This window comes from Mixophyes fleayi, chromosome 9 (genome assembly GCF_038048845.1).
Source record: "Mixophyes fleayi isolate aMixFle1 chromosome 9, aMixFle1.hap1, whole genome shotgun sequence".
Taxonomy (NCBI): Eukaryota; Metazoa; Chordata; class Amphibia; order Anura; family Limnodynastidae; genus Mixophyes; species Mixophyes fleayi.
The window spans coordinates 30,492,057-30,564,145 of record NC_134410.1 but is presented as its reverse complement, the minus strand read 5'-3'; the positions used below and the strand labels follow the sequence as shown (position 1 = coordinate 30,564,145).

Sequence of the window (72,089 nt, the reverse complement as noted above, 5' to 3'; positions counted from 1 at the left end):
AAACAGTCACAATGGAATATAATAGCGTTGAAGTGGTATAGAAGACTGTAGTGCACGGAGGCAGCGGATAGGAATCAGCTCACAGTCACGATGATACAGTTGATGGTAGAAGTGGTATGGGAACCACAGTAGTAGAAGTGGTTTGGAAACCACAGAGGTAGAAGTGGTTTGGAAACCACAGGAATCAGCAGCGCTGAATACACGAGGAAACACAGGAACACCTTCAGAGGCTCATGGGGAATGAGACTCCAAGATCAGGCCACGTGGTGTTGACCACAGGTGCTTAATATAGGGAGTGTTGCCTGATCTGCCAATTGAGTTAAAGGGACATACACTGAAGTATAGGAAAGGGCTGCGCATGCGCAGACCCTCAGGATGGAGGACGACCACGGTTCCTAAATGTCCGGGAAGAGGCACTCACGGTCCGGTGAGTGACAGTACCCCCCCTTTTAAAGGTGGGCACAGAACGCCTGGAACCGGGCTTGTCCGGATTTTTGGAATAAAACTTCTTCAAAAGGGCAGGAGCATTAAGATCTTCAGCTTTGATCCAAGAGCGCTCCTCAGGACCAAAGCCCTTCCAATGAACGAGGAAACGGAGTACTCCTCGCAAAATTTTTGCGTCTAGTACCTCAGTAATTTCAAAATCCTCCTCCTGATGAACTTGAACTGGCTGCGGAGCTGAGGGAGGTTTTGAAAAACGGTTGATAATAAGAGGCTTGAGTAAGGACACATGGAAGGCATTAGAAATCCGAAGATTCTTAGGAAGAAGAAGTTTCACACATACTGGATTGATTACTTGAATGATCCTATATGGACCAATAAAACGAGGGGCGAATTTCATAGATGGGACCTTCAAACGAATGTTTTTAGTAGATAACCAGACACGATCTCCAATTTTTAGTGGTGGAATAGCCCGCCTCTTCTTATCTGCGAAAGATTTATATTTGATAGATGTTTTCTTCAAACAGGTTTTGACCTGAGACCAGATATTTTTAAAGGTCTGACAGGCCGTCTCCACCGCTGGAACTTGGGTGGGCGGGAGGGCAGGAAATTCCGGAAAAAACGGATGATGACCGTAGACCACAAAAAATGGAGTTTTGGATGATGACTCATGGTACATGTTGTTATGGGCGAATTCGGCCCAAGGAAGCAACTCTACCCAGTTGTCTTGATTGGCTGAAGAGAACATCCTTATAAAAGTCTCAAGATCTTGATTGACACGCTCAGTCTGTCCGTTAGATTGCGGATGGTAAGAAGATGAGAGTGCTAATCGTATGCCCAAGGTTTTACAAAGGGCTCGCCAGAATCTGGAAACGAATTGTACTCCTCTATCTGACACAATCTCAGACGGACATCCATGGATGCGGAAGATCTCTTTAATGAAATGTTCAGCCAGGATAGACGAGGAAGGCAAACCAGACAGAGGGACGAAATGAGCCATCTTCGAAAATCTGTCCACCACCACCCAAATAGTGTTATGATTCTTACTAGGTGGTAAGTCAGTAACGAAATCCATACTAATATGGGTCCACGGCTTGGACGGAATGGGTAGTGGTCGCAGCAACCCTGCTGGAGTTCTGCGGGAAGATTTGAATTGGGAACATAATTCACAGGAAGCAATGAACTCTTTGACGTCTCTCCTCATTGAAGGCCACCAGTAACTTCGAGAGAGCATCTCAAAGGTCTTGTGTTCACCGGCGTGTCCAGAAAAACGAGAGGCATGGAACCACGAAAGGATTTTCCTCCTTAGAGTAGGAGGCACGAGAGTCTTCCCAAATGGTAGCGTTTTGGTGGATGAAGCAGCCAGTGAGATACATTTGGGGTCTAGAATGGTATGGTTGGAAACCTCTTCTATATCAGAGGACGTCACAAAAGCTCTAGATAAAGCGTCAGCTTTTTTGTTCTTGGCAGCTGGTTTGAAGGTTATTATTAATTCGAAACGGGAAAAGAAAAGAGACCATCTTGCTTGGCGAGGGTTCAAGCATTGGGCAGACTGAAGATATGACAAGTTCTTATGATCCGTGAAGATCGTCACCGGATGGCGAGCTCCTTCCAATAGGTATCTCCACTCCTCTAATGCAGCTTTGATAGCCAGTAACTCCTTGTCCCCGATAGTATAATTCTTCTCTGCGGGCAGAAGACCCCGAGAATAGAAGGCACAAGGATGGAATTTTTGCTGTTCAGAGCGTTGGGAGAGAATAGCTCCCAAGCCCACATTAGAGGCATCTACTTCTAGAAAGAAGGGGAGTGTCACATCAGGCTGTCGAAGGATTGGAGCCGAAGAGAAGGACTCTTTGAGTGTTTGAAAGGCTTGAAGAGCCTCAGGCGACCATTGCTTAGGATTAGCCCCTTTTCGAGTCAGGGCCACAATAGGAGATGCAATGGAAGAAAAGTCTTGAATGAAGCGTCTATAGTAATTGGCAAAACCTAAAAAACGCTGAATAGCACGAAGAGTAGTTGGCTGGGGCCAATGTAGTACAGCATTCACCTTGTCTGGATCCATCTTCAGGCCAACTCCGGAAACTATATACCCCAAGAATGGAATCTGGGGCAATTCGAATGAACATTTTTCTAATTTACAGAACAATGAATTTTTTCGTAGCCTGGAGAGGACTTCTGCCACATGTTGGTGGTGAGAAGGCAGGTCCTGGGAAAAGATCAATATGTCGTCCAGGTAGACGACGACACATACATATAATAAGTCCCGAAAGATCTCATTGATGAAGCCTTGAAAAACAGCGGGGGCATTACACAGCCCGAAAGGCATTACCAGATATTCGTAATGCCCGTCTCTGGTGTTAAACGCTGTCTTCCATTCGTCACCGGAACGGATTCTGATTAAATTGTAGGCACCACGAAGATCCAACTTAGTAAAAATACGGGCTCCCTTGATGCGATCGAATAGCTCAGTGATCAGCGGAATGGGATACCGATTCTTGATAGTAATGGCATTGAGTCCACGAAAATCTATGCAAGGGCGTAATGATCCATCCTTCTTTTTGACGAAGAAGAACCCAGCTCCAGCGGGAGAGGTGGAAGGTCGAATAAACCCACGCTGGAGGTTCTCCTGTATATACTCAGATGTAGCTTGAGTCTCAGGTAACGAGAGTGGATAGACCCGGCCCCTGGGGGGAGTCTTGCCAGGTAGAAGGTCGATCGGACAATCCCAAGAACGATGAGGAGGAAGGCGTTCAGACTGAGCTTTATCAAACACATCGGTGAATGAAGCATATTGAGGAGGGAGTCCCGGTGAGGTAGATGAGATGGAAGATTGCTGTACTTTGAGAGGAATAATTTGGGAAAGGCAACGATGATGACATTCAGGCCCCCAAGACGTGACTTGAGGGGTGCGCCAGTCAATCTGGGGAGAGTGACACTGAAGCCATGGAAGGCCTAAGACAATCGGACTTGTCGTAACAGGAAGGATTAAAAACGATATTACTTCATGATGCAGGGCACCAATCTGAAGTGTTACTGGAGACGTACTCTGAGTGATGAGACCGTTGATGAGACGTGATCCATCTATAGCCGTCACAGTAATGGGTGTTTTTAAGGTAATCACTGGTAGAGACCATTGATTTACTAATGATTTGGAAATAAAATTTCCTGCTGCTCCGGAATCAATTAATGCCTGTGACTCAAAGGTTTTGGTAGCAGAGGAAATCGTAACATCAAAAGCGCAGACTTTAGATTTCATGGAAGATGGAGAGGACTCCAGGGACCCTAACTTCACCTCTCCAGAACTAGTTAGGGCCTGGCATTTCCCGATCTCTTAGGGCAGGAGCTGAGAATATGAGTGGAATCAGCACAATAGATACAGAGTCTATTCTTTACTCTTCGTTTTCTCTCCTCGGAAGATAATTTGGAACGTCCTATCTCCATGGGAATCACAGAGGGTGAAACTGGACGAAATTGAGGGTTAGAACGAAGAGGTGCTTTAGCAGAAGTTGTTTTCTCAGCCTCCCTTTCACAAAATCTCATATCAACACGATGGCAAAGAGAGATCAAATCTCCAAGTGACGAAGGAAGCTCTTGAGTAGTCAGTGCATCTTTAATTTTATCGGAGAGCCCCTGCCAGAAGGCGGAAACTAGGGCTTCAGTGTTCCACTGAAGTTCAGAGGCTAAGATCCTAAATTGAATGACGTACTGGCCTACTGTATGAGGTCCTTGTCGTAGGCGGAGGATGCTGGAAGCAGCGGAGGTCACACGACCTGGTTCATCGAACACACTTCGAAATGTAGAAATGAATTTGGCACTATCTTGCAATATAGGATCATTTCTCTCCCACAGAGGGGAGGCCCAAGCCAGGGCTTGTCCTGAAAACAAAGAGATAAGATAGGCCACTCTGGAACGATGGGTAGAAAAATTTTGAGGTTGGAGCTCAAAATGGACTGAACATTGGTTAAGGAAACCCCTACAAGTTTTGGGGTCTCCATCGTACTTTGACGGAGTAGGCAGGTGAAGCGTGGAAGCTGTAGACACCTGGGATGGCACTGGGGAAACGGAGGAAAGCACAGAAGCCTCAGGAGTAGCTGTCACAGTCTGTCCAGATGTTCCTTGGGAGGTTAATGACTGATAACACTGAAGTAACAGCTGTTGGCGGGCATCCTGTTGCTCCACACGGCTGACCAGATTCTGCAGCATCTCTTTGGCGGTAGGTTCCGTATCTGGGTCTGTCATGGCCTGATCTTACTGTCACGGGCACTAGGAGTCTTTACCCAGGGATCACCAGGTGGTAAGCTTACCAGAGCAATGTAGATGGTAATAGTGTACTCTGGTAGCAGGGTGATCACGGAACAGGCAATAGTAGATGATGAGATGCTCAGGAAAGTCTATGACTAGCAGCACTGGTAATATGGAGGTAATAATACACGAGGAACTGTATGGACAAGGGCAAGTGGAGGTAGTCAGTGGTCTGCGTTAGCAAGTTGTACCACTGCTATAGTGAGGAGGAATGTCCAACAGAAACGAGGAGGTGATGAGAGTCAGCGGTCTGCGGATAGCAAGTGGTACCGCTGTCTGAGTGAAGGAATGGAATCCAAGTGGAGGTATCCGGGAAGTCAGTGGTCTGCGGTAGCAAGTTGTACCACTGCTATGTGAGAGGAATAGAACAGGTGATACCGGAACAGGAATCAGTGGTCTGCCTTCAGCAAGTTGTACCACTGAAAATATATGTGAGGAGGTGTACGGGGAGAGACTGCAACACAGGATGTACACGGGCACATTAAACACGATCCACAGTAATATGCACAATATATATAAATGACTGAACAGGTCTGCAAATGTAGGAAGTCTCTGAAGTAATCTAGCACAAGGTAACACAGTCAATGATGGCAAAAGACTCAGCGGATTGCAGACTCCAGAGGAGAACCAACACAGTCCAGCAAGATATGCAATACACCAGCACAGTCAATGAGAAGTATGCATACCGTGGTTCAGAAGGCAGTCAGATAGGAGTGCAGTGATACCTGGGCGGCAGGAGGCCGACAGGATGAGAAGTCCCTGGATGTAAGAGGCAGGAGTCTAGTAGGTGCAGCGCACAGGTAAGTAGACCAACAGGGACACGAATCCACAGGAATCAGTAAAACATGGAACTGGACTCATGGAGGACCCAGGAGAATGGAGATGATCTAGCAGAGGAGTAGCTGATGAGATACGAATCCAATGCTGACAGGAGGGTAGAGACCAGGGGAAACAGGAAGGCGTGGAGAGCGGATCAGCAGTAGATGGACGATAGGACTGGCAGCGGCAGCAGGACTCTGCGGACCCACGGGAGAGATGAGATGAGGCTGACGTGCACAGGAGCAGCGGATAGGAATCAGCTAGCAGTCACGATGATGAACACAGGCGAGTTGCCAGCTGGAGGCTGTAGTGCACGGAGGCAGCGGATAGGAATCAGCTCACGGTCACGATGATGAACACAGGCGAGTTGCCAGCTGGAGGCTGTAGTGCACGGAGGCAGCGGATAGGAATCAGCTCACAGTCACGATGATGAACACAGGCGAGTTGCCAGCTGGAGGCTGTAGTGCACGGAGGCAGCGGATAGGAATCAGCTCACAGTCACGATGATGAACACAGGCGAGTTGCCAGCTGGAGGCTGTAGTGCACGGAGGCAGCGGCTAGGAATCAGCTCACAGACTTGATGATGAACAGGTGAGTGGATAAGGAGAGAAGGCTGTAGTGCACGGAGGCAGCGGATAGGAATTAGCAAACAGTCACTATGGAATATAATAGCGTTGAAGTGGTATAGGAGACTGTAGTGCACGGAGGCAGCGGATAGGAATCAGCAAACAGTCACAATGGAATATAATAGCGTTGAAGTGGTATAGAAGACTGTAGTGCACGGAGGCAGCGGATAGGAATCAGCTCACAGTCACGATGATACAGTTGATGGTAGAAGTGGTATGGGAACCACAGTAGTAGAAGTGGTTTGGAAACCACAGAGGTAGAAGTGGTTTGGAAACCACAGGAATCAGCAGCGCTGAATACACGAGGAAACACAGGAACACCTTCAGAGGCTCATGGGGAATGAGACTCCAAGATCAGGCCACGTGGTGTTGACCACAGGTGCTTAATATAGGGAGTGTTGCCTGATCTGCCAATTGAGTTAAACGGACATACACTGAAGTATAGGAAAGGGCTGCGCATGCGCAGACCCTCAGGATGGAGGACGACCACGGTTCCTAAATGTCCGGGAAGAGGCACTCACGGTCCGGTGAGTGACAACGTGAAGGTAGTCAGTGGTCTGCGGTAGCAAGTTGTACCACTGCTATAGTGAGGAGGAATGTCCAACAGAAACGAGGAGGTGATGAGAGTCAGCGGTCTGCGGATAGCAAGTTGTACCGCTGTCTGTGTGAAGGAATGGAATCCAAGTGGAGATATCCGGGGAGTCAGTGGTCTGCGATAGCAAGTTGTACCACTGCTATGTGAGAGGATACTGGAACAGGTGATACAGGAAACAGGGATCAGTGGTCTGCCTCTAGCAAGTTGTATCACTGAATATATATGTGAGGAGGTGCACGGGGAGAGACTGCAACACAGGATATAGACGGGCACCTTAAACACGATCCACAGTAATATGCACAATATATATATAAATGACTGAACAGCACTGCAAATATAGAAAGTCTCTTGAAGTAATCCGGCACAAGATAACACAGTCAATGATGGCAATAGACTCAGCGGATAGTAAACTCCAGAGGAGAACCAACACAGTCCAGCAAGATATGCAATACACCAGCACAGTCAATGAGCAGTATGCATACCGTGGTTCAGAAGCAGGCAGTCAGACAGGAGTGCAGAGATACCTGAGCGGCAGGAGGCCGGCAGGATGAGAAGTCCCTGGATAGATGAAGCGGAGGTCCAGTAGGTGCAGCGCACAGGTAAGTAGACCAACAGGGACACGAATCCACAGGAATCGGTAGAGCGTGGAACTGGACTCTTGGAGGACCCAGGAGAATGGTGATGGTCTAGCAGAGGGGTAAATGATGAGACACGGATCCAATGCTGACAGGCGGGTAGAGACCAGCGGGAACACAGGAAGGCGTGGATAGCGGATCAGCAGTAGATGGACGAGTAGAGCTGACAGCAGCAGCAGCAGGACTCTGCGGACACACGGAGGTAGCCAATAGCAACCAGCAGGTGCAATAGTGATGGAACACGGGAGAGCAGAGTTGACCTGGAACTGTTGATCACGGAGAGTAGCGGATAGCAATAGTAGCAGCAGTCTCGAGGAAACACGGGAGAGATGAGATGAGCTGAAGACTGAAGCGCACAGAGGCAGCGGATAGGAATCAGCCAAACAGTCACGATGAAACACAGACGAGTTGCAGGTTGAAGACTGTAGTGCACGGAGGCAGCGGATAGGAATCAGCTAACAGTCGCGATGAAACACAGACGAGTTGCAGGTTGAAGACTGTAGTGCACGGAGGCAGCGGATAGGAATCAGCTAACAGTCACGATGATGCACAGGTGAGTGGATGTGGATAGAAGACTGTAGTGCACGGAGGCAGCGGATAGGAATCAGCTAACAGTCACGATGATGCACAGATGAGTGGATGTGGATAGAAGACTGTAGTGCACGGAGGCAGCGGATAGGAATCAGCTAACAGTCACAATGATATAAGGCAGAGTTGAAGTGGCTTTGAAGACTGTAGTGCACGGAGGCAGCGGATAGGAATCAGCTAACAGTCACGATGATACACAGGATGGTAGAAGTGGTATGGGAACCACAGTAGTAGAAGTGGTTTGGAAACCACAGAGGTAGAAGTGGTTTGGAAACCACAGGAATCAGCAGCGCTGAATACACGAGGAAACACAGGAACACCTTCAGAGACTCATGGGGAATGAGACTCCAAGATCAGGCAACGTGGTGTTGACCACAGGTGCTTAATATAGGGAGTGTTGCCTGATCTGCCAATTAAGTTAAAGGGACATACACTGAAGGATTAGAAAGGACTGCGCCACGGTTCCTAAATGTCCGGGAAGAAGCACTCACAGTCCGGTGAGTGACAGTACCCCCCCTTTTAAAGGTGGGCACAGAACGCCTGGAACCGGGCTTGTCCGGATTTTTGGAATAAAACTTCTTCAAAAGGGCAGGAGCATTAAGATCTTCAGCTTTGATCCATGAGCGCTCCTCAGGACCAAAGCCCTTCCAATGAACGAGGAAACGGAGAACTCCTCGCAAAATTTTTGCATCCAATACCTCAGTAATCTCGAAATCCTCCTCCTGATGAACTTGAACTGGCTGCGGAGCTGAGGGAGGAGTCGAGAAACGGTTGATGATGAGAGGTTTGAGCAAAGACACATGGAAGGCATTGGAAATCCGAAGATTCTTAGGAAGAAGAAGTTTAACACATACTGGATTGATTACTTGAATGATCCTATATGGACCAATAAAACGAGGGGCGAATTTCATAGATGGAACCTTCAAACGAATATTTTTGGTAGATAACCAGACCCGATCACCAATTTTTAGTGGTGGAATAGCCCGCCTCTTCTTATCCGCGAAAGACTTATATTTGTTAGATGTCTTCTTTAAACAGGTTTTGACCTGAGACCAGATATTTTTGAAGGTCTGACAAGTAGTCTCCACAGCAGGAACTTGGGTGGGCGGGAGGGCAGGAAATTCCGGAAAAGACGGATGGTGACCGTAGACCACAAAGAATGGAGTTTTGGATGATGACTCATGGTACATGTTGTTATGGGCGAATTCAGCCCAAGGAAGCAATTCTACCCAGTTGTCTTGATTGGCTGATGAGAACATCCTTATAAAAGTCTCAAGATCTTGATTGACTCGTTCAGTTTGTCCGTTAGATTGCGGATGGTAAGAAGATGAGAGTGCTAATCGTATGCCCAAGGTTTTACAAAGGGCCCGCCAGAATCTGGAAACGAATTGTACTCCTCTATCTGACACAATCTCAGACGGACATCCATGGATACGGAAGATTTCTTTAATGAAATGTTCAGCCAGAATAGACGAGGAAGGCAAACCAGACAGAGGGACGAAATGAGCCATCTTCGAAAATCTGTCTACCACCACCCAAATAGTATTATGATTCTTACTAGGTGGTAAATCAGTAACGAAATCCATACTAATATGGGTCCAAGGCTTGGACGGAATGGGTAGTGGTCGCAGCAACCCTGCTGGAGTTCTGCGGGAGGATTTGAACTGAGAACATAACTCACAGGAAGCAATAAACTCTTTGACGTCTCTCCTCATTGAAGGCCACCAGTAACTTCGAGAGAGAATCTCAAAGGTCTTGTGTTCTCCGGAGTGTCCAGAAAAACGAGAGGCATGGAACCACGAAAGGATTTTCCTCCTCAGAGTAGGAGGCACGAGGGTCTTCCCAAATGTTAGCATTTTGGTGGATGAAGCAGCCAGTGAGATACATTTGGGGTCTAGAATAGTATGGTTGGAAACCTCTTCTACATCAGAGGACGTCACAAAAGCTCTAGATAAAGCGTCAGCTTTTTTGTTCTTAGCAGCTGGTTTGAAGGTTATAATTAATTCAAAACGGGAAAAGAAAAGAGACCAACTTGCTTGACGAGGGTTCAAGCATTGGGCAGACTGAAGATATGACAAGTTCTTATGATCCGTGAAGATCGTCACCGGATGGCGAGCTCCTTCCAATAAGTATCTCCATTCCTCCAATGCAGCTTTGATAGCCAGCAACTCCTTGTCCCCGATTGTATAATTCTTCTCTGCGGGCAGGAGACCCCGAGAATAGAAGGCACAAGGATGGAATTTTTGCTGCTCCGAGCGTTGGGAGAGAATGGCTCCCAAGCCCACATTAGAGGCATCTACTTCTAGGAAGAAGGGGAGTGTCACATCAGGCTGTCGAAGAATGGGAGCAGAAGAGAAGGACTCTTTGAGAATTTGAAAGGCTTGGAGAGCCTCAGATGACCATTGCTTAGTATTAGCCCCTTTCCGAGTCAGGGCCACAATAGGAGATGCAATGGATGAAAAGTCTTGAATGAAGCGTCTATAGTAATTGGCAAAACCTAAAAAACGCTGGATAGCACGAAGAGTAGTTGGCTGGGGCCAATGTAGTACAGCATTCACCTTGTCTGGATCCATCTTCAGGCCAACTCCGGAAACTATATACCCCAAGAATGGAATCTGGGGCAACTCGAATGAACATTTTTCTAATTTACAGAACAATGAATTTTTCCGTAGCCTGGAGAGGACTTCTGCCACATGTTGGTGATGAGAAGGCAGGTCCTGTGAAAAGATCAATATGTGGTCCAGGTAGACAACGACACATACATATAATAAGTCCCGAAAGATCTCATTGATGAAGCCTTGGAAAACAGCGGGGGCATTACATAGCCCGAAAGGCATTACCAGATATTCGTAATGCCCGTCTCTGGTGTTGAACGCTGTCTTCCATTCGTCACCGGAACGGATTCTAATTAAATTGTAGGCACCACGAAGATCCAATTTAGTAAAGATCCGAGCTCCCTTGATGCGATCGAATAGCTCAGTGATCAGCGGAATGGGATACCGATTCTTGATAGTAATGGCATTGAGTCCACGAAAATCTATGCAAGGGCGTAGTGATCCATCCTTCTTTTTGACGAAGAAGAACCCAGCTCCAGCGGGAGAGGTGGAAGGTCGAATAAACCCACGCTGGAGATTCTCCTGTATATACTCAGATGTAGCTTGAGTTTCAGGTAACGAGAGTGGATAGACCCGACCCCTGGGAGGAGTCTTGCCAGGTAGAAGGTCGATCGGACAATCCCAAGAACGATGAGGAGGAAGACGTTCAGACTGAGCTTTATCAAACACATCGGCAAATGAAGCATACTGAGGAGGGAGTCCCGGTGAGGAAGATGAGATGGAAGATTGCTGTACTTTAAGAGGAATAACTTGGGAAAGGCAACGATGGTAACATTCAGACCCCCAAGACGTAACTTGAGGAGTGCGCCAGTCAATCTGGGGAGAGTGACACTGAAGCCATGGAAGGCCTAAGACAATCGGACTTGTCGTAACTGGAAGGATTAAAAATGATATTTCTTCATGGTGCAGAACACCAATCTGAAGTGTTACTGGAGACGTACTCTGGGTGATGAGACCGTTGATGAGACGTGATCCATCTATAGCCGTCACAGTAATGGGTGTTTTTAACGTAATCACTGGTAGAGACCATTGATTCACTAATGATTTGGAAATGAAATTTCCTGCTGCTCCGGAATCAATCAATGCCTGTGACTCAAAGGCTTTGGTAGCAAAGGAAATCGTAACATCAAAAGCGCAGACTTTAGATTTCATAGAAGATGGAGAGGACTCCAGGGACCCTAACTTCACCTCTCCAGAACTAGTTAGGGCCTGGCATTTCCCGATCTCTTAGGGCAAGAGCTGAGCATATGTGTGGAATCAGCACAATAGATACAGAGTCTATTCTTTACTCTTCGTTTCCTCTCTTCTGAAGATAATTTGGAACGTCCTATCTCCATGGGAATCACAGAGGGCGAAACTGGACGAAATTGAGGGGTTGAACGAAGAGGTGCTTTAACAGAAGTTGTTTTCTCAGCTTCTCTTTCACGAAATCTCATATCTACACGATGGCAAAGAGAGATCAAATCTTCTAGTGACGAAGGGAGCTCTTGGGTAGTCAGTGCATCTTTAATTTTATCGGAGAGCCCCTGCCAGAAGGCGGCAACTAGTGCTTCAGTGTTCCACTGAAGTTCAGAGGCTAAGATCCTAAATTGAATGACGTACTGGCCTACTGTATGAGATCCTTGTCGCAAACGGAGGATGCTGGAAGCAGCGGAGGTCACACGACCTGGTTCATCGAACACACTTCGGAATGTAGAAATGAATTTGGCACTATCTTGTAGTATTGGATCGTTTCTTTCCCACAGAGGGGAGGCCCAAGCCAGGGCTTGTCCAGAAAACAAAGAGATAAGATAGGCCACTCTGGAACGATGGGTAGAAAAATTTTGAGGTTGGAGCTCAAAATGGACTGAACATTGGTTAAGGAAACCCCTACAAGTTTTGGGGTCTCCATCGTACTTTGACGGAGTAGGCAGGTGAAGCGTGGAAGCTGTAGACACCTGGGATGGCACTGGGGAAACTGAGGAAAGCACAGGAGCTTCAATATTAGCTGTCACAGTCTGTCCAGATGTTCCTTGGGAGGTTAACGATTGGTAACATTGAAGTAACAGCTGTTGGCTGGCATCCTGTTGCTCCACACGGCTGACCAGATGCTGCAGCATCTCTTTGGCGGTAGGTTCCGTATCTGGGTCTGTCATGGCCTGATCTTACTGTCACGGGCACTAGGAGTCTTTACCCAGGGATCACCAGGTGATAGGCTTACCAGAGCAATGTAGGTGGTAATATGGTACTCTGGTAGCAGGGTGATCACGGAACAGGAAATAGTAGATGATGAGATGCTCAGGAAAGTCTATGACTAGCAGCACTGGTAATAAGGAGGTAATAATACACGAGGAACTGTATGGACAAGGACACGTGAAGGTAGTCAGTGGTCTGCGGTAGCAAGTTGTACCACTGCTATAGTGAGGAGGAATGTCCAACAGAAACGAGGAGGTGATGAGAGTCAGCGGTCTGCGGATAGCAAGTTGTACCGCTGTCTGTGTGAAGGAATGGAATCCAAGTGGAGATATCCGGGGAGTCAGTGGTCTGCGATAGCAAGTTGTACCACTGCTATGTGAGAGGATACTGGAACAGGTGATACAGGAAACAGGGATCAGTGGTCTGCCTCTAGCAAGTTGTATCACTGAATATATATGTGAGGAGGTGCACGGGGAGAGACTGCAACACAGGATATAGACGGGCACCTTAAACACGATCCACAGTAATATGCACAATATATATATAAATGACTGAACAGCACTGCAAATATAGAAAGTCTCTTGAAGTAATCCGGCACAAGATAACACAGTCAATGATGGCAATAGACTCAGCGGATAGTAAACTCCAGAGGAGAACCAACACAGTCCAGCAAGATATGCAATACACCAGCACAGTCAATGAGAAGTATGCATACCGTGGTTCAGAAGCAGGCAGTCAGACAGGAGTGCAGAGATACCTGAGCGGCAGGAGGCCGGCAGGATGAGAAGTCCCTGGATAGATGAAGCGGAGGTCTAGTAGGTGCAGCGCACAGGTAAGTAGACCAACAGGGACACGAATCCACAGGAATCGGTAGAGCGTGGAACTGGACTCTTGGAGGACCCAGGAGAATGGTGATGGTCTAGCAGAGGGGTAAATGATGAGACACGGATCCAATGCTGACAGGCGGGTAGAGACCAGCGGGAACACAGGAAGGCGTGGATAGCGGATCAGCAGTAGATGGACGAGTAGAGCTGACAGCAGCAGCAGGACTCTGCGGACACACGGAGGTAGCCAATAGCAACCAGCAGGTGCAATAGTGATGGAACACGGGAGAGCAGAGTTGACCTGGAACTGTTGATCACGGAGAGTAGCGGATAGCAATAGTAGCAGCAGTCTCGAGGAAACACAGGAGAGATGAGATGAGCTGAAGACTGAAGCGCACAGAGGCAGCGGATAGGAATCAGCCAAACAGTCACGATGAAACACAGATGAGTTGCAGGTTGAAGACTGTAGTGCACGGAGGCAGCGGATAGGAATCAGCTAACAGTCGCGATGAAACACAGATGAGTTGCAGGTTGAAGACTGTAGTGCACGGAGGCAGCGGATAGGAATCAGCTAACAGTCACGATGATGCACAGGTGAGTGGATGTGGATAGAAGACTGTAGTGCACGGAGGCAGCGGATAGGAATCAGCTAACAGTCACGATGATGCACAGATGAGTGGATGTGGATAGAAGACTGTAGTGCACGGAGGCAGCGGATAGGAATCAGCTAACAGTCACAATTATATAAGGCAGAGTTGAAGTGGCTTTGAAGACTGTAGTGCACGGAGGCAGCGGATAGGAATCAGCTAACAGTCACGATGATACACAGGATGGTAGAAGTGGTATGGGAACCACAGTAGTAGAAGTGGTTTGGAAACCACAGAGGTAGAAGTGGTTTGGAAACCACAGGAATCAGCAGCGCTGAATACACGAGGAAACACAGGAACACCTTCAGAGACTCATGGGGAATGAGACTCCAAGATCAGGCAACGTGGTGTTGACCACAGGTGCTTAATATAGGGAGTGTTGCCTGATCTGCCAATTAAGTTAAAGGGACATACACTGAAGGATTAGAAAGGGCTGCGCATGCGCAGTCCCTCAGGATGGAGGACGGCTACGGTTCCTAAATGTCCGGGAAGAAGCACTCACAGTCCGGTGAGTGACAAAACCACAACAACCGATCAGCAATTAGGTTTTATTTCTCTAGTGCAAGTTAGTGTCTAATTGGTTGCGATAGTTTAGTGCAACTTCTGCTACAAAGGCAACTTTGACTAACAAGCCATAGCTATTGCACATTAAAGATTTTTTTTATATAAGGAATACTGTTGAACTACAGCAGGCTCGTGGTCTATTGCTATGTGCTATAGCAAGAAGACTGCAAGCACAGACCCAGAGGGAAAGAAGGAGAATGAATCGGTCTTATTGGACCAAAGCGTGGTTCCAGAGGAGAGGCTTATTTTCTCATATGCCCCTACTGCAGGAGATACAGGACAACAACGAAGATGACTTCAAGAATTTCCTGAGGATGAATGAACCCACATTTCAGGAACTACTCAAACTTGTCACTCCCCTCATCCAGAAGGAGGATACTCGTCTAAGGAGACCCATATCTGCAGAGCAGAGACTGGTTGCGACCCTGAGATTTTTGGCCACGGGAAGGACACTGGCTGATCTCAAATACAGCACAGCAATTTCACCTCTATCTCTGGGTTTGATCATACCTGAGACCTGTGATGCTATAGTTCAAGTTCTGCGTGGACAGTATATGAAGATTGGTTAAATAAATATTTTGTATTTGTAAAAAAATTGTATTTTATTAAAATAGAAATATACAGATTATATAAAAAATGTGCAACACAATTAAAACAATTGAGGGGTTCACAGCTGTTCATAGTGCAAAATTTCACTACTTTCAATTGGGGATGGACTCCCTGTATACTGTCTCATACTTGTGCCCATAAGTGTGGAAGTCATATATGGTATCGGGGTAACTGACTGTCCTCCCATGATGGGATGTTGCATGTGGAGTGGCCAAAATGTAGATGATGGTGCCTGTCTGAAATGTCCTTGCTCCTGTGTGTGGTTGGATGTTGTTAAAACAGTATCTGGTGCCAGATCCTACCTGGCTGCCCTACAAATGATGTCATACACCAACCATTCCATCTCTATGTGCATTGATATGCTAGTACTACCCATTTTACATGCAAGCATTGTTCCAAGAAGATCAAAATAGTTTGTGCGCTGTAAAATGGTTGGCACACTAGGCCATCTTAATTTAGTTTTCCACAAGCAGAGATGGAATCCGAAGGCTTCAATGAAGTCCTTAATGAGCTACACATTTTGGTCAGATGCCATGGCAATATATTTTCTAAAAAAAATGTAAAACAATATATATTGTCATATATAAAAAACAATAATAAAAGGTTGGCAACATCAACATCATCATCATCATTATCAACACTTATTTATATAGCGTCAGCAAATTCCATAGCACTTTACAATTGGGAACAAACATTAATAAAACAATACTGGGCAATACATACAGACAGAGAGGTAAGAGAACCCTACTCGCAAGCTTACAAACTATAGGACAATGGGAGTTTAAAACACAAGGGCATGTGCTACATCATATTGCACACTGGACCAGCTAGAATGCAAAGGTAAAAGTATTGAGTGGGCTGTGTGTGTAGCAATGTTGGTCAGAGGGTTTTTGTCTTGTGTTAGCTGTGTAGAGGGTGGTAATAGGGTAACCTAAGGAGATTAAGATGGTGATTGAGGAATATCATAACCTTGCCTAAAGAGGTGGGTTTTCAGAGAATGCTTGAAGGTTTGAAGACTAGAGGAAAGTCTTACTGTGTGAGGGAGGAAATTCCACAAAGTGGGTGCAGCTCGAAAAAAGTCCTGTAACCGAGAGTGCGAGGATATGATGAGAGTGGAAGAGAGACGCAGATCTTGTGCAGAATGGAGGTGTCGAGTTGGGAGATATTTTGAGAGAAGTGAGGAAATGTATGTTGATGCAATTTTGTTGACGGCCTTGTACGTTAGTAGAAGAATTTTATATTGTATTTGTTGAAATGCAGGCAACCAATGTAAAGACTGACAGAGCGGCTCAGCAGAGGAAGAACGGTTTGCAAGGAAAATCAATCTAGCCGCTGCGTGCAAAGTAGATTGTAGGGAAGACCAGTAAGGAGGGAAGTGAGGAGGGAATTGTAATAGTCGATGCGGAAGATAATGAGTGCATGAATTAAGGTTTTTGCGGTGTCTTGTGTGAGATATGTGCATATTCTGGAAATGTTCTTTAGATGTATGTAACATGATTTAGATATAGAGTTAATGTGGGGAATAAATGATAGTTGTGAGTCAAGGATTACACCTAGGCAAAGGAAGTTATTATTTTTCCAAGAGAAGTGGTGCAGATAGAGAATAGCAGAGGACCTAAGACTGAGCCTTGTGGTACTCCAACTGATAAAGGAAGCGGAGCAGAGGTGGATCCTGAGAAACTAACACTGAAAGAGCGATTAGATAGGTAGGAGGAGAACCAGGATAGGACAGTGCCCTCAAGACCTAGGGATTGTAGCATTTTTATGAGCAGAGAGTGGTCAATAGTGTGAAATGCAGCAGAGAGATCCAGGAAAATTTGAAGAGAGTAATGGTTTTTACTTTTTGCTGTGATCAAATCACAGTCTCTATGGAGTGTTGAGAGTGTTGAGAGTCTGACTGAAGAGGATCCAATAGGCTGTTTGCTGTAAGAAAGTGTGTGAGGCGAGTGTAGGCAATTATCTTAAGAAGTTTGGAGGGGCATGGGAGCTGAGAGATGGGGCGGTAATTTGCGAGAGTTTGGATTAGAATGTTGTTTTTTTTAAAATGGGAGTAATCACTGCATGCTTGAATAGTGATGGAAAAATACCAGTAGAAAGAGAGATTACAGATTTTAGTTAGAGTGGGAATGAGCACAGGAGACAGGGACCTACTAATTTGTCAGGGAATGGGATCAAGAGGACAGGAGGTAGAGTAGGAAGATGAGAAGAGAGTAGAAACTACCTCTTCGTTTGTGGGATCAAATGAAGAGAGTGTGTCAGAGGGTGCTACAAAGGAATTGATCTGTTTGCTTGTCAAGGGTCAATGATACCATTTAAAGTCCGATCTTACCTATTTTGTCCTTAAAATAGGAAGCAAGATCCTGGGCACTGATGGTAATCGGAGGATTTGGGGCTGGAGGATTCAGAAGAGATTAAAATGTGTTTTAAAAAGGCGTTTGGGGTTAGTAGCCTGAGCATAGATGAGAGATTGGAAGTATGTTTGTTTTGCAGTGTCCAGAGCATTTCTATAGGAGTGGTAGATACCAGTATATGTGATGAAATCATTAGAGGTACAAGATTTACGCGGAGTATGTAGTGTCGCTGAAGCCACTTAATCAAGGGCAGTTGCAAGGGTTTGGTGAAAATGGGGTACTGTCCGATCAGGGGAGGAGAATGAAGAAATTGGGGAGAGAAGGTGTTGGAGAGAGGTGGAAAACTGTTGAAGATCAATAGAGTTAATATTCCTGCAGTTGTGAGGAGGCACGCCTCTGCTAGATTGCCCCCTCTGATGCCCCAAAGGGTGGACAAGATTCAGGGGCCACTTCTGGCCTCTCTGCAGCTCTGGGTGCTCCGTCTACATGTACGCCGTCTTGCCTACTTTTAGCACAGGTTCCTTTGTACGTAACCCATACCCTGACTTCACACATCATGGTCAACAGTCCTTCTTTTCTCCTATTAATTCCCCAGCAGCATGGTCCCTTCCTTACCCTCCTCCGATAGCACAAGGGGAACACAGTGTTTTGCCGCAGTGGGCGGCTCCCTATCCCCCGCTGGGAAGAGGCCTGCCCCATGTTTTTTCTGCCTCTTCCTCATGCCTACAAGGCCCCTTTCCTCCTCAAGATCTCAGCCAGATGCCTAATCCCTCTTTTGCAGGCGACACACTGACTCATCCACCAGCTCCTGTCTTTCGCCTTAATCCGAACATAGATGGCGTTGCTCCTTCCTCTCTCAGTGGTTCGGAGCAAGTTGGTGTTTGTATGTCAGATGTTTTGCCTCTACCTAATACATCTTCTAGTCCAGTAATGCAGGTACAACAAGGAGGAGAAACGGCTGCGGCTAGAGAAATTGTTTCATTATCACAGTCTACAACGACGGCCAGAGGAGAAGAAACGGTACAAGTAAATATTACAAAAGATAATGTGCCTCAAGACAGCACCTCACAGCAAGGACATGGGATCCCGGTTTACACAGTTGGTGAGAACAGTTCTTTATCTGCACAACACTCTCACACACCAATGTCATCTACTGATGATAATTCGTCTGACGACGAATAAGGTTCTCACAAGCTCCTAAAGTTACTGAAAGATCATTCAGTTCAGCCCGGTAAAGTGGCGCCTGCAGTAACAGCTCCTCGTGCGGCGATAGGTGGCCCCATGGTACTCTGTGATAATGCGGCCCTTTTAACAGGAGTGAGACCCTGCATAAAAGATAGGATTAAAAAAAGAGTATATGTGGATATGTTTTCCTTGACGAAACAATCCAAAAAAGACTTGACTGCAGCTTGCAGTAAAGGGGGTATAGGTGAGGATGCATATCACACTTTTATAACTGGTCGTTAGGATACAGTGTTTTTGCAGCATGTTATTTGGAAACTAGACCTGAAGTTCTGGTTGACGTGTGGCGTTATCGTCATCTGATAACAGAAAAGGTGATTAACGATGGGGCTAATGTCTGGCAAGCATATATTGAGCGTTTTAGGGAGAAAGCCAGTAGTTTGGAGCGCATTCCTCTGGAATGTAGGGATGTAGAAACCTGGACGAAACTTATGCGTCCTTCTGGTGGTACTCAATTAGGAAACAAAAGGTTTCCAGGAGCTGAGGGGTGTAAAGTCCCCCGTAGGAAGTTGCTTTGCTTTCAATAGCTCCACTTGTGGCAGGGGGATTTATGCAGATACAGACATATCTGTGCAATCTGTTGAGATTCACACCCCGCATGCGATTGCTCCAGGAATACAGCAGGTACGGGGAGAGGTCGTGGTATGTCAGGAGCTTCATCCAATTAAGATATCTTCTTTATACAAATGGTTTGGTTTCTGCCTAGATACACCAATTTCCTTTATGAGGGCTTTACCCACGGTTTTAAGCTTCCCATTTCCGGCCTGGTGCAGTCCGGTGATGGTCGTAATTTAAAATCTGCCTCTTTGTTTCCGGAAGTTCTGTCTTGCAAGGTGAATGAAGAGTTTGCCTTGGGACGCATGATTGGTCCTTCTGAGCTTTCCCCATTTTCAAACCTAATATTATCCCCTGTAAGGGTAGTACCAAGAAAACGGCAGGTAAATACCGCTTAATTCAGCACCTGTTTCACCCACCGGGCTTTTCAGTGAACAATGCCACTGATGTGAGACACAGTTCAGTTAATTATAAGTCTTTTGAGGAGGCACTGGACCTAGTTAGATCATATGGAAAAGGTGCATTTTTAGCTAAGCTGGACATAGAAGCCACCTTTAGGCTTCTCCCCCTCCATCTGGAATCTTTTAGATTCATGGGTTTTAAATTACAAGATGGCTATTATATTGATTGCTGTCTTCCTATCGTATCTTGTGCGTACGTTGAGTGCTTTAGCTCCTTCCTGCATTGGTGTATACAAGCAGGAATGGGCCACGTTGGTTTAGAGCATTATTTGGATAATTTTTGTACATAGGCCCAGCTTCATCTCCGGTGTGCTTGGAGGTTTTGTTTGCGGAAAAATCTTTTTTTGCCGTTATGGGAGTTCCAGTAGCTCATGACAAAACTGAGGGTCCTGTTATATGCCTGTCTTTCTTAGGTATAGGGATAAACACCACCATAGGATGTTGTTGACTACCCAGGGAAAAGATCGATAAGCTGGGGTCTTTTATTGCAGAGGTTCTTAGCTTGGATACTAGTTCCTTACAGCAGATACAGTCATTGCTTGGATTATTGAATTTTGCGTGCAGACTCATTCCTCTGGGAAGGTTTTTCTGCAGGAAATTGCAATTAGCCACAGCTGGGCTAACGAGGCCGCATGTGCGGCTTCGGCTAAAGGCTGAAATATGAGGCGACCTGCGGATTTGGGCGTCATTTCTGCTGGATTTCAAAGGCATGCGTATATGGCCGGACCGTACAATATCAGACTTAGAGCTTCACACGGATGCTTCTGGTGCTCATGGCTTCGGAGACTTTTTTCAAGGTGAATGGTGCGTTGCTCCTTGGCCTATGGAGTGGCAGCAAAACGGTCTAGTAAAGAACCTACTAGCACTAGAATTGTTTCGCATAGTTTTGTCCCTAGAGTTATGGTCCAGTCACTTGTCAGGTCGGAACATACTGTTCTGGTGCGACAATCTTGGGGTGGTTCAGGCCATTAATCAACAAAGTTCATCTTCGCTACCTGCAGTTAACCTGTTGCGCAGATTGGTGCTTAGTTGCTTAGAGTTTGATATCTTGTTTCGGGCTATGCATGTCCCGGACGTAGAGAATCGTGACTGACTCCCTATCCCGTTTTCAATGGCATCGCTTTTGGTCCATGGCTCCTCACCCGCAGAGATGCCTGCCGGGAGCTGTGTCTTTTGCATCAGCGTGTGTTTACACCTGCCCTCTTGCCGGTGCAAAAGACACAGCTCCCGGCAGGCATCTCTGCGCAGGTCTGTTGCAGCTGCCTTTGTATGTACATGCCCTTACTGTACTTGGCTATGTTAGACTGCCCCTTCCCTCACTCTTCAACCTCTACAGTCATAAGGAGTCAAAAGTGTCAGATGGTGCATATGCGTGCGTTCTCTTCATGTGTGCTGAACAATTACATGCAATTTACACTGTGCAAACTGTTGCAGTCTCACTCTGCCTCAGCCACATTATGTTCAGCAGTTATCACACATTCATACACTTTATCCTTACCAGCAAGCACATGTTAGGGATAAAGTGCATGGTGGCTTAGTGGTTAGCACTTCTGCCTCACAGCACTGGGGTCTTGAGTTTGATTCCCAACGATGGCCTTATCTGTGCAGAGTTTGTATGTGCTCCGGTTTTCTCCCACGCTCCAAAAACATACTACTAGCTTAATTGACTGCTATCAAATTGACCTTAGTCTCTCTTGGTGTGTGTGTTTGTTAGGAAATTTAGACAGAATTAGTGGCGCTATATAAATAGCTGATGATGATGGGTATGAGAACAAAGCTGGATCTTCTCTGGTGGCTAGTATACAAAGATGAGCCTTTTTGGTGCCTCGTTTAAAAAGCTGAGCCAAGTCAATATAAGCGAATGGAATTTGATAGTTTTACAATGATGACAGTAGGAGGAGTGGCGGTACGGCACTTCACCATATACACCCCCACTGCAGCCACTGGAGTTTAACCAAATCTGGTTGTTTGCATACAGCAGCTGAGCTATAGCTGATGGCTGCCGGAAACAAAAACATTGCTCCATAAAACAAAGAACTATTTTGAGTAACTCTAGAAACTAAAAACATTTGTACTTCTCTACTTCATTGTGATATTCTCTGACCATTTCCCCTTTGTAAATGCAAACAAGAGTTACAGGCACCTGAGTCATTGTTCTTATGGATGTTATCAGTAGTGTTAGAGCTTATTACATTTCCAGAATTTAGTTAGCTGGTCAAGTAGTACAGAAAGGACCCCAGGAACATTTAGGTAATCCTACTCAGAGACTTCACTTTTAAAAAACACACTCAGACTGAAAAATGCACAGACACCAAATTTTGCCAGCTATATAGTATTTTATTTTTGACATATAAAGTAAATATTTCATTTACAATAAATTAAAATAGTATATAAAGCAAAACATGTTTACTTGGACGATAATACAATTTGTTTTCTATTCAACAGCCACAATACACTGACCTCTAAAAATCTAGAATACCTTCAGCATATTTATTTTTTAAAGAATAGAGCTACATTATTGTAAATAAGTTAAGTTTAATAAATCCTGCTATGTCCATTGTTACAAATTAATATATGAAATACAAAATGTGCATTGCTTTCATAAATGAGCCTTACCAGACCTCTCACGCATTCACGTGAATAAGGAATGCAATGGAAACTAGACTGTACATATATGTTCATATAAATACCTCTCTGGAATAAAGGTTCCTCTTAGAATAACTGCAATGCCTGTATGTATCATACTGGGCGAGCTATGCTATAGCCAATCATATAAGGGCTTTAAGATAATCACTAGTGGGGATCGTATATATATATATATATATATATATATATATATATATATATATATATATATACATACACGAGGGCTGTTATATGGCCTGGATTTAAAATAGACCTACCAAGCGGCCTATGCAATAGGAATTGACATTTGCCATACACTATATATGAACAGAATCTTTTTCATTGAATAATTTACACAATTTTTAACTCACGTTTCTAACTTCTTTTTCACAATATAATTTCTATATTTTTATATTTCGCTTAAGAAACTTATAAAAACATTGTGGAAACAAAATAAATGTTTTTAAATAATGAAAAAAAGTATGGAGTGATTTTGAATAATTAGTTTAATAAATTTTATCGTGGCCCTGTTATAAGAGACTGCCCATTATAAAGCCTATTTGTGATTGTTGCTTAAAAGTCACAATCTTTGCTGTCAAATGGAGAATCTTATACATTATAATTAGACATACTTAGCTTTGGCGTTGCCCACAATAAATTACTCCTAGAGCATGCATTAATGTATAAGAAAAAGAAAAATGCATGTGCATTAATTTAAGTTAGTCCACATGTGAGACAGCCTGGATGGGCTGATGGTCATTCTGGCAATAAGCTATAAAATTGCAATGACACGTTGCCAAAATCACTTTAACAAATTTTCTTAAACAAACAGGCTGAGTATGTTGCTTTGTCCAAGACCAGAACAATCGTCTCATTAAGCCCTGCGGGGGACACGATTAAGCCCAGCCCCATGCATTTAATGCCGTGAATTTTGGTGACTGCGGGACCTTTGCCTACTCTTCCGGTAGCTCCAAAATTCAGGAGCCTCCCCGGAATTCCGGGAGAGTAGGCAAGTATGACATTGGGTATCCAAGTTGGACAGATCTATACATTCAGCACTCATGCCGTGTATCCAGATAGGATGGGGTACTTCTAAGCAGATAGTCCGTTAAGTGATCATCTGCCAATTTTAATAACTGCTTTCCATTGGATCATGTTTGGATTTGCCAAAAGCTTAGTAGTCACACACTGCACTATCAGCCCCATTTGCTGATATTTGCCCTGGTAACATTGTGACCAGCATAACTTGTAATAAATATAATTTTGAAACACAAGCCACAAGTATTTTCGGCGTAGAGAAACAGAGTGTGCTTTCTTTGTTTCAAAAACTCATATAACTATTTATCATTATCTGCCTCGCTGAGGCCAATATTGACATTATTTTATCACCCCTTTTTGTGGCAATAAAAAACTACCTTTCAACTAAATTTAGTTGAAAATATTAGTTGGCACAGATGAGCGTTACTCAGCAGTCTGAACTGGAGCGATAAAAGTTATTACCACATATTTTGCCAGTTGCCATCATTGTGCTCATACGTGACTCAACTTGCAAAGAAAAAAGCTAATAAAAAATGCACTAAAGCATTTAAAAAAAAATAAAAATAGAAAAACTCCACACAAACAAACACAAACAACATTATATATACTGTATACTATACAAACTATATATAATGCTAATATTTTTAATTTACATTAAAAGGATTGGATATGAAATGTCGACAGTCATAATGTCTACATATTTAAAATGTCTACACAGTTAAAATGTCAACATACATGTGCAAACATTCAAAATGTCAACGTTTATAATGCATACAGGGTTGTAACGTTGACATTCAAAATGTCGATATAAATAAACAGGTGTAATCAATAAAAATGATAATATATGTAATAAAAACAAAAGAAGTCAATGAATGCAAACAAAAACAGCTTGCCCCCCCTTCTCCCCAAACAGATTAACCAATGCTAGTGCTGCCAGCCTAGGCTGGTCATAGCAGAAGGGTAGGGGTCAAACAGCGTGGGGTCCGCCAATTTCACTATTACCAGGACTAGGCTTCGCCAGCTTTGCTGGTGGCACTATAGCAGGGAAACCCAAACTATGGAGTTCCCCCTGCCATAATGTCAACCAGCCCCAGGCTAATCAGCACGGAGCTGTAGTCCCTAGGGAGGTTGGGTCCACAATAGCACTATAGCACAATAGTGCTGATAACACTAGGACTCTTCCCACACTCCTGCCATGGAGGGTGTGGGGTAAAATTAGTTGATTAAATGTATAAATCCATTTTGTCCCTGGTGCACTACAGGTCCCATCATGCTCAAGCTGCCATAAGTGTTTTGGCATGCTAGCATTTGTAGCACTACAAGCACCAGCATACCCATGGCTGCCAGGGCATGCTGGCACTTGAGGAACCACAAGTTAAGCCCACAGCACTAGGGTTGGTTAAGCTCTTGTAGGGAGGGTGTGGGGGTACACCATTTTTTTGTACATTTATTGCTGTTATTTATTTACATATGTTGTCTTTTGTATTGTTTACATCAGTTTATTTATGCTGACATTTTGAATGCTGAAATTAAAACCCTGTACACATTTTAAATGCTGACATTTTGAATTTTTACACATTATGTATGTTGACATTTGAACTGTGTAGATATTATGAACATGTAGACATTATGACTTGTCAACATTATGGTGTCAACATTTTGAATGTCGACATTCCAACTACATTCCCATTAAAGAACACAACTTTTACAACATTTTATAAATGCATTTTTTTTTTAAAAAAGTTATTCAAATATTATAATACCTCATTAAAAACTGATTTATTGCTAATCCAAGAATAAAGCATTTATTAATACTTCTGACTAGTAATGCCATTAACAGATTCACTAGATAACCCTTATAATACATAACCATGTGAGAGACAATTGCCAGCGGGAGCCAGCAATCATTACAGCTGGTGAGGTTGTCATTCACAATAACTGGGTTATAGTTGACAGTAACTCCAGTGGCAGATTAGGTGGAGCTAAACCAACCAATTTCGCCCGCAGGTAAAAGGATTTTTCGCCCTGTAATAAATCAGCCTTGATTTCTAAGTAGCTTATAAAGGATATTTAATAGATGCCTTTATTAAGTTTAGGCAAAGGCATGATTTCTGTGTTTCTTGTATAATGGAGAAAATAAGCTTTTCAAAGCAAATATTAGCAGTTGCAACACACATCTTTCATGAGATGAAGATGATTTGTGGTAAATACAAATTAGTAGATAAGAAGGGAGGAAGATTCAGCAGTTCAGTGGTTCTCGCTGAAAGATGCAATATCTTTGTGAACTCTAAAGTACCATCTAGGCTGTTTTAAAAACATAGAATGTGGACATTGACCTCTTGAGCTCTACAGTAAATTCGTGTAACAAGATTGACAGAGAAAATCATTTGTAAAAGTTATTTGTCATAATTACCCCAAAATAGCAGTTCATTATCCTGTCTTGAATGCTTCATGGCCTTATCTGTGTGGAGTTTGTGTGTTCTCCCTATGTTTGCGTGGGTTTCCTCAGGGTGCTCCGGTTTTCTCCTACGCTCCAAAAAAAACATACTAGTAGGTTAATTGGCTGCTATCAAGATTGACCCTAGTCTCTCTCTCTATGTCTTTGTGTGTATGTTAGGGAATTTAAACTGTAAGCTCCAATGGGGCAGGGACTGATGTGAATGAGTTCTCTGTACAGCGCCGCGGAATCAGTGGTGCTATATAAATAAATGGTGATGATGATGATATATAGACGCTTCAAAGATGTTACAGATTAAAAATTACACCAGTGAACTGCAGTTAAAGTAAACTAAATATCTAACATTTTTAGTCTGGATAATAAAAATGTAATCTACAAATATCTTGTATACTATCAATAGTCCTAACTGAACTTCATCAGGCCATTTCCTGTACATAATCCCTTTCTGGAACTATACATAACATGTTACTGTTTTCAATTGTTTCAGATAGTATTCAATCCAGGCCTATCAGAAGGTATATGTTAATTAGTTATAGTTTTCATTCAACTATATACTGATTCAGAGCTCTGTGTCAATACATTTATTCTTTATTATATAATCAGCCATCTTTGCTGCATAATCTTAGATTATTAGTACATATTACTCATTACATATTAATCGTTAATCTAGTCCGCCAACAAAAGTTTGAAACATCTTGCACATAAAGTGGAGTGAGTTTAAATTACCCTGAGATTGTAACATACAACATTGCATAGTGCTTATGTAAAGTGTTGCATATTATTTAGCATTTTTGACCTATTATGGACACCTATAGATATATACAACAATAATCTATTTTCAAAAAAGTTTTGCAAAATCCATCCTTTGAATTCTCTCTTAAGTAAGCAACACATTACAGTAAATGGCGGTAGTTCTTTGCATAAGAACTTGCTATGGGAACAAGAAAGGTGCTTGTGCCAAACTTCATATTTGAAGTATTCAGCCAAAAAGACCCACCCACAAGTCTCTGAAAAGGACTTTGACATTCTAGGCCTGATTCATTAAATCGCGTAACTGGCGTTTTCTTCGCATATAATGCTCACAATGACTCAGAACTGGACCATACGCCACAGAGAGCAGCAGAGTTCCTTTCACCTTCGAGCCCAAAGGACACTGACGACAGCCTACGGTTTCAGGGAGGGAATGGGGTGGGAAAGAGGCGTAGGCCCGTAGTCAACGTACAGGTTCGAGATCACGCAGCAGCATCCGTTTCAAGTTTTGGGCATCTCTAAGGTACTTGTTTTTCAGCCGTATTTCTTGCTCCAGCTACAAGTCTAGTCTATGTGCCGATTACTAGTGATGGCGGCTGAGCATGTATGCTAGAACAAATGTTTGCCATCAGGAGCAACTGTAAAAATGTATTTTATGCACAGAAGACATTAATTACATCCTATTAAAGGTTTTTCATGTGCGGAAAAAAGCAAAAAAATACAACCTTTTATTTTCTTAATGTTTTGCCATTAATGACTCAGGGCCTGATTCATTAGTGATCTTATCTTGTGCAAAAGTTAAGAGGCTTATTTTTAAGAAGAAACGTGGGAGATAAGAGTGAAGTTAAGATGCATTTTCATCTTAACTTAAGAAATTCTTCACTTACGCAGTGGATTTGGCTTCTTATCTCCCTTTTCTGAGCATGCACAGAGTGGATTTACTTAAGATAAGCAAAAAAACGGCAGATAAGATCACTAATGAATCAGGCCCTCTATTATTAACATTAATTTTCACTAATTGAAAAGGTTTTTTTTTCCTGTGCATTCTTTTGAGAGTTTATATTCCGCATATGTATAGGACATTTCCTGCAGTGTCCTGTCTATTAGAGCAGGCCAGACCTACACCCTTATTCAACACCACACACATCTTCACATCCGCTCCTTGTTGAATACGAAGATACGGATACCCGTTTCATAGGAATTTTATTTTTTTAAATGCACATTACGTTAGTTTTGTGTGCTTTAATGAGTCAGCCCCTCTATGGCGTTTTTTTAAAGTCATTTGAGAAACCCTGTCCTTTGACTCAGTGACACAGTACCATCATTTGAGGCCTGTACCCATAAAATAAATCCTAACATAGCTTAATATCAGAACATTCTAAATGAACCAATTAAAATATGAGTGCAAGTAGACTTATTTTTAACATAAACTGGTGCCACTGCGTTGAGTCAGTTCAATAGGCTACTCCAAGAATCCGCCTTTGCTTTTCTATCACTAAATTGTTCTTTGAGCATGTGGATGAGGTGCTTCAATATATTTTTTTTTACAAGCATGTTGATAGTGCAAGTCTATCGAAAAAATGATTCTATTCTTTTTGCCAGTGTGCTTGTTCAACCTTCAGCCCCCACTCAAAAACCATATGTATCTGCCCTTTAGTTGTACAGAAATGACTCTCAACTACAACTTTGATGCATAAACCTAACTTTCATCGCTGTCCCGTTTCTCCAGGGAAGCAAACACTTCAGATTTCTCTTGCAAGCTTCCAGATTTCTTCCTCTGGGCAATACTTGTAACTGACTGTTTTCTAATGGTAGAAAGTCTCCTTCGAAAGTTTTCCCCTGAGAAGAAGTAAAGCATGGGATCAAAGCAGCAGTTAGATGCTGCAAGGGCCAAAGTTATCACAACCTTTTTCTGCTCCCATAACTCGGCAGTACAGTCGGGATTTCTCGTTGCTGAATGTGATATGGAATATAGATGTATTGTCCGCTGGATATGATACGGCAGAAAACTTAGAAAGAACACAGTCATGACAATAATTATCATTCGAATCGCCTTCTTCCTGGAAGCCTGTTGTTTCTTTAAAGAGTTTTTCTGCAATGTCCTTATAATCATACTATAGCAAACCAATATGATAATAAATGGAGCGATGAAGCCAAAGATCAGAGAGATATAGTTGAGAATGAGCAGCTTTGTAACATTTTTGGGGGTTATTGGAGGCTCAAAGCACTTTGTTATATTATCTTGTGAGTATGAACCACCCATTAGAAAAGGTGAACTTGTTAGAGCGACAAATAACCATATTCCAGCACAAACCCATTTGGCTCTCGTTACAGACACCAGTTTAAGGTTTTTCACTGGGAAGACTATTGCCAGAAAGCGAGTGAAGCTCATTGCTGTCAAGATGAAAATGCTGATATACAAGTTGACGTAGAAGATGTAGGAGCTGATTCTGCACAAGAAATCGCCAAACACCCAATGTGATTTCCTGACATAATAGTCCACTCGAAAAGGAAGGGTGCAGATGAAGACTAGATCAGAGACGGCAAGGTTGAGCATGTAGATGTGGAAAGCTGTTCTTTGACTGTAGGTTTTTAAGAGAACAAACAAAGCAAATGTGTTCCCTATGAGGCCAAACAGGGTGAACATAGAGTATGCAGTAGAGTAAACTTGGTTGCGGAAAACATCGATATTGCAACCTGCCCAGGATGCCTCAATGTGTGGAGTTGTATTCAACATGGTTTCTTCCAAAAGATACAAAGTTGAAACCTAGCAAAAAGAAGTGGGTTTTATTAATAAAAATATTTATTTTTTATAATATATTTTGTAACAATAGAGTATCTCTGTCTAAATCAGTCACACTGTACTTTAGATAGTATCGGAATATTATTCATTTGTTTCGGAAATTGGTTACATAATTTATTTAGCATTTTGAATATATCTTCATACTCAGCTTATGTTACTTTCTGTAATACAAGTTGCGTTTTATAGAAAGATGAGGAAGAACACAAATTGAACAGTTGATCTGGTACATTACAAATAAAGATGGCTGCTGCTACTGTAGCTTTTTGAAGAGGAATTAAAGCAGCCCTGCAATTCTCATATAGTTATCATGACTCTTATATACTCCATGATGAGTTTTATAAAAATAAGGGTAGGGGAAATGGAGGTGGTCACACCAATTGTTTGTAAGTGATAATACCCTTATCATATATGAATTCTTTCATTAATGTGTTATTTAGATCTTATTTTCCAGTAAGGGGTGCACCAAAACCTTTGATAGTTAGGTCAAAAAAGAAAGAAAGAGAAAGGAAATAGGTTCAGTAAGATGCACTAATCACTTCACAAAACTAGATCTCAAAAAGTATCGGGGATTCTCAAATATAAAACTTAACCTTTAATAGATTAATTAAAAACAGCAAAATATCTCCAACAGAATATAATAGAAAAAAATGATATATAGTGTGTAAAAGCTGGTCACACCTCATAAGTCTCAAAAGCATTATTTATGGGGGGGAAGTATTATTTAATAATGTCATTGTATATAGCGGCTGAATACATACAATACTTCTACTGTTATCACCCCTCTACAGTGTGTAATTGCAATCTCATTGCATGCTGTGTGTAGCTATGCACAAGAGTAGAACTAATAAAAGGTTCCTATCAGTGGATCTATGTGATCACATGTAATTCGTTACATCTGTTGCAACAATTGTAACAGAGAGTGTATACTACGTAATCCCTGTATTTGCTCCCTATCTTCAATCGTGTACAAAAAGGTTAACTTGATATGTTTGATACAAACTTTTACTGAAATGTTGGGTTCTTCACTAGACAGAGACTGGTGTACCTGAGGAGTCTGTAGTAACATCTGAATTCTTAAGGAAAGAGCTCCGTCTGTGGCAGATTGTCCGATAAGGTGTCCTCTTTTTTGTCTGAGTTATAATATTCTTCCCATTTACATTGGCGATCCTAAAAAAAATAAGTAAACAAGGTAATAATTTGACCTCAAATATTAATATATGTTTCAAAATTGGAGCAGAGCATACCTCCACTACCTCTGAAGTGGTTGAGGATTTAACTGCACACAGGACAATAGGTCTAAATACCATGTGTGCACACTGCAGCTCCCTGACAGAGAATAGGCAAATATGAAGGAAAGAGTGGAAATGTGCCATTATCTTCTAAATATTTGTCTTAGATCAATCATAGAACCCAGCATTATTCATAATGGGACTGCACTCTCTATTAACACAACCTTATATAAATCAAGTAAATACAAATATGACAATATTCTGCATTACCCACAATGCATTTTCAAGCTGACTACTTTTGCAATGGCACATATATGTATATGTGTATATATATATATATATATATATATATATATATATATATATATATATATATATATACATACATATATAGATATATACATATATATATATATATATATATATATATACACACACACAAGTTAACCCGTGCAAGATACTCATGCATTCTAGTCAAATCAAGCTACTTAAGGTGTTAAAAAGGTTCTTGTCATGCATTTGGGCCTAGCCCAGGCCTCCTCAGGGCAAGAGCGTTACTTCCCGACGTAAGCGCCCTTTTTTAACGTGGTTTTGTCCACATGTCACCACCTCATCATTCTTCTCCATCACCTCATCCTTCATTTTCATCGCCACATCTATCCAGATGTCTATCCAGACACAGGGATCTCTCTCAGCGGTCCTGAGTATCACACTCCTCTCACTCTGTCACCCCCGGCAACCACCAACCACTCCCCACTGTCACCCCCAGCAAACACCAACCCCTCCCAACTGTCACTTCTCCTTCAAGAAATATATATATATATTTTTTAAATCTTATAAACACTTTTAACAATTAGCAAATTAAATTAACAAATTAAAAACATCTTAGTATACCAAATTTCAGCCCTTTCTGAATTTTTTTTCCACACACACTAAGAATTTAGTAGGTCAGTGTATAACTCCGCCCAGCAGGTGGCGCTGCAGCTTGGTTTTATTTTTTCCACACACAGACAGACTAACACACGCCACTTAGCATTTATATTATAGATATATATATATGCAGCAAGAAGTGATTGATTGATTCCCTGTAAAACACACCTCTACTAAACATTTAGCCTAGTATCACCATAAACATAGTGCACATAAATATGACTCCTGGCTGCAAAGACCATTAATTGTTAATAAGCCTCCTATTCCCCAAATAATATTATTGAGGGAATGAACATACATTAGAAACACATTCTTCATGGCAAAACATCTTCCATTTTGCAGCTTTCCAACTTAATCTGTTGGTTCAACAAGTCTTAAGGGTAGAGTTTACCTATTAAAACAGTATTAAATATTCATAGTAAGATATAACATGCAAAAATCATTTTACTGCAATAGATACAGATTAGTCCTTGTTCATCCCTACAAAATGTAAATCTTCCAATTTCCTAATCTAAAATGCTTCTCATTTTTAATCTCTGTAACTAGATGTCTTCCCTTGTCAGAACTGATATTCTTTGCAATTGCCCACATTTTGAGCTGGCCATGTTCGGCAAAATGTATAGCTGTAGGTGTAGGTAGATTTTTTACTCTGATTGTAGATTTATGAGATTACATTTGATCTTTAATTTCACAAATAGTTTGTCCTACGTAGATCTTGCAGCAAAGTTATAAAAGCTTATATACAAGATGTGAGGCAGTAAAGATAAAGAATCTTTTGACATGTATGGGGTATACGTAAGTAGGGTGGCAAAAACAATCCTAGTATTTTAGCACTGAGCACACTTAGACAGGAAAAGTCAAAATATGAAGCCAGCTAAACATCCTGGCATTTATATATTTTTCCCAAATATCTGTAATAAGTTATATTTAAGTTATATTTAAAAATGTTTGTCTTCTTAAATAGAAGCGATGGGTATAAGAGAAGCGGTAGAATGTTGGCTTTTGAGTCCAATAAAATATACCAGTGTCTATTTACTATTTTAACTATCTCATTGCTTAATGTGTTATATGTGGTAATGAAAACATGTCTCTGAGCCCCTTATTACTATTTATGGCTAAATGCTAACTATGATCTATTTTGAAAACCTATTTCATATTATATAACAATATATTAGGGTATTCATGCCCCATTTTGCCCATTTTGGTCACCTGTACATGTCCTACCTCTGGCTCAGGCTCAATATTAATATTATTTTTTTTCCTAGCGATCTAAGTTTAACTAACTTCTGTGTAATTTTACTTTCTCTACTTTTACTGTATATATAAACTTCTCAAATAAGTAGTTGCAATACATCTAACATACTTCACATTGTCCAAGGTATATATTTGCATATGAGAGGTCCATGTTTGACCCCATTGCTGTACCCTTCAACTGCAAGAAGAAGCAATTCTGGAAGAATGAACAATTCTTATGGACAACCACTTTAAGAAGATACAATCAAAGCTGTTTCTGAACCCAGACAGTCTTTCCTGTGTGCCTTGTTTATTGGATATAGGCTCAATAACTCCATTATGTGGAAAAGAACGCTTTCAATATGCAATGTCAAAAATAAATAATCTTTATTGGACAAAGTGATGTAATCTATTTTGTAAACAAAATGTATGAGTATTTACTTGTTTGTGCTTACGAGGCCATGTTAATACAGTCTTGGAATTGGAGTGCAGTTTGCCTTTTTTACTAGTGGAGGTCACTGGCGGTTAATCCTCAGCACTGGCTCATGCTTGCTACACAAGTATTACCTCAGCTAGTGCATTAATCAATAAAAGATGTTAAAAGTAGTTAAAACTGGTAAATCTATATTACTTTTAGACATGTGTAGGATCTCGTCTATCCTGTTTTTATGTGCATAAACATTTGAAAATTATATTTACATTTACTGTGTTTGTTTATAAAATACATATCAAGCAGCTTTGTAGTAAAATAAATAATAAAATGAAAATGTCACACCAAATGCTCACATGCATGCAAAATGGCACCCTCCTATTTGTAGAAGAAATATTAGATTATTATAAATTGATAGTAAACTACACCAGGCTCGGACTTACAATCCTGTGATTCTGCGCTATTTGTGCAGTAACATACTCCCACCTGTGGTGTCACTGTTTGCTGAAATGTTGCCATCCAAGCAATGCGACTGTTAACATCATCCTCCAGCCAGTAATGGGCACCAGGGCTGTAACTAGGGCTGTGCGACAGGGGCGACCGCCCAGTGCGCAATGCTGAAGGTGGGCGCAATTTAGGAATATTTTAGGTTAATTTGGTTAAAATTGAGGGCTAGGGGGGCGGCATTTGTCTTTCTCGCCCCAGGCACTAGAATTTTGCTCTGATGAGTACACCTGTGCTGTGACTTTATAAGTCTCTCACAGCTACCAGTGTTGGTTACAGGTTCTATTTTTGGTTCCTGTCTCCTGCTATGCATTGGTTTGCTCACTATTGCTGATCTCATGCTTGCACTTAATTATGATACTACCTGCTGCCTGCCACTGACACTGGGCATGTAAATGATTATGATATTTGCCTGTCGCCTTGCACTGACTCATTGCTGGGACCTGATTACATTACCTGTCTGCCACTTACCTCTGCTGATCATCACCATCAGTCAGTACTTCCTTGGTTCCTGGATATATGGACAATTACCTGTGAGTGACTTTTATTATATAGTTTATTGTGTCACCAATATTACATTTATGTTTTGCCACGGGATTGCGCTGTAGATAAGATACTACTGCTACTTGCTTAAGTCCTGGAGGCATCTGACTACCAGTGTGCATGTACAAGTCCTATTGGAAAAGGGCTTCCTATGGGTGAGCATTATGATTAGCTTGGTTGTAATATTTTATTACAACATCATTGACTATACTCTTGCATTATATATGTATACAGGACAATTATTATACCCTCATGTTATATTACAGGTATGCTATGCATATCTCAAATGTGTTGCGATGTGTAATGTGTTATTTCACAAAATGTAAGAGTGAACTCCCTCCCAAGGAGTACAGTATTTGAAAGTAGATTCCATTTAATGTATATATTATAGTGTGTAAGAGCTGTGAATTACTTTACTCAAATATGACATGAAGTACTTTGATATTAAATGAATATTCTGGTGCCCAACAAGAGTGGTTGCAGATATCTGTTTTTGGTCTTACTGATCTCTCAGCGTGCTAAGTATAAATCTAATTGATCATGATTGCAATTTGACCAGGATAGCATGTCAATGTGGTTAGTATAAGTAAGGAGAAGATATATCCACATAGAGTGTAAGAACCCCTGGATGCTTTGTAAGATTCATCTTAATGCTGATGGGGGCATTCCTTGCCAAATAAGTCACTTGGGATTGGTGTGAGCATCACGTGATTGGCTAACATTTAATTCTGGGAAGATCTCTTCAGCAAGGTACAACCCCAGGTTGATCGCAATAAGTAACGGAAAAACGATATACTGGGCACTAAAAACCTTAGCAATGATAAACAGTGCTAATCTCAGCTGCAGCTCTCACTAACAGGCTCTGCAACCTGTGACAACTAAACAATGACAAAAAAAGCAGGAAAGCGCATGTTGTCTGTCTGTATTTCTTCCTTATCGCCCTTACAGCAATCACCATTTTTATGTTGGAAAAACTATTGTCGCAATTATAACAATCAGAAAAATGATTACTGCCGATGCCATGTAATAATAAGCATATGATTTCATTGATAATATTATAGTGCAGGCCTGATGTTTTAAGTGGAGAGTAGATCACAGAGTTAAGATCATAGTTGCCTACTCTCCCGGAAATGTCCGGGAGACTTCAGAATTTCTGGGAGTCCTCCTGGACTCCCAGGAGAGCAGGCAATTCTCCCGAATCCTGGCCGCCTCAGTAAATTAAAAGGAGGGGGGTGGTTAGTGATGCCGGGCAGGCGACATCATGGCCCCGCCCCCTGATTTTATTGTTCCAAAATAGTTATAACCGATTATAGAGGCAGGACTAATGACTCGATTCATCGAGCCCTGCCCCACACACCCATCTGCCCCCCGGATCTCCCAGGAAAAAACTTGCCTTTGTCGGCAAGTATGGTTAAGATGTAAAACAATTTTTGATGCAATAAATTTGAGTCAGGTACTGCCTCGTGTGAAGCAAATACATTTTGCCCTAGAAACCATGGGAGAACCTATTATCTTTTTTTCTTTTTATGTAAATGTAGTTGGAAACACACCTTTTGAAGGACCATTTATTTATGTTTAAAATCAACGTTAATCCTTGGTAAATAAACGTTGAGCTGATACTCAACCTGAACAGTGACCAAGATTGGGCATTTTATATTTTACTTTTTTGAACATCTATCAATCTTATCCCATCTGTGTTTTACATGCAAGCTTACATAAAATATAGATCTGCCAGAGTGCCAGCTCCCTGCTTTTCACGGGAAGGAAGCAAGGGTGGGGGGAGCTCCTCACAGGACACCTGGAAACGGGATGTCTGCTAATTTCAGTGTTATGTCAGGAAATCATTTTGTGTCTCACTTCTGAGCTCAGAAATATTGTCCTATAAACATGTGTTTATGAAATAAAAGCTTTGTTGCTGTGCATTAGCATTGGTATCAATGTACAGAAATCTTAATTTGGTGAGTCATATCTATTTGTTACGTTGGTTTGTATGAAACCCCAAAGATTCTGATATCCTCAATTCGGCCACAATTTGACTAAAAATCCATAAATTGTGGCTACTTACAATCAACTCTGAAAATTGAAAAAAGCAAAATGACTTTAGCACTTTTTTTTTTTTGCAAAGGGCTAGTGCTGTGTAAATAAAAATGTAAAAATAAATAATGACAAAAATGAGGAACCTTCCCAAATTCTCATTCAGACCCAGTTCTAGACAGCTTGGGGTTGTGTCAGTCAGATTACGAATGTGGCCATAATAAAACCTTACCCAAGGCTGTTCAGCGCACAGCTGTTACCTCTATTGGTGTGAGATGGAAAAAAAAGTGTGCCCTCCTCGCCCAAATGCTGCCAACCCTGCATTGAAAAGTGATGGGGATTGTTCCAACACCACTTGCCCTAGGGGTCATTGTAACTAACAGGATTGGCAATATATGACAGAGGGGGTGAGTGGGTTGAGTCCTAATATTTAGGTTAAAGGTGGCAAGTACATGCTGATACCACCACTGAGATTCTGATGAATTGATCACCAGTCCCCCCTTCTCACTACAAATGGACATAGTGACTATTGAATATTCCCTTGCTGCAGTCTCAGAAGTTTGGCTGCAAGCTTTCTGTAAACAGTTCTCTCCAACAAACTATAAACATTTATCAGTAAATAAAATAGATATTCTTTTCCCTAGAACTATTAATCCACTTCTGATGCAAAATTAGTCAAGCAAGTATAATAATTCAAGCACCAGGAATCATAAAGAAACTATACATTATTTATGTACTATAATATATTATTGTAACTTGTAAAAAAGTGGGTTATTCTACCGCACCAACTGAAGGATTCGATCCCAGTGTTAATATATATATATATTATAATAATGATAAATAAATAGACATATTTCTCTGGGGTGCTACCTAGAAATATAATCATGTCATGTTGAACAGCAAAAAACAGGAGTTTCTTTTAATTAGGTGCACTCAATCCTCTGAAATTAACCTTTTTTTTGAACAAGTATAAGTACCCTCTTAAAACATAACTTTTATTGTCATAAACTTTTTAAAAGCGAAATATTGAGTATTGAAGTTAATTAAGATATTTTTTAAATGATGATTGTACTAACATTATTAGCAATAGTATCACAACACATCAGGTATATGTTTAGGGAAAGGAGGGTTAGTATTTTTGTAATTATTAATATTTCTGATACACAGTGAGCCCCGAGTTCAAAGTTCTCAATCAGAATGATACTATTAATTATCCTATGGTTAGGGATTTCGGGGTGATCAGAGGCTGAGACCTCTGATATGGTATGTGGTTGATAATCAACTGAGAGGTCACCTGGGAGCGGATTCTCTGTACTCCGTATTGGATAAAATAATGTCAGTGAAGAGAGACACTTGATTGAAAAGAAGCTCTTTCATCTACAAACCAAGTCAAAATGAATTAGGTATTTGAACATTTCAGGTGATCTAAATAAATACACTTTATTGATTACAAATAGTGGTTAGCACAAAAAGGAGCAGAGATAATAATTTTGGAGAAAGATCAAAGAGGTATACAATACCTATTATAGATGCATGACCGCTGAGATAATCTCAAATGCAACGCATGGTCCAATCAAAGGATATTGGACTTAAACATTGAAGCCTATAGTTAATTAAAAATTTGTCATAAATCGGTATAAAGAGGTCCGATTAGGAAGGTTTTAATGTTAAAAAGGTAAGCGTTATATTAGGATTATGAATGATACTGTATTAGAGATTTAATATAAAATGACACTAAGATTACTTAATCTTACTTATTTCCAATCTAGTTTGGTCCGTCATTGGACCAATAAGAAAGCGATGGGCGGAGATATAATATATGCTCTAAAAAGATTACATCGCTATTGATTAGCATTGTTACCGATCAAGTCTAATATAAAATGGGGAAATGTAATATCTAAAATCATACTTACTATTTTATGTGATACATAACACGATATATTATTTAGGTTAATAAGTCTCATTTGCTTCCATTCAAACTCGGATCAAGAATTTACCAATGAGAATCGATGGGAGGAGTTATAACACTCCCCCATAGGAAGATATCACTGCCACTCAAGATGGATATCCAATAGTAAATAGATCTTACTGCAGTGACGTAAGCAAGTTCATACGGAACTGACACTATATAAGAAGTGTCAGTGTATCCTGTCTGCTTACCTCGATTAAGCAAGACAGCGAAACGCGCGTTGGCATTACAGCTGGATGCACATGATATAACTTAAATACAAGGAGGAATTGGCAAATGCAGTTTATACCCCTAAATACCCAGAGTTAGAAGGGGACTACTAGGCAGGTAGCAATTCACACCCCATAAACCATTGTATCCAGGATAGCAGGGTGCCGTTATTTCAGGCTGGATATATAAGATACGAATAGTGTGAGTGACAATAGAACTCTAAACTATATAGAAGAATGCAAGTGGTGTGAATTTTTCTGCAGTACGCCAGTATTATCCAGGAGTTTAATGGCTATTAGACCATTTCAAGTTTAATACAATAGATACCATAGACTCGTTATAATAGCTCTATGGGGCTGTAGTGCATCCATACAACTACTCCTCGATTATATATGCAGGTTTGCCAAATTTCAACCTCCATACCATATGGTCTATATATTAAACTCATATAGGTATAATATTTATGTGCATCCAGATCATTTTAATCACAATTTTTATTTATGAGCACAATTTTACCCTATATTTCGCTTTTAAAAAGTTTATGACAATAAAAGTTATGTTTTAAGAGGGTACTTATACTTGTTCAAATAAAAGGTTAATTTCAGAGGATTGAGTGCACCTAATTAAAAGAAACTCCTGTTTTTTGCTGTTCAACTTGTAAAAAAGTGTCAGATCTAAAAGGATCGTCTTTCATATTTAAATATGTGTTTTCAAAGACTTCATCAATGTTTTCCAGTTACTCTGAGTCTGTGCCCACAATCCAGACACACTGGTAAGCTAATATTAGTGTTTGTTTGGTAGAGAATGTAGATTGTAGCTCTATTGTTGAAAGAACTGACATGAATGATTTTAGGAGGGAGGTCTTCCTGCCTCTTCCGAGTGCAGGAAGAGGGGGGGGGTGTGGGGGGCGGTCTTACTGTCAGGGGAGGGGGGTTGCTCTCAGTGCAGGAGGGGTTGTCTTTGGGGGGGACTTTCTCTCAGGAGACGGGGGGGTTGCTCTCAGTGCAGGGGTTGTTGTCAGTGTGTGTGGGGGGGGGCTTGCTGAGCTGGCAACTTGGTAGCAGTTTTTACAAAGTTCTAAAGACCATTGAGGGTCTATTATTATGAGTCATTTTTATGAAGAGACCCGTTTCCAATTCAGAAAATCTCCCCTGTTTGCGTGACTTTGGGACAGAAGTCTTCCTGCACCTTCCAGTACTGTGCTGTTGCCCAACTGTAAGACCAACTGAGCCAATATTTGTTTTGGCTAATCAATTCACAAATCTTTTATTACTAGCCCAAACACAAAAATAGTTAAAAAAAAAAAAACAATTAAGAGCATAAACCACCATTTATAAAGCAAATGTGTCTTTATCTGTTACTTTTTTTAGAATTTGTTCAAAAACAATATTTTATAGACAATCTAATATAACATAGTAACATAGTTGATGAGGTTGAAAAAAGACAGTAGTCCATCAAGTTCAACCTATTTGAATCTCCTGTGATCCCTCACTTATATTGGAAATTGATCCAAATAAAGCAACCGTCAATCTGATTTATTTTTACTTTGACCATTTCATAATTATTTTTTTGTTGCAAGACACTGACTGAGGTTTGCACATATTGTATAATAAATGTATTGATAATTCAGATTTCCTTTGAATGGGGTATTAAAACGTCCTAAAGGATCATTTTATTTAAAACTAAAAACTTGTGGGAAATTAGGTATGTTAAGTAAGAAAATATAATTTACCTGCATTCCCCCAATGTTCCAATTCAGGGGGTCCTGTGATGCCTCTATTGGTTGCGGCACCAGATTTCTTGAGCAAGCTTATTTTTAACTACTAGCAGCATTGTCAAAGCCCCTCCCCGTGGCTTTCCCATTTATCTGAGATCAGGCTGTGGAATTTTTCTTATATAGCATATCTCACCTAAATCCTTCCAAAAATACATTTTTTTGCCTTGGTTGGAATTCGCCTTTAAACATGTATAGTCAAAAATGTCACAAAGTTATACAACTCAGCCGTGAATATGATCATATTAAATTCAGACACCAGCAAGATATTTTTGGTGGGAGTATTATAATGAAGTCATCTGTCACACAATATCACAGTTTCTTCACTGAACCCATAGCCCTGATGCCCGATTTACTGCAATAAACAACATCTGTGTGACATCAAAAAGAGAACAATAGGAACTACAAAAGGTTGCTAAGGTAGCAGGACAATTATTTACTCTCTTATCTCCACAATCAGTGGGAATAACTTTTCTTAAGAACAGTTATTACAACATGTGTAATGCAATGTTTCATCTTAACAGTAGACGTTAAGTCTGCATAAAATAAATATTTAAGCAAGATATAGAGAATAAATGAAAAAGTTGTCAAATCAGGAACACGTATTGTCCTTATGCAATTTAATGCACACAAATAATCCTGAGCTTAAGACATCAGTATTCCCGCAGAAGTAGGCTGCCCCATACATTATCTGCTTTTGGTTTGTAGTTGGATACCATTTTTCCTTATTTTATATGTGCTAAATAAGAAATAATAATAATCTTTCTTATTTTTATGCTGAACAGCACAGGAGAATGCACATGCTACAAACATGTTATTTTTCAGTGCACGCCATGTGTAAGCTATGGGGAATATGTCAGACCCTCACCATCTTTCCTATTTCCTATACTTGTAAATCAGAGCTGACTACTACACCATTCCTCAAAGCTGTTGTTTTGTGACAGCAAAACAACAGCAGAGAGAATTAAGGTAATTGTGGTACAGAGATCTTGCCTAGAGTTGGGTAACACCTACGAAGAAGCCAGTTAATTATGGTTTAATAAAATAAAATCTTATCCTCTTAATATACAGTATACATTACATAAACATAAACATAAAGGGCCTTATTCATGTTCGGACATCCGTCCGTACCTGTTGCATAGCATATCTAGAAGTAGATGGGTTTTGAAATTTGCGGACAGAAGCTAAGAGCAAAATATGTGAAATTAGTACAGGAAGCAGAGCTAATAAAATGATGGGCAGTGGTGCAGTGAGGAGGTCTGTGGGGGGCTGTTGTATAGGCGGCACCCTCTGGTGAATGAGAATGCTACAGCCACCCATAAATTGAAAGAGCTGGATTAATTGGGGGGCCACTTTGCCGTCAGTCCCGGACACCTGCTCACAGAGGGTACCCTGGTGCTTGCTGTCCTCCTCCACTCACTATGTTAAATATTGTGACTGGCATGCAGGACGTGCCCCTGCTGGCTGTTGTATTGAGGACACACATGACACATGCATGTACCTACAGCCTATATTCTCTATCATCCTTAAACAAGTGTTTACTTTCCAAATAAAGGATTGGTGGGATATGCCAATAAGTATATGAAATATATTGTCATGTATTAAATATCTTGTTAAATAAAATATTCGGAAATTTTATTTAATTTTTAAAGGAATATGTAAAAGGACTCTAGTTTCTATAAAAAGGATATTTTGGAACTAGAAAGGGTTCAGAGAAGGGCAACAAAATTGATAAAGGGTATGGAGTCATTGAGTTATGAGGAAAGGTTAGCCAGTTTAGGCATGTTTACTTTAGAAAAGAGGCGTCTAAGGGGAGATATGATTACTATGTACAAATACATTAAGGGTTAATACAGAGAACTTTCATGGGAATGTTTTACCCCAAGGACTATATACAGGACTTGCGGTCACCCCCTAAGGTTAGAGGAGAGGAAGTTTCACAACCAGCAAAGGGAGGGGTTCTTTACAGTAAGGGCAGTCAAGATATGGAATTCACTGCCAGGGAAGGTTGTGATGGCAGGTTCAATAGATATGTTTAAAAAATGGTTAGACAAATCTTTAGTGGAAAATTGTATCCAGGGATATGACCGTTAATTAAAATGAAGGGTAGTAGTGGATATAGGTAAAAAATAGGACTGCAATATTGGGTCTGGAGAGATTTATCTAGATTGAAACAGATTGGCGGTTGCTTAATCTGGATCAATTTCAAATATAAGTTAGTGATCGCATGAGATCCAAAATAGGCTGAACTTGATGGACTGGTGTCTTTTTTCAACCTCATCAACTATGTTACTATGTTTTCTGGAGATTCTGTTGTTACTCGTTGGAGATATGTGCATCCGATCTCTCAAAGATAGAATATAATGTGATGCAAGAAATATTTTTACTAAAACATATCCAATCCATTGTAATGTTGTGGAAAATGCTGCAATTTGTGTTGTTTTCCCATTAGGCAAGGCTGTGGTAACATTTAGAAATGAGCAAGTCAATTACTGCAGCATGTGGTGACAATTAAAGATGAGAGAGTAATTATCATCTAGTCTGTGGGGACAAGTCTGTGGTAACAATTAGAGACAAAGGAGTAATGAAAATGTTGTGATGGCGAAATTTAATGATGAAGGAGTCTATTAGTTCATTTGGCTTCTTAATGCATCTGATGATTTGCTGTTTCAGAATAATTTCCCCAAACTGTTATTTTCTCCTTCAAATATATTCCTGTAATACAAATCTCAAAATGGGATCTCATCTCCTAACATTTGATTCTAGATGCTAATTGCGCCTCCTGGAATCCTTAATCCTGTATAATGTGTGACAATGCAGAGCCTACTATTTAATATATATATATTTTTGGCTAAATACAACATGCAAGGCAAGGCCACTGAGGTAATGTTGGAATGATGATCTAGGGTGGAATCTCATTTAAGCCTATTATCCACTGGCATTAACACGCATGCTTCTACTAGGGATTTTTGATGCCAGCAAAAGCATGCAAACGTGGATGGAGATGAAACCTATTTGTTCCAATGTACCTATAGTTACATGTTGCATCCTCCATTTTGTCATGTTCACTATGTGGTTGAACAGGGTCGTAATGGTGGTTTGATAGTTTGAGGGGCACAAGCAGTGTCTCTGGAGAGGACGTCACCAACCCCGAGGCAGAAAGATGCAAGGCCCCAGCCAGGTGGAGACTCAGAGGAAGTGAGACAGACCAATAGGTCAGGAGAGACTTTTTGGAGGGGAGCAAAGAGGAAGAATTTGGGAAGTGAGCACAGGAGTAAATAGGCAATAAAGTAATAACTTAGACAATAAATTAACAATTAACATGAGACCATAAATTTAAAGTAAAATCATATCAATCAATTTTATCCTACTTTACTATCTACTGGAGTCTAATAACTCTCACAGTTGCTCTGCCTTCTGGGACTTTTCATTTTTACAAATATGAAATAAACAACCACAGTTACTATCATGTATAATAATCTTTGTTTCTGTTATCGTATCCTATATGGTCTTAAGTTCTACTACAATTTCCCAAGTTTTCAACTTCAGTTCAGTTTGGTATCAACACAATTCACTAATGTTTGGTCCAAGATGTTACTGAGTTTTGATGTTTATTAAGTCTTGTTAATAAAATCGTATACACTCAGCTCAGTATCAGCTGTAGGTCAGCTTGACTGAACCTAATTGTCTCTTAGAAATGAAGGGCCTGATTCATTAAGGATCTTAACTTGAGAAACTTCTTTTAGTCTTCTGGACAAAACCATGTTACAATGCAAGGGGTGAAAATTAGCATTCTGTTTTGCACATAAGTTAAATACTGACTGTTTTTTTCATGTAGCACACAAATACTTGATAGATTATTTGTACACTGAAATTTAAAGTTGATATTTGTGTGCTACATGAAAAAACAGGCAGTATTTAACTTATGTGCAAAACAGAATACTTATTTGCACCCCTTGCATTGAAACATGGTTTTGTCCAGGAGACTGAAATAAGAAGTTTCTCAAGTTAAGATCCTTAATGAATCAGACCTGAAATGTTTTCTGTTACTTTGAAATATTTCACCTGCCCAATACTTAGTTGTAATGATTGGTTACTAGAGTAAAGCTCTATGTGTAGTTTGAGTATGTGGTACCAGTTATGTTCAATTAGTCTTTCCCTCAAACCTGTACTCTCCTTCTTTTCTGTGTGATTCTCTTTCCTACTTTTCTCTCAGTCTCCGTCTCTCCACATATTTTCTCTCCAGCTGAATCCTGTCTCCTCTTTGTATCTTCAACCGCCCCTCTGCTGCTCATCAGATGTCACCATTGCAACTCCAGAGCACCACAGTTTCAAACTATACAACTTTATATTAATCAACCTCCAATATGAACATCTGACACATTTACCATATCAATATCAAATACTATTACCTCATTAAATATACTTTGTACTTTCTAAACATTTTTCAACTTCAAAGTTCATTGCAACCTGAGGCTGCTGAGAGATGTAGTTTTCCCTGCAGCCAATCACTGTCAGGCCCCTCAGGATAACTAGTACTGTCTGGGGTGCCCATATGTATGTCTGTCCATTAACTCCCAGTGCTGCTGGTGCTCTGTAGGTATTGGGGGTTATAATAACAGAACATAATCATTATAAATTAATGGTGATGATGATGAATGCTATTTCTGTATCTTGAGAAATGCTCTTCTTCAATAAATATTAACATATCATGCCTAAAAGTGAGACCAGCGTCCTGTGCAGAGAATACGATCAATTATACTGTACAGTTGGTCAATATTGAAAAATAGGGACGATGCACAGAACAAAAAATATTGAAAACAAATCTTTAAATCCTATGTCTGTCTGTGAAAAATTACAACTCCAGATCCCTCATTCATTTACTGATCTAAGGTCTTAGGAATACAAAGAATCATAAAGTATAAACTCCAAAGCTTGCCAAGAGTTGAGATGTGTTATGATAATCCCTTATGTGCTGCACTGCTTGTTTCTAAACTGACTGTTTTATAAATTACCATTGCTGTTATTTATTGTTTTGTTTTATATTTTACAATTACTTGCAACTAAATGAACATAAGCAAGAACCTGTTAAACAAAACATAGACATAGAAAGTGATACATTTTAAAATAAAGAATTATGAATATTTATATATTTAAAAGCAGAGATACTTTATCCCAGGAACCAATATATTGTTCAGAATTGTTATAAAATCTGCAATGTATATGGTACGAACAGACATAAACAGTCTCCTTTTAGAAATAAATATTATTGTTCTAATGTGCATTTTACAAGCCAAGTACTTGACCTTGATTCTGAACGTCATATTTTATAGTGTGTCAAACAGATAAATGCTGTATCACTTTGTTACATTTTCACAGAGCCATAACTAGACATTTTAGTGCACTGGGCAAAAGAGACCACTGGTGCCACCTTCCCAAAAAAATAATATAAAATCTTGTGAGTGTAGAAGCTGCGTCCCAACGACGTTGCACTACCGGAGGAAACTTATCCATCCTACTATGGGTGTGTGCCTAGCTCTTTACAAGTGCTAGACCATTCTCCAACACTGTGCTACACTCTTCTAGCTGTTCTTGTAGTTTTTACTAGCTGCTACTGGTGTCTTAAGTTCAGTTGTTGCTTGGCGGGATCATGGAATGTTGGGGTCTTGTTTGTAAAGAGAAAGTTACTATTCACCTCCTAGAAAACTGAGCAGTGAGTGAACACTTGAGCCCACCGTAGCCCCAACCAGTTCTAAATTTTAATTAATAGCATTTACATTTAATAATAAAGCCTATTTCCTTGCACCCAGCCCTGATATTAAATTAGTAGCACCCACATTTATTAAATAGTGAGTGAACACTTCTGGCCACTCTACCCCCAATCAGTCCTACATAGGCATTTTTATAGGTATTTTTAAATTTTTTGTACTGTGTGGAATTGTAGCTATTCTTTTTTATTGTGATGTTATAATAAATTTGTTCTTAATAAATCTCATAGTGTTTTCTGCAAACTATGAGTTTGGCATTTTATTCTGCCATATCCATTGTAAGCTGGATTTTTATTTTTGAATTTTCTTTTTTCTTTCTTTGGCGCCCCTAATTGTTTGTTTTGATAATATACCAAGGGAGTTGAACTCCATTTTTTTGGAGAGTGACATTTGAAAAAAAAATTCTTCCATTTATTACAACATTTTTTTCATTTATTTTAAATATGTTTATAGGGATATCAACATATGAGGTTTACTCTAGTGCCTAGGAGATTGTTGTGTTTTTAGTCTGATCTGACAGAGGTGTTTATAGAGAGAGAGAGAGAGAGAGCAACGAACGAGCTGACAAATCGCTTCCCCTTCTCCCCTTCTCCTCGCCTCCTCTCCTCCGCTCCCATTCTCCTCCACTCCCCTTCTCTTCCGCACTTACCTGGGGTCTCTTCTTAGCTTCCCTTCTTGCTGGCTCCTCTTCATTAACAACGGCGCTCATCATGAGTGACACTGAATGAGTTGGGCGCTTTTCTTCTTAGTTGCAATCTCTGTGTAGAAGGGGAGGTGCTGCTCTGTGGCAGCATGGCATAAATTCTATGTGGATGTGATAGGGGCAAAGAGCAGGCGGCCATGGCACCCCCTTGGCCTTGCGCCCTGGGTGGTTGCACAGGCCGCACCACCCTCGCTACGGCCCTGCACACACACACACACACACACACACACACACACAGAGGGAGGGGGAAGAGACTGACACACACACAGGGAGGGGGGACAAGGCTGACACACACACACACACACAGAGGGAGGGGGCAGAGGCTGACACACACACACACAGAAGGAGGGGGCAGAGGCTGACACACACACAGAGAGGGGGCAGAGGCTGACAGACACAGGGAGGGGGACTGAGGCTGACACACACACACACACACACACACACACACAGAAGGAGAGGGCAGAGGCTGACACACACAGAGAGAGGGGGCAGAGGCTGACACACGAACACACAGGGAGAGGGGCAGAGGCTGACACACACAGGGAGAGGGGCAGAGGCTGACACACACAGGGAGGGGGACTGAGGCTGACACACACATAGAGAGGGGGCTGAGGCTGACACACACACACAAAGGGAAGGGGGCTGAGGCAGAAGTACATTGGGGCAAAGCCCCGCCCACTTTTGGACAAGCCCCGCCCCTCCAAAGTCCGTGAATCGGGATCCATGGAGATGGGGTAAGCCTGAGGACAGAGAGACTGTTCCAGGGGATGGTAGGGGAGAGAGAGGCTCACAGACTTAGTGCCCATGCGCGGAATCTGAGTCTCCGATGTCAGCCTTTATAGAGCATGGGCTCCCTGGCAATCTGCAGCATGCTGTCACAGAGGCAAGTAGCAGGCGACTGCTGCACCCTCCTTTGGCTTGCACGCTGGGCGACGCCACCTGCCTAGTTACGGCTCTGCATTTTCAGATATTAGACAATTCATATCCAAGGAAACCTGTCACCATTGGGGGAGAGATTACTTCATTTAGTAGTAACAGAAGCCTAAGCAAACATCCTGAAGGTAAGCTGACCAAGACAGCAACCAAGATGCTAATTATCTCGGCTAGCATGCTAATCGACTGGACAAGGCTCTGTTTTTTCATTGTCCATTGTTGTATGTAAGTTCTCTCAATGTTCTATACCAGTGATAATTACTGCCCAGAGTTTTGCCCTGTAAGAGATTAGTATAGTGGTAGTGCTTCTAACAGCATCTTTATCTGGATGAATGTTGCTGTTGTTGTATTGTGCTTTTATTAATATCCATTTAATTAAATAACATAAGGACCAATATACCCCCAAAATTATATTTTCAGATATGAACCATTGAGGTAATATATATTTTCATGTTAACCTGATATTTCATTGCACCTCTGACAAAAAGTAAAGTGTTACAGCAACATTCAGACAGACAGCTGTAGCCCCTCCCACACCTTTAGGGTAGTGTCCTGATGGGATCTGAAAAAGGTAAAAATGCAGAATCCTGGGTAGGTCAGATAGACAAACTGACTCTCAGGCTGAAGCTAGGAGATACACTCTAAAATAAAAAGAAGAAGAAAACAAGGACTAGTGTCACAGAGTTTTCATAAATGGGGTAGTGGCTATGCAAACCATGAGTGTGGCAGATGCAACACAAGTTCACATCAATCTGATCTGTTCTGATACATTATAAACTCTTTATAACACTTAAGAGTTTTCAGAATACTGTAAAGCTCAACTGAACTGCATACAATGCAGACACTCAAGTTTCTAGAATGTATTACAACCTATTGTCTAGCACTGTAGTAAACACGATAAGGTCAAGCACATGCACAAAAATCTCCATAGTGTACACCGGCGGTTCCCAAAGTGTGCGCCGCGGCTCCCAGGGGTGCCGCGGCGCTGTCACTGGGGTGCCATGGGCCAGGCAAAAAAAAAAGAAAGGAAACAGAAACTTACCAATAAGCGCGGCGCCGGGACCCAGCAGCCTCCTCTCTCCCGCAGCTGTCACTGACGTCATTCAGTGACAGCTGCGGAAGAGGAGGCTGCTGGGTCGTTGTATACAGCACCGCCGCGAACGCTTCTTTGACAGCGCCGCGGCTCCTGTATACTACAGTGCAGCCGAAACGTAGCTTCCGCGCATGCGCGGCAGGTCTCTAGGATTTTTTTTTCCCCGGGGGCGGAGGAAACCCCCCCTGACAAATCCTCCGTGCGCCCCTGCTAAGGGTGCCGCGAACTGCAAAAGTTTGGGAACCACTGGTGTACACCAAAATATACTGTGCAGTTAATTCAATAGTGAACCATACACTATACAGTTGTGTCTGTAGTGCCCAGTAATAGTGTCCATTTACTACTGTATAGGCTTAAAATTTCAATAGAAAAACACAAGTGAATATAATAATTTAAAAAAAAGTGTGTACAGTTCAGCAGAGATGTAAATAATATACTATCTGGGCTAGATTTACTCAGACAAGCATTCTGAGCGCAACCCGCATTTAGTATTATACACACGTATTTAGGCTTTGCATGAATTGTTTTAAAAAAATAATAATTATAAGGAAAATTACAAAGTTAGTGCTCCAGTTTATTCCATTTGTCCACAGCTTTGAAGTGCGCTGGTGTAGATCAATATGTAGCCATTCTGAATGTTCACAGCATTGTGGGAAACATTGACCTGTCTATTTGTGATAGGTCAATAGAATGGTAGTGCTGCATTTTGCAGGGACAGTGTCATGATGAGGAGGTTAAAGGAGGCAAACAGGAAGCCACAGATTGAGAGCTAGATAGAGCAAGTGTGCCCATAGCAGAATAACAATTTTAACACTGATGCAGTAAGATTGTGATGTCTTTGTCTAGGTAAAATTAGTTCATATATGAATCTTGTTTTTGCACAAATCAATAATGGAAAAGCTAGGATCAATTTTCTGCACAATTAGAACTACTTGTACAATATATAAATATATATTGCACAAGTAATATATATAATATAAGTAGCAATAGTCATACTGCTTGTTCAGCCAAGCTAATACTAATTATGAAGTGCAATACTTTCCTGGCTATAGGGTACAATGGTGCAATACTTATTGGCTTCACTGAATTTTAACTTTTATAATAAAACATTTCAAGATATTATTGTTACATGGGGATTATCCTTGTAATAATAAACAAATACTTTTACAATTTCAATTTTAGCTTTCATTAACTTGATAATACTAGACTTCAGAAAACTAACAGCTGATTGGTTGCTATGTGTTACATTCCATTGTGGCTCTTAGCTTATTATTTAATAAGTCCCATTTTTTTTTAACACAAAGGGCTTGATTCATTAAAGAAAGTAAAGCAAAAAAAAGTGTAACTTTGAATCTTGGCAAAACCATGTTGCATTGGAGGGGGAGGTAAATTTAAAATGTGAGGACAGATTTATAATTGGGGTAGAGCATGTCCTAGATCAACTTTTAATGTCAGTGTAAAATAAAAACAAATAAGTATTTGCATCCTACATGGAAAAACAGCTAGTATTTAACTTATCTGTAAAATAATAAACTCATTTGCACCCCTTGTAGTGCAACATGGTTTTGCCAAGGTTCAAAGTTACTCATTTACTTTTTTTTGCTTTGCTTTCTTTAATGAATCAGGCCCAAAGTGTTTTAGAATTTTTTTTGCCCTGGAAAGCCTTATGTGTGGTCCTAATCTAGAAGAGCTTTAGACTTCTGAGTTCTGCTGTAAACATTTTTAAAAGTATTGCTTACGTTTAGGGATTTCGGTTTTTAGTTTTTAACAAAGAAATCTGAAAGAACCCACGTCACTGTGCTGCTTTGACAACAGCAATGTCAACATTATCCAGTATTAGCCAATTGCAACCTCAATTCTCACTGTTATGTAGCCTTGTTCCTCTATCTGCCCCCCAGAGGATGTGCTGCTGAGTACTCGTTCTATGCTGGTTTCTAATGTTGTTACGTTGGGAGCTTTTGCATGCTGCCCCGCTGGAATTGTAAAGGCTTTGAAGTCAGCTGCCAGGTCACTCCAGTTGCCCAAAAGCACTTTTATGTGTAGGCCTTTCCTCTCTCTCCTGAGCTGTCACCTCTCTTCCACACTGGCGCCCTCTTTCTTGACAACCTGACCTCCCCTGCTGCTATTCTCTCTCTCCCATGTACCCTATGCACTGTCCCTCAGCAAATAGTCCTGTGGGACTTAATCCTCCTCTCCCCCCCTTGACACCGTACCCTCTCCCTTGGGATTCTGCCCTGCTGCACTCTTTCCTTATATGCAAGTTTTTCATTTTTTATGTTATACACTATATGGACAAAAGTATTTGTTGAATTATTGAATTGAGGTGTTTCAGTCAGACCTGTTGCCATAGGTGTATAAAATCAAGCATCTAGCCATGCAGTCTCCATTTGCAAACATTTGTGATACAAAATGGATCGTTCTGAAGAGCTCAGTGACGTCAAGAGTGGTACTGTGATAGGATGCCACCTTTGCAAGACGGTTCGTGAAATTTCATCCCTGCTGGATATTCCACGGTCAACCGTATATGATATTGTTAGAAAGTGGAAGCGTCTAAGAACAACAGCAATTCAGCCATGAAGCAGGAGACCAAGTAAAATCACAGAGTGGGATCAACGACTACTAAGGCGTACAGTACATAAAAGTCACCAAAGCTCTGCTGATTCCATAGCTGAGAGTTCCGAACTTCCACTGGCATTAATTAAAGAACTAAACTGTGCAGCGGGAGCTTAATGGAATGGGTTTCCATGGCCGAGCAGCTGCATACAAGCTTCACATCACCGAGACCAATGCCTAGCGTCGGATGCAGTGGTGTAAAGCACACCGACACTGGACTGTGGAGCAGTGGAAACGTGTTCTGTGGAGTGAAGAATCACGCTTCTCTGTTTGCAGTCAGATGGTGGATGCCGGGAGAACGTTACCTGCCTGAATGTATTATACCAATTGTGAGTTTAGTGGAGGAGGGATAATGGTATGGGGCTGTTTTTCAGGGTTTGGGCTAGGCCCCTTGTCTCCAGTGATGGGCAATCTTAATGCTTCAAGTCACTTTGGACAATGCTTCCAACTTTGTGGCAACAGTTTGGGGAAGGTCCTTTCTATTCCAACATGACTGTGCCCCAGTGCACAAAGCAAGGACTACAAAGACATGATTTGATGAGTTCGGTGTGGAAGAACTTGACTGGCCTGCACTGAGCCCTGACCTCAGCCCCATCGAGCACCTTTGGGATGAACTGGAATGGTGATTGCGAGCCAGGCCTTCTTGTTCAACACCAGTGCCTGACCTTATAAAGTGCTGTAGAAAATGAATGGGCACAAAGTCCCACAGACACACTCCAGCATCTTGTGGAAAGCCTTCCAAGAAGAGTGGAATTTCTTAACGCTGCAAAAGGGAACCATCTCCATATTAAAGTATATGTGCTTGAATACAAAGTCACTACAGTCCCTGTTGGTGTAATGGTCAAGCATCCAAATACTTTTATCCATATAGTGTATTTTTTTTAATGAACAATGATAATCAGTGATTTTGTGTGTGATAGAAAAAGCAAAACAAAAAAGATTAAAAACCTACGTATTCCCGCCACAATAAACAATATACACTGGAAAACCTATTTCTGTTAAGAAATGTGTATTTTGAACTTTTCTTTGCAAAGCCAACTGTATAATTGTCTCTCTCTCTCTTTATAATAAAATTATTTTATGTTGTCCATCAAGTAAGCAGAATTTTTGCAATATCTGGTTTTGAAAAAGCACAAAATCATTTTTATGTTATACCTTCAACTGTTAATGGAGCATAATTTAGCATAAAATAAGATGGTTACTTTATGTAATACAGTCATTGGTTGTCAACTACAAAGAACAATGCAATTCATCTATGTATGCTTAATTTCTATGCATAAGATATACGGGATATTTCAAGCTTGTACAGTGGGATATAACAGAGCATGACTTAAACATCTGAAAACATCATTAATAAGCACGCACTTATTACCGTATGGATCCTGGCATTGTCATTGATGACATGTTTTACATTCTTATCCTGATCTACTTCTTAATTGATTCTCGTTAATGTTTAACTCCTAGAAAATATTGGGATAATGAGGTTGCCTTTATTTCAGTATTTTAGCTTCTTTTTCCTAAATACATTGGGTTATATCTGCACATTTATGCTCACTGGGGCTGATGGAGAGAGGGTCGTGCGCCAGTTTGTATAAGATATTTCCATTAAATCTTGGACATGCCCAGAAAATGGGGCGCACGCCTATGCGCCTAGTGAAGTGGGAGATGGGGAGGGCGGGCATTCTAACATTGGCCGAGCATAGTAAAAGCATGCTTACCCAAATGCAGCTTATGGAGACCTGCAGAAGTAGACGTATGCGCCTGTTAAAAGGCGCGGTCCTTTTCACCTGCTACAGGGCGGGTGCAAATACTCACTGATGTTGTCATAAACCAAGTGCATGTGCTGTTGACGCGGAGGCGGACCCATCTCAAGATGTGCACAGCTCTGCATATGGGGGAAACTACCTCCTCTTTTATTTTTTAGAGTGATTTATTTTTATTTTGCAACCGACTCTGCATCAGCACTATTGTGTTTTATTTGTGGAGAACTTGCACCTGCATGATTCAAGCTATACTAAATATTTAATGAGAATTACTGCTTTCTACCATCTCTGAGGTAGCTTTACTGTCTGGTAAATTTTGTGTTGAGTAAAATCAACAATAACTTCATGTACCCTTTAAACTGATGTTTAACTCCGCAACAGTACATTTAAAATAAATAACAAGCTAGTCTATTGTTAATACCAAAGTATTACTTTATATGGTGTGCATGGTCGGAACAATTATGGATGTGGTGAGCTTGGTTGTACATCGTTACTTTGAGGTTTTGAAAACCTAGCAACATCCCCGATGTAAACAACTAACAGATCAGTACCTAATCTTCATTTACTTGTCCATTGCTTGTCTCTTGATAGGAAAATAATCAAATATATTAATTGCCCCATGGGTTCAATTGCTTATCTAGGGAAAACATTTTTTTAACAGTTCCAAAACAATTTTTTGCAACCACAGAATTTACAAAGTGCATTGAATGTGCAGTATATATCTACCCTACCACATTAGATCGACCCGTTTCATTGAGTAAGATTATTTAATTTTTCTCATAAAATGATGCAAAGTTCGACCTTGCAAATGACTTACATTAGTCATGAGAGTGAGGGGACATTGGGACTGTCTTTACTACATGTGACACTTTTTATGTATGAAGCCTTGTTTTTCACAGAGTAAAGTGAGCTGTAAAAATGTGTTTCTCCACTGAAGTGCAAGTGGAAGGTACAAAATGCGTCTAATTAAATGTTTAGGGTGAAACCTGATCTCTGCCAGCTTCAACCTTCATTTGTCAAATGGAAATGGCTTTGTACCTCTTTGTAGTGCATGGAACACCTCTACAATTGTGTCTTCTTAGTTTCTTTATCTAATCTTAATAATCTTGTGCCGTGTTTGCATATCTCCACAAAATAAGGAATACATGCTTTCTAAAGAATTCCGGATTCTTACATTTTTCCACATTCTGCTCCTCCACAAACACCACCATCTCATCACCATCTTGCATGGTAAACCAAGCATTTTGGTGGACACCTGGGTGCCATTGTGCACCTAGATTGCACCATCAAAGAGGATTTAGCTCTGTCCCTCAACCTTTTTGCACCCCTAAATGAGGCCCTCTAAAGAAACTGTATTGTCATGCTCTAGGGTCTAGAAGAACCCGTATGGTCTGCTTGAGTTGATGCTACCCTCCAAGAGGCACAGAGTCTAACGGAGAGGGAGGTTTTCACCCTGGACCCCTGCAAGGGAGTTTGGACTTAGCGGCTCCTTAACTGCAGGTTGCAGTTCTCAAGGAGGGTCACAAGCGAGTCAGAGAGGAGGACCAAGTCACAGGAGTAAGATGGTTGCTGATTTCAGTAATAAAGAGGAGTATATTGTGCAGGTAGATGAGGCACAGAGGTCCTGTGGAGCTAGGAGGCCTCTAGGGTCAGGATCAGGAAGAAGTGCGATGGACTGCAGGTAAATAGAGACCAGAAGCACCGATGTGCAGGAGATGGAGACTGGTAGAAATACCCTGCAGCAGGGTGATGCTGTAACACCAGAGAGCTAAGAACAGGTATTGGTGGTAACGCTCTGCAGCAGAATATTGCTGAGACACTGGAAAGCTGGGAGCAGGTGTAGGTGGTAACACTCTGCAGCCAGATGATGCTGTAACACCGGAGAGCTGGGAGCAGGTGTAGGTGGTAACACTCTGCAGCCGGATGATGCTGCAACACCGGAGAGCTGGGAGCAGGTGTAGGTGGTAACACTCTGCAGCAGAATATTGCTGTAACACCGGAGAGCTGGGAGCAGGTGTAGGTGGTAACACTCTGCAGCCGGATGATGCTGTAACACCGGAGAGCTGGGAGCAGGTGTAGGTGGTAACACTCTGCAGCAGAATTTTGCTGTAACACCGGAGAGCTGGGAGCAGGTGTAGGTGGTAACACTCTGCAGCCGGATGATGCTGTAACACCGGAGATCTGGGAGCAGGTGTAGGTGGTAACACTCTGCAGCTGGATGATGCTGTAACACCGGAGAGCTGGGAGCAGGTGTAGGTGGTAACACTCTGCAGCCGGATGATGCTGTAACACCGGAGAGCTGAAAGCAGGTAAAAGTGGTAACACTCTGCAGCAGGATAGTGCTGAAACACCAGATAGCTGAAAGCAGGTATTAGTGATAGTACTCAGAAGCAGCAGGAGAACAGGAGCCAGACTGGAACATGTCTTCACAGGAGAGGAGACCTGAAGATCTGGCACTCAGGTAAGGAAACAGGTGCTTTAAATAGACAGGGCTGACAGGAAATCAATAAATGAGATGAATGGAAGGAGTTTTGAAAAGGGATGGTTTTGCAGCGGGTCCAGTGCCTGACATGAATGAATACCGCCAGTTCCCATTAGTAGGGAGCTAAGTGTATGAAATGTAAAGTTAAAAAATGATAAAAATGTTTAAATGACCTTAAAGCTTAAAATAAAAAATCATATGCTACAAAACCTTAAATAACTTGCTCACGTCAGAGACAGACTGAGATAAAAGTGTTTCTGTTTTTCTTCTTACTGTACTTTATCCAGGGGCGTGGAGAGGGGGAAGCGGTACAGATTACCGGGGCCCGGGCATGCCTGGGTGGCCCGACCTTCACCTGAAGAATCCAGGTAATATTTTTTTTTCTGTTTGCACGAAGGAAAAAAATGTCACCATCGGATGACGCATGCGTGCGCACTCGTGGTGGGGTGGGGGGGTGGAGTTTGGTTAGGAGGTGGGAGCTGTCAGCTGCTTCCGGTCCCCAGACAACTTGCAGATTGTAAACTAAGGAGCTCTAATCTGGAGAGACTAAGCGCTTCCCTGCTCACTGTGCTGGACGTTTCCACTCTGCACCAGCACCAGCACAGTACAGGTAATTATGCTGGGCTGGTGGGGGTATTATAATGTGTCTGGGGGAAGGATTATAATGTGACTGGGAGGTGTGACATGATGTGTCTGGGGCAGGCGCGAGCTGGCAAATTTCAGCCCGGGGGGCGCACAGGCGGCAGCATCACATGAAATGCGATGCGGCCGCGTCATTGATAACGCGGCTGCATCGCCTGTCATGTGATGCTGCCGCCTTTGTGCTGACGCGGCCGCATCGTGTGTCCGTGGATGAAATATTGAGGTAATATTGCATCCACGGGGGAGGGGGGGGGGCGGCGGCCCGAACAGCGGTCACTCTGAGCGGCTTGGGGGGGCCGATACCCTGCCCTCCGGCCCAGCCCGCCCCTGGTCTGGGGGGAGGGTGTGATGTGTCAGTGAGGGTGGCGTGATGTGGCTGGGGAGGGCCTGATAAATGTAATGTTTTATTATAATGTATGTATTATCAACTGCGTGATCCGTGCTATGTACTGAGCTCACTTATTGCTTGGTTTTCAATAGTCAGTGTACATATACATTTTCCAAACATGTCCCAACATACCAGGGTGCATACAAGAATCCAGTATCAGGTTGTGAAATCTATTAAGGGGGGGGGAGTCAAAAACATTCTGTAACGGGCCCCAAATTACACCTGGCAGTCCTGGACATGTGCATGAGTATTTCGTTTTTCTTTCCAGTGAAAGGTGTGCCTCGTTGTCACAGTAGACAAGTGCATTCCGACTATTTAATCAGCTCTCTTGTTGGATGTCAGAAATCCACAGCATGTGTAGTCTCTGCAGAGAAACTTGATGACCTATGGAATTTACATGTTGCCTCACTGAAGATGAATAACTCATTTTAAAGTAAATAGTCAGATTTGCAAAATAGCAATCTGTAAGCGACTGAATCTAAAATATGTTTAGATTGTAATCTAGTTACTTTGAATACATAGAATTAAACAACAGGATGTAACTTGCAAATAGATCTTACTTGTTGTTGCTGAATAAAACAGAGATGTAGCCGATCTTTGACTAACATGTTTTTCTAAAAGTAAAATTGTATTTTCATTTTAATGGTTTATATTTTTCATCATTTCACTCAAACTTTTCATCATTTTAATAATAAATTCTAAATACACACATTGAGCCTGATTCATTAAGGAAAGTAAAGCAAAAAAAATGAGTAACTTTTCACCTGGGAAAAACCATGTTGCATTGGAGGGGGAGACAAATTTAAAATCTGATGGCAGATTTATAGTTGGATAGGACATGTCCTAGATCAACTTTAAATTTCAGTGTAAAAAAAAAGCTATCAAGTATTTGTGCACTACATGAAAAAACAGCTTGTATTTAACTTATGTGCAAAATAATAAACTAATTTTCACCCCTTTCATTGTAACATGGTTTTGTGGAGGAGAAAACTTACAAAAAATGTTGCCTTACTTTTCTTAATGAACCAGGCCCATTAAAATCACATTAAATCAACACTACCTATTTAAATTCATTGTGGGCCTGATTCATTAGGGCATGCATTCTGAAAAATAAAGGTTATGATAAAAAAATTATAAAACAGTTGAATTTTTTTTCCCGTAACATACATTTATTAGAATGTTGTTAATGTCTACTGAACATACAAATACATTTTACAGGTGCTCGTGATTGCGAAATCATGTTTCAGGATTCATACGAGTCATCATTACTGATCAAGACATAGATTAGCCCTGAGCTGGGGCAAGAGATACGACAGAAAAATAAGCTACATTCACTGCCGTAGAGTTAGATACTGCCGTGGCTGTGTGCGCTCGAGTTTGGCACACCCCTTTTGTACATTGAGTGTGGCAAAACGCCCCTCCCCAGCCCACTTCACTCCCCGAAGTTAGAAGCCATAGTCAGTACTAATAGCGCTCACTATCGCACGAACATTGCTTGTGTACACATCTGTGTCTCTCTGTTTCACGTCTGCATCTGTCTTTTCTGGGAATGCGCCGAGTGATTCTGCGTACGATACGCTCTAAATCGCCTGATACGTGCGTTCATGCATCAGGCTCAGTGATATTAATTTTTGACCTGTGGCTTTTAAAAAAATCAGTATAGTAATATTTTTTCGCAAAAGTAATTTTCACATTACTTCCAGCAGATGGCCAATACTCTAGCAAAGCATTTCTCAAGCTTTTGTTTTTAAAATAGATGTACTGTATCTCTAAAAGGTTTCTAAGAAAGTATAAAAATGCACATTATAAAATGCAAAGAAAACCCAGGAAGATTCTACAATAATATAGAGAACCTACTCGGCTTCGGAATATCCTGCAAACAAACTCAATCATTTTATGGCTTGTCTTTAAAATTGCTCATATGCCTGGGGGGTTAGCAGGGGATGAGAGAAAGAGAGAGAGAGAATGAGTATTAAATGTAATACAAAACCAAATATTTATACAAAATTGCTTACACTCAGTTTAATAAAACATATGTCTAAACAATGTTTCACTAAATCCCAGCAGCTACTCCTTTTTTAAATCCTCAACCAGCAAAGGACAAAGCTGAAAAATGTAAAACAAAACTGAAAGGGAGAACACTAACGGTGCAGTATGTTTAGAAAATACGGAGTATTAAATTCAATACTATGTACTTCAATAAAATAGTGCTGAAAGATTATCTGTGTGAAATCCTGTTGACTGTCAAACACCAAATGGATACCAAATAGATTTAGCTATGATGGGGAGGGTTGTTGTGATACTATTGCCTCACCCTAGCTCCACCCCTGATGTGTTTTTTGCAGCTCAGCACTGCAGGGGCAGAGCTTAATGGCACTATTCCCGCCATTTAGCCCCGCCTAACCCTAAAATTCCAGGAGAGTAGGCAAGTATGATCTAACTACTTGTAATTTTAATTTAGCCCATAGGAAGATCCCGTTCACTGTGAGCTATATTCCGATGCTGACTATTTACTAAACTCTTTTAAAGCCTGTATCTAGCTTACCTTTTTATGATATTATAGTAATATTTTTTAGAATTCAATTTTAAATAGGAACTTAACTATGTACCAACATCATGTTAGGAGCATATTATACAGTCAACTTCAGAATTATTGTCATCCGTCAAAATATTGGGCAAAACCAATCATATAAAATAAACAATACATATAATGATTCAAATGTTACTCAAAAATATTAAGAGGAATTGCTTATCATTTATATAGCAGACATAATCCCTACAAGAGTGTCATTTTATTTTAACAATAGTGGTTTATTTCAAAAACCTACAGGGAAAAACTATTGGGAGGCCTAAAGAATGTTTTAAATTAAACCAATGTAACCTGTATCTTAGTACAAAAAACTCTTTTTATTGCTCCTAGTTTCCAGGAATTTCATTGTTGGCTATGACCATTTCCTCTTTCTCTGAAGTTAGACACATGGAAAATCCCTTTGACATTCATCAACATGACTAAAACCAAAGAGTTGGCAACTCAAATGAGACAGAAGGTTGTGGACTTGCACTGATTAGGAAATAGGTTATAAAATAATTAGTAGTCAGATGAAAGTATCATTAAGCACAATCAGGCTGATCATAATAAATAAATAAAGGCATGCAACAGTTGAAAATTTGCCAGGAATAGGACACATGAGCATACTGTCCCCACATACAGTGAGGAGGATGGAAGGAGATTCAAAGATGAACTCAAAGATCACAGTTTTAGAACTGTACAGTTTAGTTGAATCCTGGGCTTTTAAAATGTCAAAATCCACTTTCATCTCCACGACCAGAATGTTTTTGGCAAAGTTCCACGAAAGAAGTCTTACCTAAGAGCAAGTGTCAATGGAACTAATAATGGAATCATGTAATGTGGTCAGATGAGACAAAAATGTTACTTTTTGGCTATGCAAAGCATCATCATGTTTGGAGAAAAAAAGGAACTGCCTAGAAAGAAAAGCACCTTATAGCCATTGTCAAATTTGGTGGTGGATTATCTATGTTTTTGGGCTGTTTTGTTGTTCGTGATCCAGGGACCCTTGTGAAAATCAATTGCATAATGAATTCCACTCTACGCCAAGAGATTTTTGGACAAAACCTGTCTGCCTCTGCTAGAAAGCTGAAACTTGGCCATTGGTGAACCTTTCAGCAAGATAATGACCCCAAACACACATAAAAATCCACACAGAAATGATTGCGGGAACACAAAATCAAAACCAAAGACTTGCAGTCTCTAGATTTGAACCTGAAGCAATGAGCTAAGAAAATCAAGAAGCTGGAAATGTTGGAGTGGTCCAAGATCCCTCAATGAGTGTTCTCCAATTGTGTTAAGCATTGTAGAAAGCAGCCCAATGCTATTATTCACCAAATATTAATAATGGGGTATCAATATTTTTGGAACCTATATTTTTTTAAGAAATTGTGTTACTAAAGGAAAGCTTTTCATTGGCTCTAAAACCTAGTGGAAGAAGGAAAACTATGCAGGTTAGCACTTTGTTTATGCCTGAAATGTCACTCATGTGGTTTATTTCATAAGTTGCTTTTAGCTCATATCTATGAAGGGAGCCAATAATTCTGGAGTTGACTGCATGCCAATGATTATCCGAACAAACCTTCATCGTTTTATCAACCTGATTCCTTGAAACATTATTAATGTATATCTACATCAGTATATTTCATGAATAACTGGTCTGCATCCACCATCTCATCTTGCATAATGTAAAAACAGATTTCAACATGCAATTGTAAATGATATATAATGTATATATTAGTTAATGTATTCAAGTGGTATTTCTCTATTTGTATGTGTGGAGAGAAGAAACAAGCAAATAGGTATGTATATATATATATATATATATATATATATATATATATATATTCAAGTTAACCCGTGCATGATACTCATGCATTCTAGACAAATCAAGCTACTTAAGGTGATAAAAAGGTTCTTGTCATGCATTTGGGCCTAGCCCAGGCCTCCTCAGGGGAAGAGCGTTACTTCCCGACGCAAGCGCCCTTTTTTAACGTGGTTTTGTCCACATGTCACCACCTCATCATTTTTCTCCATCACCTCATCCTTCATCTTCATCGCCACATCCTTCATCAAGCTACTTAAGGTGTTAAAAACTCCCCACTGTCACCCCCGGCAACCACCAACCACTCCCAACTGTCACTTCTCCTTCAAGAAATATATAGGTCAGTGTATAACTCTGCCCAGCAGGTGGCGCTGCAGCTTGTTTTTTTTTCCACACACGCCACTAGGCATTTATATAGTAGATATATATATATATATATATATATACTGTGACACAAGCAGCCTTCAGTGCATATGTACACTGCAATGTATATGTACACTGACTATTGAAAACCAAGCAATAAGTGCATACACGACAATTTCTTGCTTGCACAGGATGGCAAAGTAGCTCATAACACAATATTCCACACACTTTCTTGTGACCCTAATGCTAAGTTAACAGACTATCTTCCTAGTCACCGGCCAACTTGTTCGGCATCGGTCACACTGCATAATGAGTAGAGATGAGCGGGCTCGGATATCTGAAATCCGAGCCCACCCGAACGTTGCCGATCCGAGCCGGATCCGAGACAGATCCGGGTATTCCCGTCAATTGCAAAACTGAAACCGAGGCTCTGAGTCATAATCCCGCTGTCGGATCTCGCGATACTCGTGTTCTATAAATTCCCCGCTAGCCGCCGCCATCTTCACTCGGGCATTGATCAGGGTAGAGGGAGGTTGTGTTAGGTGGTCCTCTGTCCTGCTATATCTCGTGCTGTGCTGTGCTCTGCTGTGCTGTGCTGTGTCGTGTCGTGTCAGCAGTATAAGTCCAGTGGTACTGCAATATTACAAAGTTCACTGATTCTGCAGAATAGACTGGGAATTAGTGGAAATGATTGTTATTGAATGTTATTGAGGTTATTAATAGCGTAGGAGTGAAAATAAACCAAAAAACTTGATTTTAACACTTTTTATGTTTTTTTCAAAATAAATCCAAATCCAAAACCTTAAATCCGAACCAAAACCTTTCGTCAGGTGTTTTTCGAAACAAATCCGAACCCAAAACCTCAAGCAAATCCGAATCCAAAACACAAAACAGGAGACACCAAAAGTGGCCGGTGCACATCCCTAATAATAAGCAGCTCAGGCTTAAATACTTATAATTTACACTCCTCCCACAGCCTTAGCTTAATGGACAGGTGACACCCCCACCTAGTTTTTACAGAGGAGATTTCTTCAGGTGTTCTGCTTAATTATTCTCACTGCAGACACACCTTATCAGATGTTGTTCACTGTGATTAAAGATACTGCTAACCCATTTCAAAATATGTAAGCTAAATCACACTTTATACTATTATTTTGCCATACATATGTCCCACATATATCGGTATATCTTTAAACTACATATAATGCTGTAAAAATGTGTAACCCTCTTTGCAGCCTTGCCCTGCAGTCAGCTGAATCCTCTCTTAGACCACAGAGAAATCGTGTCCTGGAGGCTCCCATTTTGCCGACTTCCTAGTGAAGTGGACAGGATAGGAGCCTCCATGCAAGGATGTGAGAGAATGGCCTGCCTACCCTGAATTCGGGAGTCTTCCAGATTTTCCGGGAGAGTGGGCAAGTATGTTGTAAATGTATTCTAGTTCAGAATTTGTTGGCTCACAACTTGTACTATCCAGAATCTCACAAATTGGAAAGTTCAAGAATAACAATTGACCACAAATATATTAATAGCATAATAGTAAGAGTGGATTATATTACAATAACTTTGAAGTAAAATGAAATCTACTGGCTACAGTTTACGGAAGGGTAAAACAACCTAGAAAATGTGAGCCAATGTGTGAACCTTGGCTGCAGAATTATATCCGTAGTTTTTAAAATCAAGACTGCAGCTGGAATGACAATGGCAGCTTTTGATAAAATATAGTTTGACACCAACTAAAAATAAACGATTATGTGTTGGTACTCTGTCTGAAATAACTGCCCGAATAGTAAACATTTGACCATTACACTACAATGAGTGAACATTGGCAGACTTCTGCTATATTTACCAAATTGTGTAAATAACATTGCTACAAGTGAATGTACAATATCTCAGACCACCACAGACCTCTCTAAAATGCGAGCAAATGCAGTTTAGCAGCTCATTTAACCCTTTGTGTGTACATCACCAACATAAGATGGAAAATTTCTGATGATGCAATTCTATCATCGATCATGATCTAGAATTATAACTAAGGGTTGAATTAACCCCGATGTAAATTAAAAGCTTTCCCCTGGTTTTGAAACCTCCACGCAGGTGCTTGGGTGCCAATCCCTGCTCGGGGCATGTTTCTCTTCCGCCCTTGGTTTTGGAGCTTCCATGCAGGTGCTTTGGGTGCCTATACCTGCTAGGGCCAGGTTTTATTGGTAGCCTTTGTAGGGCAGTTTTAGTTTGAGTTCACATGCCTTTGGCCTCTTGGCTGCGCACTCTTCTTATTCTTGGTGTAGGACCTTTTTGCTGGTGCCTTGGATGCCAACACCAGCTGGTTTGAGATTTATTTTGCCGGAAAACATTGATGCTCATGTCACTTTTTAAACAATCATCATACTCTGCCTTTAGCTCTTTTCTTGAGAGTTACTGTGACTCTCTGAGCAAGCAATGACAAAGTAGCATCTGCTAATTCAGTCTTTCTGAAATGCACATCATCCTAAACCAGCCATTCACTAAAAATATCAGGCTGCCAATAACTAACATACAGCAATCAACCAGAGTTCTTTGATGGAGGTGCAGTTTAATCACTTCTGTAAATACTGCTAAAGTTTAATTATTTTTTAGGTCAGCAGGTCCGTTTTGCCAGCGCTGTCCTATACAGCAGCCGCGGCGCTGTCAAAGTCGCGTCCGTGGCGATGATGTATACAATACAGCACCGCCGCGGACGCTTCTTTGACAGCGCTGCGGCTGCTGTATAGGACAGTGCCGCTATGATGGGCACTAAGTTAGCGCAGGGGGGGGGGGTTTCTGGAGACTCAGAAACCCCCCCTGCGTGTACCACTGTTATACAAATTGACTGACAACTAGCAGTTTGCTGACAGATAAATATGCCATATCTCTATATATAGTTCTTCAACTGAAAGTAGAAGCTGTATAGAGAGGAAATGGGCTCTAGGGATGTGTAAGTAAAATACTCGCAGCCCTGTTCTATCTAAAAAATCATTGTGCTAGTTTTCTGTGTGCATTATTGCAATCTTAGGAGTGCTTCTATTTTTCTCTTACTAGCGGATAAATAAATTAACTGGTGGCTGATTACATTCCTAATGGACTAATTGAGGCTTAATTACTATTTGACACTCCAGCTATTGGTGAACTACAAGACAGAGTATTGTTGCAAAATTTATTGACTGACAGTCAGTAAAATATCATTGTGACACTACTGTACAGACCACATAGAATGCACACTGTTAGACTGATCTAAGGGCTACTCACATTCGTAACATACTCACTAAACTCTCTTCTTCTGTATTGCATTCCTTTTTAAGGAAATGTTTGGAGTACAGAACAAGTAGTAAACTATGATGTTATCCATCAGGAAATACTGTATCATATCTATATTGTTTTACAACTACAAGTTGTCCAAACCAACTTTACTTTGCATCTTTTAAATGGAGTTATACATAGTAACATATGCAATTAGTAACACTGCTTTACACAATTTCACTTCTTCAATTACTATACAAGATAGTATTAGTCTGGAAGGCTGTATCATGCAGTAAGTAATGCAATCCATTTACTTAAAAATAAGTATCTGACTGACTTACCCATTAAATTTCTGGAAAAGTCCTTTCGATTATCACATGTTCTTCTTCTCATAAAAGTGTAAGTCACGATAAGAGATAAAATTATGTCTGTGCTCAGCAGCAGACAACTGATGGGAGCTTTCTGCACTGTCAACTAAATACATGCCTCTCCAAGCACCTCCTCCCGTAACAAGACTGCAACTGGCTGGAATTGTGACATGACAGCTATACAGCAAATAGTTTATCAGCACCTTCATCAAACACAATGACATATGTATTATTACACACAGAGAAACTGTAACCTGAAGGAGATAATCTCCTTCTCTGAACAGTTTCATAGCTGTGGTTTGAGTTGATGTGCTCACTCAGAAGTCCAGGAACCTGATTCTTTAAGGATCTTAGCTTAAGAAACTTCTTATTTCAGTCTCCTGGAAAAAAACACGTTACAGTGCAAGGGGTGCAAATTAGTATTCTGTTTTGCCCATTAGGTGAATACTGACTGTTTTTTCATGTAGCACACAAATACTTGATAGCTTATTTGTACACTGAAAGTTAAAGTTGATATTTGTGTGCTACATGTGGGGTCCATGAAGAAACCCTCAGGAGAGTTTATGTATCTTAGGATAGCAACTCTGTCGGCCTGGAATTTGCTTTGCACATCTCCTTAGTAAATAACGTGATGCTCCTGGAGTATGACAATTTAATTCAAACCTCTATAATCAATGCAAGGTCAAAGATTCCCATCTTTTTTTTAGATGAAGAAAAACTCTGCACCATCAGGTGACTTAGAAGGCCCTATAAAGCCTTTAATGAGACTCTCTTTGATGTATTCTTCCAAGGACTTACACTCAGGAGAGGACAGAGCATTACGTCTCTCTATCGACTAGCATTGTCCTTGCCTCCTAAGGGAATGTTTGCACCCAAACCATGTCAGGAAAATGCACCCCACAAGATTACACAACCATCAGACACCTCCACTGCTCAGTATTGCATTGCCTGTGCTCTTTACACCACTGAACTCGCAAACCAGCATTACCAGGTGTGATGATTGGTTTATGCACTGCAACAGGACTATTATTGGGTAATTTTGGTGACCAAACTGAATGCGCTCACTACATATTGAAATCTGCAGTCAAATTACCTGTTCACCTATTTTGCTTTGCACCTCAAATTAATACAGTATAAGCTGTCTCCCGCTATTGTTCTAGGCTAATGTTTTTCCCTGCAACGTTCATGCTGACATCAACTTAGATACCATTGCTCAAGTAACATTAGCCAGTTGAGTTGTCTCAGCTTGGCACTAAAGCTCCTGCCAAAATAGCCCCAACAATCACCACTCTTTCAAGGTAATTGCAGCCATAATAATGTATACATGACCCTGACCATGCTGGGTTGTTATTTGTTTAAGTAACTCACCTGTGTCAAAGTCTTTGCTTTCAATATGCTTGATGTGCCTCATTTACCCATTTTTTGTCCTCTGCCTGTATATGTACTTTATTAGAGACTGAATCTGAGTGAGTTTTTTTTTTTTTTATACTCCTGTTTGTGGAACTGTTTTGTTATTATAGTACCTTGTGTTAACATGCCATAACATGCTCTTGAATGTTATGCTAAAATTCCAAGTAAAAGAATGCTAACACATCCTTTATCAGACAGTTTTGGGAAAGCTATTCTCTGTCTCATAAATCCCATATTCAATCCTTCCTGCAGGAAAACATAAAAATGACATAAACATCATCACCGGTGTTTCATTTTAACCCAGAAAATCCTCTGGAGACACAGTACAAGGCGATTTCATAGAGATCACTCTGTCTTTGTTTTCAGATTTCCAGACAAACACTCAAATCTATTTCTGTACATGGGCCAGGTTCCTTTCAACAGGTTCCGCCCCACGCTACTATTATTTACAGACACTGATAGCGTGGCGCAAGAGCTACAAGAGCATACATTTTATGCTTACAGGTTTCTGGTAGAACCGGAGAGGCGGAGATGCAAAGTTAAATCTCTGCAGCTGGAATGGTTAAAGAAAAATAATTGCTGAAATGTAATTTGTTCATGAATGCACAAAATATTAGAGAGAAGGCAATATTGTCTATAATTGTACAGACAGCTAGCGATGTTGTTGCTATTGCTTTTTATTTGAGGGTTGACATCTTTTGAGCTCTTCAAAGGTTTTCTATAAAAGTTGAGGCTGAAATTAGAGTAAATATGCTTGAAATAAATGAAAGCAGTGTAATCTTTTCAGAATCCCTGCTATTATTTTTGTAAAGTAGCAAGCAAAACATAGCTGAACGCATACAAAAGGGTGTGAAAGCTATGCAGGAAATGAAACACTGTATAACATTTAGCACAGGAAGCAATTGCCTCGCGGTGTAGCTCTTGTTCTGCAAATGAGCGACATTTGCTCTATTATGCAATTGCTACCTACCACACACTTACTGACGCGATTGACCGCAAATCGCGTCATTGTGGCTCATATCGGAAGTCGGCAGGATGGGAGCCTCAATGGCGCGATTCGCGGTGAATAGCATCATTTAGGCTCTGCCCCTTTGACAAAATGGTGCTTTCATCACGGGGGGGGGGGGGAGGGGGGGAGTCAGGGCCAAAATGATGCGATTCACCATGTCCAGTCCGCACATGCCCTCCCACCATGCTCCCATCCGGGATCTCTCGGAGTTCAATAGTTCAAAGTTGGCAAGTATGATATATATTTATTTTAAACAGTGGAGACCCTGACGGGTCACATAAGACCATTATGGCCCCCCGTGATGCCAGCACTGAAAGATTTAGTGTTAAATGGATATTTTAGTAAGATACTGTACATATACTAAATTTTTTTCTTAGATCCATTCTACAGTATATTGAGCCATTAGAGCTGGCTGCCAGAAAGGACCTGATCCATTGTTCTTCTGAATCTCTCTGGCCTTCCCTCTAATGGTGCATTAAAAAGGCAACTATTTCATGTGTTGATCTTCCTCCATGAAATGATCCTTGCCGCACCTCCTTTGTGCTTCAGCTGACAGCTGGGTCATAAGGTCTGTTGGAATAAATTACAAACATTTTGCTATTTACTAAAATGGTGCCTTTTTCTCACTTATCCTCAAAATGAAAGGGAATGCAAGGTATCTCCATTAGAAAACATTGACAAATCAGTGCTTTAAAATCAATAAACACACAACACTTAGTTTATGTAATTTACCTGGGCAGAAAAGAAAATTCACATAGTGAGTCAGATGTATGATTAACACAGACTATGCTTAATTACTGAATATTTTTCAGGTGAGGCACACATGTCCCAGCTAAAGCCTGGTAGTACATCAATGAAAGCCTTTAGATTGGTCTATTTTAACCTAACCTCTAACAATAAAACTTCATCATTATTTTTCTAAGTGCTATGGCTATAAAAGTAACATCTGATCATCTCAGCAGGGGCAGAGACAGCCCTTACAGGCCGATTTCAAAATGGCAGATTTTAAAGTACAAACGGTCTAGTGCATGCATTTGTATATGTTTAGAAGAGTGAAACAGGCCTTTACTCTCATCACCAAACAACAATTGTATTTTTAGGATGTTAGACAATTTTAAAAGTGTGACATAAACCATAATAGAAAAAGATTTTACCTTGCAAATTAGTCTGGAACCTGAAATCGTTGGATAACACATATAAGAATCATATTAATAGATATTACATTGAAAAGCTTCACAATACCTTCCCCCACAAATACAAAAAAATTGGGTTATAATTTATAAGACAAACAACACACACATTAAAGTGCACATTACATATGAAAATAGACATGCACTGTTATTGTGGAACATAAAATATCTTACAAATATTTAAAGTGTCTATAAAAGAGTAAACTAAAATATAACTCTCAATATAAATAAAACACCACTATACAAAGCCACACCAGAATAATACACTATAGACTCCTAACCAACTTCAAGTGTGCATGAAGCAGTCTTTTATAGTGGATTGCAATGAGATAAGTATATGCATGTGTATGGCCCACTGTGATATCAGAGGACGAGGTCTGATGCTGGATCTATGCAACGCTGGTTACGGAAATCTGTTGTTTACTTTTATATAGATGAAAAAATGTTTGTGTTTATTTATGATTGCAAATTATTTTGATATGCATTAGCATAGACTTTCATATTTTAATCTTTATAAAACAAAACATGATCCTTTATGTCTGTTACTAAGAAGGTGTGTGCAATTGTTCATTTAATTATGCTCATTAAGAGTTTAGGTTGCCATTAGTGTCTGTGTTGTGTAGTATGTTTGCCCAGACTTGGACTGACCTGCCGGGCAGCAGGGCAATCCACCGGTAGGCCCGGAGTGTTGAAGCTCCGCCCCCTCCACTGTTAGGGCGGAGCTTACGTGGAAAACCTGATTGGCGATGTCGGCCAATCAGGTTTTCCACGCCCAGAAGCAGAGAGTCGTGTCTGGGCTCTCTGCACCTGTGCGGTAGTGGGTTTTTCACTTCAGCAGTGAGGAGTTTCTACTGCGCATGTCTTTCTGTTATCACAGCGGCCACCCAGAGGAGCAGGATGCTGGAGCTTTTCACAGTCACAGGTAAGTGACTCAGTGCGCTCCCAAGCCAGCCAGCCTGTTATTTATTTTTTTTAAACAGAAAAGTGCATGACAGAGTGTGTAGGGGGCCAGGTCAGCATGCCAAAGTGTGAAGGGGGGCCGAAGCAGCATGGATAAGTGTGATGGGGGACCAAAGCAGCATGGTACAGGGTGATGAAAGGGGACCAGGAGAAGGGGGTAGCAAAAGCAGCATGGTGGGCGCAGTGTGATCATAAGGAGGCACAGCATGGTGTTTAAGGGCATAGTAGTGTATGTGATGGCACAGCGGGCTTGTGGCAATGTAATGTGTGTGTGGTAGATGGTGGCTAAGTATTAATTGTGGGTCCTATTGATTTAACGCCAGGACTGGTTGGAATTTTCTAAATGTACCCATTATTTTATCCAAATAGGGTCCCCAACATTCCAGGATCCAGACAAGCCGCAACTAAAGAAACCAGCAGCCACAGGTGGTAAAAGTGACAAGAACAGGTAGTACAGTCTGTCAATTGTTCTGAGTCTAGTGCAGGCTTGGCTAACCTGTGGCACTCCAGGTGTTGTGAAACTACAAGTCCCAGCATACCCTTCCAGCAATAAGCTGCTATATATTAGCAAAGCATGCTGGGGCTTGTAGTTTCACAACACCTGGAGTTCCACAGGTTAGCCAAGCCTGGTCTAGTGGGACAATTTCAATTTTTGGTGACTGTTATGCCCAATATGAGGGGCAGGTCAAGACTGTGTACTCTTTATACCCACACTGCATTCTTTATATAGTACACTATGCTGCTAACTGTCCTTCATGGGCTGACCACTCCCCCTCTAGTGTCTGGTCTCACTTCTATGTTGGCTGGCCACACCCCCTTTGGTGGGCCCCTAGCATTGCAATCCCCCGGTGGGCCCTTCATGTCCCAGTCCGACACTGTGTTTGCCTCAACCTGAAGTATGTCTTACTGGTTAGACAAATGAGCTGACAACAGTAGGGTCATGAATTTGAATTCTGAGTCATGTCTGCATCTGTGTGGACATTAAATATCCCTGTGTTTCTGTGGGTTTACTCCAATGAGTCACTGTCCTGAACATAGAGAGCTTGCAGTTATTTAAAAGGGATAATTCATAACTGCAGTCTAAATAGGTGATATCAAACGAATCCATTGATAAGTTAAAGTGTAAGATTTACAGTCAGAGAGTCTGATGTAAATTTATTGGATGGCTTTGCACATCCCAGTGTGAAGATAAAGTGTCACCTGGGGGGGCAGCTTTAAATGACTCCTGGGGTGAGATCTAGATGATTGTGACACTTGAACAGACTTTTAGGTACTGCTCAGCATGTGGTTTGGCTCAAAGAGGCCATGTGCGGACAAAGCCTATATGTAATACTGTATAGACAAAAAGAATTCAGTTTTAAAATATGCCACTTAAAATCAATAAAAGTAGTGATCAACCACATATTCCTCAATAGCATGATGAAGGGCAGCTCATATGTTAAATTAAGAATTCTGCCCCACAGAGAAATGAAGAAAAGGAGTGTAAGCTCTGCGAATGCACTGTACTTAGGTGTGTTTGATATCAAAAGATGGACAAAGTCATAGGGGATTTATTAATGATAAAATTGGATCAATGTAACGCTCTCCAGAAAAAATATATCACATAGTAGAATTGGTTAGTAAACCAGGCAAGATGTAAATGTGGATTGAAAAAGTGTCCCAGGCCACAACTCCCGATTAGCATTAAACGCTGCCCCTGTGAAGACCATCCCATTTCATGTTGCTTAAAAACCTGTGTTTGAAAGGAGCAAACTGTCAGCTTCTTGGGGATCAATCGAATTTAAGGACTGTCCATCTTTTCTGTCTGCCCCAGGCATTCAGATTATAAGTAAGTTATGCTCTGTACGTTTATCTCTTTTATTTTAAACTGTTTTGCTTGTTATGTCAATATATTAATTGTTTATTCATTATTTTTCTTTATATCTGAATACCCTGTATTTTTGTATATTAAATCCATAATTTAATAAGTTGTGTCCTTGATACTCTAACAAATCCATTAGCCTATTAGAAGAGACAGATTGCTCGACCAAGTTAACCCTTGGAATGTCAGTGTGGGATTTGTGGATACATTTGATTAACAAGCTGTGTGTGCTTGCATTTACATTTGTGTAACTGTCTGGAGGTGTGAAGAGTTAACCTTGTGTGTGATGGTGTGGATCTTGATAGTTTGTGGAACTAGAAG

General features: G+C 41.1%; 1 protein-coding gene across 2 annotated transcripts; it reads right to left on the bottom strand.

Moving 5' to 3' along the window:
* Positions 1-22,374: 22,374 nt before the first annotated feature.
* CYSLTR1 (cysteinyl leukotriene receptor 1) lies at positions 22,375-66,784 on the bottom strand. Of its 2 annotated transcripts, none has more exons than XM_075187198.1 (3): positions 66,707-66,784; positions 30,769-30,890; positions 22,375-29,687 (listed from the first exon to the last, which is right to left on the bottom strand). In XM_075187198.1, the coding sequence occupies exons 2-3, from the start codon at positions 30,787-30,789 to the stop codon at positions 28,620-28,622; spliced, it is 1,089 nt and encodes a 362-aa protein (XP_075043299.1). In that variant the 5' UTR covers positions 30,790-30,890; positions 66,707-66,784; the 3' UTR covers positions 22,375-28,619. The 2 variants fall into 2 exon arrangements, with proteins under 2 accessions (XP_075043299.1, XP_075043298.1); XM_075187197.1 differs by lacking the exon at positions 66,707-66,784 and adding an exon at positions 65,312-65,406.
* Positions 66,785-72,089: the final 5,305 nt, after the last annotated feature.

Excerpts from the sequence above, each read along its gene's own strand:
- CYSLTR1 (XM_075187198.1), bottom strand. The coding sequence starts at position 30,789 with ATGTTACTACAGACTCCTCAG. Across the intron at positions 29,688-30,768 it reads TGTTACTACAGACTCCTCAG|GTTTCAACTTTGTATCTTTT; the intron begins GTACACCAGTCT and ends TCTTTTTGCTAG.